We start from the raw sequence: 72,089 nt of genomic DNA, 5'->3' as shown, positions 1-72,089 counted from the left end.
GGTGGCAGAATTATGCTGTTGAGGGACTTCTCAGCACATGGAAACTGGTAAGAATGAAGGGGCTGGTCAATACAGTCAAATATAGAACCATTGTTTAGTAAAACCAAACTGGGATGATACATCACTTCTTAACATGACAATGAGCCAAACCACATAGCCAAAAACACTGGAGTGGCTTATGGGAAAGGCGAGGCTTAGACCTGAAGATTTTTTCGGCATTTAGCAGACACTTTTATCCACAGTGACTTACAATTATGACTGAACATGATTTTGAGCAATTGAGGGTTAAGGGTCTTGCTTAGGGGCACAACAGTGGCAGTTTGGCAACCTTCTGGTTAATAGTCCAGTACCTTAACCACTGTGCTATCACTGCTCCATCAAGACAATCTGCCATTTAGAATGGGATAAGCAGCCCAAATCCTGGTGAGCAAAGCTTGTACACAGAGATGTACACTGATCAGCCATAACATTAAAACCACCTCCTTGTTTCTACACTCACTGTCCATTTTATCAGCTCCACTTACCATATAGAAGCACTTTGTAGTTCTACAATTACTGACTGTAGTCCATCTGTTTCTCTACATACCTTTTTAGACTGCTTTCACCCTGTTCTTCAATGGTCAGGACCCCCACAGAGTGATATTATTTAGGCGGTGGATCATTCTCAGCACTGCAGTGACACTGACATGGTGGTGGTGTGTTAGTGTGTGTTGTGCTGGTATGAGTGGATCAGACACAGCAGCGCTGCTGGAGTTTTTAAATACCATGTCCACTCACTGTCCACTCTATTAGACACTCCTACCTAGTTGGTCCACCTTGTAGATGTAAAGTCAGAGACTTATCTATTGCTGCTGTTTGAGTTGGTCATCTTCTAGACTTTCATCAGTGGTCATAGGATGCTGCCCACAGGGCGCTGTTGGCTTGATGTTTTTGGTTGGTGGACTATTCTCAGTCCAGCAGTGACAGTTAGTTGTTTAAAAACTCCAGCAGCATTGCTGTGTCTGATCCACTCATACCAGCACAACACACACTAACACACCACCACCATGTCAGTGTCACTGCAGTGCTGAGAATGACCCACCACCTAAATAATACCTGCTCTGTAGTGGTCCTGGGAGAGTCCTGACCATTGAAGAACAACATTAAAGCAGGCTAACAAAGCATGCAGATAAGTAGATGGACCACAGTCAGTAATTGTAGAACTACAAAGTGCTCCTATATGGTAAGTGGAGCTGATAAAATGGACAGTGAGTGTAGAAACAAGGAGGTGTTTTTAATGTCAAGTAGGTTTGTACATACTCTATATGGACAAAAGTATTGGGACACCGCTTCTATTTTTTTTAAATTCATGTAGTTTAGCCACAGTTGTTAACAAGTGTAATAAATCATTTATATTAATAAAGTTACATGCTTTCAACTTTGCAGCATGACTGTGCCCCTGTGCACAAAGCAAGCTTTATAAAGACATAAAGAAAAGCTTGGTTTAAAGAAACTCCAGTGACCTGCACAGAGCCCTGACCTCAACCCCAATGAACAGCTTTGTAATTAACTGGAACATCAATTGAGGCTTTCTTGACCAACATCAGTGACCAGCCATACAAATGCCCCTTTGACTGAATAGGTACAATTTCTCACAAACACACTGTGGGACAAAGTCTTGTGAGAAGCCTTTTCAGAGGAGTGGAGGTCATTCTATTTTATTACCATTTGTTTTTGAAATGGGATGTCTAACATGCTCATGATTAGGTGTTCCAATACTTTTGACACTGACACTCAATCAAAATGTCAAAAAAAAAAAAGTAGCTGTAAAGAATAAAGGTAGGGCAAGATTTCATCCATTTCAAGGCAGGGAAGATACTGAACATACATATCATTATGACCACCTTCCTAATATTGTGTTGGTCCCACTTTTGCTGCCAAAACAGCCCTGACCCCTCAAGGCATGGACTCCACTAGACCCCTGAAGGTGTGCTGTGGTATCTGGCCCCAAGATGTAAGCAGCAGATCCTTTAACTCCTGTAAGTTGTGAGGTGGGGCCTCCATGAATCGGACTTGTTTGTCCAGCACATCCCACAGATGCTCAATTGGATTGAGATCTGGGGAATCTGGGGAGGCTAAGTCAACACCTCAAACTCGTTGTTGTGCTCCTCAAACCATTCCTGAACCATTTTTGCTTTGTGGCAGGGCGCATTATGCTGCTGAAAGAGGCCACAGCCATCAGGGAATACAATTTCCATGACAGGGTGTACATGGTCTGCAACAATGCTTAGGTAGGTGGTACGTGTCAAAGTAACATCCACATGGATGGCAGGACCTAAGGTTCCCAGCAGAACATTGCCCAAAGCATCACACTTGTCTTCTTCCCATAGTGCATCCTGGTGCCATGTGTTCCTCAGGTAAGTGACGCAAATGCACCTGACCATCCACGTGATGTAAAAGAAAACGTGATTCATCAGACCGGGCCACTTTCTTCCATTGCTCTGTGGTCCAGTTCCAAAGCTCACGTGCCCATTTTTGGCACTTTCGGAGTTGGACAGTGGTCAGCGGCTATGCAGCCCCATACACAACAAACTGTGATGCACTGTGTATTCTGACACCTTTCTATCAGAACCAGCCTTCGCTCCCCACATATATCAGTAAGCCTTATTTGACCCTGTCGCTGGTTTACCACTGTTCCTTCCTTGGACCACTTTTGATAGATACTGACTACTGCAGACCGGAAACACCGCACAAGAGCCGCAGTTTTGGAGATGCTCTGACCCAGTCGTCCTTATGCTTGCCCATTTTTCCTGCTTCTAACCCACAAACAGGTGACGTGATGAAGAGATAATCAGTGTTATTCAATTCACCTGTCAGTGGTCATAATGTTATGCCTTTTTGGTTTATGGAATTTCTCATTACATTCTGATTAATAATTGCAGAAATCATGTTTATTCCATGCAAATGAAGTTTACACTCGCTGATTAAAGGGAACACAAAAGTACCCAGTCACACAAACCTTTTGTCTGCAATATTTCCCAAGTAAAATACATTTATTTTTACATATTTTGGGAACATAGAAGCTTCTGGACAGCTGTACTGCATGAAACAATTAAGCAATTAACATCCTATCATGCTATGTGGCCTGTAAAACAAAGGTTATCAGGTCCTGTTGAATCCAAATAGCAAAACAAACACATGGGACTTTGTACCTTAAGGGCACTGATGACAGGAGCATCGGTCACAAATCTGAAGGCAAGCTTGTGTGACATATAACAAAAGAACAGCACAGGCCTGCATGAGTTACTTCTTCAGTGTAAAAAAAACTTGTCTTTGGTTGTTGTTTCTTCTCCAAGAATGCACTATGGTGGTGTGTTAGTGTGTGTTGTGCTGGTATGAGTGGATAAGACACAGCAGCGCTGTCGGAGTTTTTAAATATCGTGTCGGGCGGCACGGTGGCTAAGTGGGTAGCACTGTTGCCTCACAGCAAGAAGGTCCTGGGTTCGATTCCCAGGCAGGGTGGTCCGGGTCCTTTCTGTGTGGAGTTTGCATGTTCTCCCCGTGTCTGTGTGGGTTTACTCCGGGTGCTCCGGTTTCCTCCCACAGTCAAAGGACATGCAGGTGGGGTGAGTTGGGGATGCAGCGTTGTCCATGACTGTGTTTGATATAACCTTGTGAAATGATGAATCTTGTGTAATGAGTAACTACCGTTCCTGTCATGAATGTAACCAAAGTGTAAAACATGACGTTAAAATCCTAATAAACAAACAAACAAACAAATACTTTGTCCACTCTATTATAAACGCCTGCCTAGTTGGTCCACCTTGTAGATGTAAAGTCAGAGACGATCGCTCATCTATTGCTGCTGTTTGAGTTGCTCATCTTCTAGACCTTCATCAGTGGTCACAGGATGCTGCCCACGGGGCGTTGTTGGCTGGATGTTTTTGGTTGGTGGACTATTCTCAGTCCAGCAGCGACAGTGAGGTGTTTAAAAACTCCAGCAGCGTGGCTGTGTCTGATCCACTCATACCAGCACAACACACACTAACACACCACCACCATGTCAGTGTCACTGCAGTGCTGAGAATGATCCACCACCTAAATAATACCTACTCTGTAGTGGTCCTTGGAGATAAACTGTATGGTCCACTTTAAGAGTACTATACATACAGTATATATGTGGGTTTCTTTCATATTTATGCCTGAAATAATACAATTTCAGACATCTCTAAAGTGGACCATACCATTTCTCATCTCGTCTGCCTGCCTTCACTGTATGTTTATGTACGAGGGTTCTTCAAAAAGTTTCCGCACTTTAAAACTCTATTTATTAAGAATTTTAGAAACAAATGACATCAGATGGTGCTAAATCCAGACTATAAGCTCTTTCTCAGTATTTCAAACATGACCAATTACTAGTTCTCCCACGTACTACTTCTCCCAAAAGTGTGGAAACTTATTGAACATACCTCGTATATATTAAATTTATGAAGCTGACCACACAATTCTCACTGTTTAGTTTGCACTAAGGTTACATAAGTATAAAAATAATGTAAATTATATGCTGTGGTCTTCGCCATCATTAGATCCCAACCCAGTGAAACACTTATGGGACATTTTACAATGACATCATCAAAACACCAACAAAGGGAAAATCTGTGGGCTAAAATTTGTTCTATTCAATAGTATAAGACTTGTAGAATCTATGTTGCATTAAAGCTTTCATGGTGACACGTCATATTGACCTAATATTGTTGCTTTAATTTCTCACCTGTGTGTACTTTGCTAATTAAACTTTGCCCTGACCGGTATCACAACTGCACTGACATCTAAAGGGCGTCTACCCTAATATGACGTGTTAACTGTCACCCTGTTCAAGCATGGCATTTAATCTGATTGTCATCACATGGCAGTGTGTGTTGTATAAGAGCATTAGTTACAACAGTATTATTAACATTTTAAACCCTTCAATGCTGAAAGTAAAAGTAGTATAAATATCCAGTCCACACCAAAGTTGCCTTTTAATGTCAAATGAGATATATGTGTTCGGGATTGGTTGAGAAAAAAAAAAAAAAATAAAAAATACATTATATATATATATATATATATTGTATTATTATATATATATATATATATTAGGGCTGTCGAAGTTAACGCGATAATAACGCATTAACGCAATCTCAATTTAACGCGATTATAAAAATTAGTGCCGTTAACGCAAATTCTAGTTCATGTTGAGACTTGACTGGTAGAACAAACGTTTTAATGTCGGACTTGCCACCGTTTTTTATTTGCGGTTTGTTAACATAATGTTACCGAGCGTGGTAGTGTCGTAGTAATGCACTTGCATAATAAAGAAGCTGCCAGTCCTCCATTCACGTAACGCTAGGACGGACACTTAAAAATCCTCCTTTTGGAGTGAACTGGTTTCATTTTTGATCAATATTATTTACCATTGGCTCAGGTACATGTCGAAACAAATGCTTTGTATTTCATTGGTTTAACAGCCTCATTTGACTCCTTATAGAGCTACCACTGGCCAATCGGAGAAGGTCCGCCCTCTAAATGCTAGTCTGTGATTGGGTGGTTGAATTTCGCCCGCCCTCTCTGTTTTGTAAACACTGCGCTACCTGAGTCAATCACTCAGCTCTCATGATCAGGAACGCGGTGAAAATGCCAAAAAGTAAACTTTTGAGGCAGCGATGAACGGACCTAAATATGAAAAGACACAACATTTAGTGAGTAAAACAGTCATTTGTTATATAATTCTTGCTTAAATTGGTCAAAAACTGTTATATGGGTTCTGGATTCATTCTGTGTGTTGCAGTAGCATGTCCCCCTGATCCTAATATGATGTCCGGCTTTTTGGGGTGTAATGTCCTCCTTTTTGTTACTATGAATCTGGCCACCCTAGTCTAAACACACTCAGTTCGTGTAGAAACGTCCATTAAACCACTGGATAGTATTACTGCCTAGTATGTGAGTGAATAAAACTCCCTTACAGTTTTCTCTTGTCCCAGCAGTTTTTAACATTAGTACATTTAGCATAAAATGTGTTCACCATTGTAATTGTAACATTTCACTTAAAAATCCTTGTTTTCTATAACATTTACACAGATTTTTTTTAATGCGATTAATCGTGATTAACTATATGAAATTCTGAGATTAATCGCGATTAAAATTTTTAATCGTTTGACAGCCCTAATATATATATAACCGTAAACCGGAGCTCCTGAAGTAAACCATTGGAGATACAGGGAAAACAAATCAAAATCTAAAAGTAACTATAGGACAGATTGGATCCAAGTCCTTGCTTCTGTGCACCACCAACATCATCTTAAAAATAAAAAAATGCAACTCAACTTCTTTCAGACACTGACCAACTGCCAGAGTCCAACAGTTTGCCACGATTCAGCAAGAGTCAAGTATCTATTACTTTACATAAATATTAATTATTGATATGAATCTCACATTTTAATTTAGCAGAATTAGAAGATTGTATTTTCATTAATGTTTATTCAATGTTCATGCATTTTGGGGTCCAAAAGGTTGCATAATCCTGAAAACCAAATAGTTTATTTAGCATATAAAATGTCCATGTTATGAAAAATGTGGTGTAAATAAAATGATAAAGAATTATTTTGATACAAATTCATAGAAATAAATTTAAATAATAAACATTCTTTGGAAAGTAGAAACCCAAAGTTAATAAGATGATACTTCAGGTGTTCATTCATTCATTGTCTGATTTGGGGAGGCAGGAAACAATACAGACAGGTCACCAGTCCATCACAGGGCAGGCACACACACATACACAGGGCAATTTCTATAGTTCCAATTAACCTGATTGCATGTCTTTGTGGGAGGAAACCAAAGCACCCAGAGGATACCCACACATACACAGAGAGAACATTTAAACTCAACACCAAAAAAATCTAACACAGACCCGTCTTACTGGCCCCAGGTGTCTATGTGTAGTCTTTTGTTCTACAAATATACAATTACAAAAATGTATAGTAGAATAATAGAATATTACATGAGCTACAATGGACTGTAATGACATATTTGATTATTTTAATAAAAATCAATCAAGCAGAGTCTTAAAGACAATGCTGTACATATATTTATTCATTCATTCAATCTTCCACAATAATTGCTTTGGAGTGCAGTGAATCCAGACTCTGTCTTGGGATCAGATGGCACAAAGCAGGAATACACCCTGGACAGGGCACTGGGCCATCAAGGAGCATTACATATATACATTTAGCAGATGCTTTGACTTACAGATATGACTAAATACAATTTGAGACAATTAAGGGTTAACAGCCTCGCTCAGGGACCCAAGAGTAGCAACTTAACGTTGTGAGGCTTGAACCAGCAACCTTCTGATTACTAGTCCAGTTCCTTAACCACTGAGCTACCACTGCCCCTTCACATTATATTTATATTTATAGCATTTCGGTTAGATTAACCAATTAACCAGTTTAACCAGGGCCATGTTCTTTGAGGGTGGTGGTAAACTGGAGTCCCTAAGTAAACCACTGGAGATTTAAGAAAAACAAGCCAAAATCCAGAAGTAATCATGGAAGAGATTGGTCCTTGCTTCTGTGCACCACCAACATCTGTACATCTGTGTGACTTGTTGGTATTTAGTGCATCAGCCATAGCATTAAAACCACCTCCTTGTTTCTACACTCACTGTCCATTTTATCAGCTCCACTAACCATATAGAAGCACTTTGTAGTTCTACTATTACTAACTGTAGTCCATCTGTTTCTCTGCATGGTTTGCTAGCCCACTTTCATGCTGTTCTTTAATGGTCAGGACCCCCACAGGGCCACCACAGAGCAGGTATTATTTAGGTGGTGGATCATTCTCAGCACTGCGGTGACAATGACATGGTGGTGGTGTGTTAGTGTGTGTTGTGCTGGTATGAGTGGATAAGAAACAGCAGTGCTGATGGAGTTTTTAAATACCGTGTCCACTCACTGTCCACTCTATTAGACACTCCTACCTAGTTGGTCCACCTTGTAAATGTAAAGTCAGAGACGATCGCTCATCTGTTGCTGCTGTTTGAGTTGGTCATCTTCTAGACCAGTGTTTGTCAACCTTTTTTCAGTCACGGCACCCTTTGAAAGTATGCAAAATCTCAAGTCACCCCAGTCCAAAATGTATTAAAAAACTTACACTCTGCATCCCTCGGACTGCTAAAACACACGCACACACACCATAAGGTGTCATTTAGGGAGGGAGGGAGGGGTAAACGTGACTTACTTTTAATGAGAAACCTGAGCCTGGGATGATGCACACAATTGCCCTATTCTGGCAGGGATGGATGAGAGGCAGACACGGAGCCCCTGGTCCAGAGCCCTCAGTCGCTCCCTGTACTTGTTCTTGATGTAAGTTAGGCTTGAAAAGCTCAGTTCGCGTCATGAACGAATCAGATTTAACATAATTAAACAAGTTTATAGTTTATTTCTCAATTATTTGTCATTATACTAAGAGCACTGCTTCTTTTCTGCATGTTCTCTCTATAGCTCGGTTACGGCTCTCTCAACTCAAACTTAAAAGGAGCTTTATTGGCATGACAAATAAAGACATTCGTATTGCCAAAGCAAATTAGAGAGAAATAATAAATAATAACAGTAAGAAAGAACAAATATATACGAAACAGTTACATGTGCAAAAAAATATAAAATAGAATAAAATATTAATAAAAACAGTGCAAAATAATAACAATAAAAATTATAATATTTACAGTAATGCGGTAGTAATAACGATCAGTTTGTGTGTGTGTCTCTCTCTCTCTCTCTCTCTCTGTGTCGCTCGCTCTAAATTTAGACAATAAACAACTCTTATTATGACTGATTAATTCCCTCTACTGATGGAAGCGGAATGGGTGGCTTACAGTTGATAAGAACTGCGCAGAAATATATATATATATATATATATATAGCGGCTCCCAGAGGTGCGACTCGGTTCCTTTTGTTCATTTTAAAGAGCCGTTCAATAGAATCGGATCGTTCGCGAACGACTTATCATTATCAGAATATTTTTGACGGCACCCCTGACGAAGCCAGATGGTTGAGAAAGGCTGTTCTAGACCTTCATCAGTCGTCACAGGACACAGTGACAGTGAGGTGTTTAAAAACTGCATCAGCGCTGCTGTGTCTGATCCACTCATACCAGCACAACACACACTAACACACCATCACCATGTTAGTGTCACTGCAGTGCTGAGAATCATCCACCACCCAAATAATACCTGCTCTGTAGTCGTCCTGGGAGAGTCCTGACCATTGAAGAACAGCATGAAAGGGGGCTAACAAAGCATGCAGAAAAACAGATGGACTACAGTCAGTAATTGTAGAACTACAAAGTCCTTCTATATAGTAAGTGGAGCTGATAAAATGGACAGTGAGTGTAGAAACAAGGAGGTGGTTTTAATGTTATGGTTAATCAGTGTATATAACGTATACAATGGTTTTTACGTTTTGGCAAAAACAAATATATGAAACTCATGATATTGTGCATTTGCCGCACAGTGAGCTGTGATAGAGACATTTAACACATATTGAGAATGGCATGTTTATCATCAGAAAAACAGAAGATATAATCTTTGAAAGGAAATCATTATAACATACAGATTTTTTGCCTTAAAAGAAACTAGAAAAATATTGCTTTATTTTCACCAGAAAATGAATTTGTCTGGCTTCATTAAGTCCATTAAGAAGAGAAATTTGCTTGCAAATAGTCCATTGTGAGAATCACGCAGATAATTTTAGAAAAAAAAAAATTAGCTGTCAGAGCAACACCAAAGCCGCCGTAACAGACTTTGATGCCTTTTAATGTCAAATGAGATACGTCAGAAGGGATTGTGTGTGTTCCAGATTGACTGACTAACAAAAAAACACCTAAAATGTTATACTGGTCTGAGATGTACACCATTGGCACCACCAGTCTTGAGTCTGCTGTACTTGTGAATTTGACAAAGAACAAAGAGCACTAGAGAAAAAAGAGAGAAATTAAGACACTGAGAGAACAGAGAGACATCGACATGAAAGTGATATTCGTATTAGATGTAAATGACCTTACGCAAAAACACCTCACTATCAACTCTGTGAACTGTTTTCTATTTAAAACAGAGACTTTTGCAGTACTGCATGTAATGTGGGTTGTACTGCAATAGCTTTTTAGTAACAGACTGATCAAGAGTGTTCAACTTTCACTGTCCATTTTATCAGCTCCACTTACCATATAGAAGCACTTTGTAGTTCTACAATTACTGTTTCACTGCATACATACTGTTCTTCAATGGTCAGGACCACCACAGAGCAGGTATTATTTGGGTGGTGGATCATTCTCAGCACTGCAGTGACACTGACATGATGGTGGTGTGTTAGTGTGTGTTGTGCTGGTATGAGTGGATCAGACACAGCAGCACTGCTGGAGTCTTTAAATACCGTGTCCACTCACTGTCCACTCTATTAGACACTCCTACCTAGTTGGTCCACCTTGTAGATGTAAAGTCAGAGACGATTGCTCATCTATTGCTGCTGTTTGAGTTGCTCATCTTCTAGACCTTCATCAGTCGTCAGTGGTTGGCTGGATATATTTTTGGTTGGTGGACTATTCTCAGTCCAGCAGTAACAGTGAGGTGTTTAAAAACTCCATCAGTGCTGCTGTTTCTTATCCACTCATACCAGCACAACACACACTAACACACCACCACCATGTCAGTGTCACTGCAGTGCTGAGAATGATCCACCACCTAAATAATACCTACTCTGTAGTGGTCCTGGGAGAGTCCTGACCATTGAAGAACAGCATGAAAGGGGGCTAACAAAGCATGCAGAGAAACAGATGGACAACAGTCAGTAATTGTAGAACCACAAGAGTGCTTCTATATGGTAAGTGGAGCTGATAAAATGGACAATGAGTGTAGAAACAAGGAGGTGGTTTTAATGTTATTGCTGATCGGTGTATGTAATTAGTAACACGTCCAAAATGTTAGATGTTTTAATTTATTTTAGCGCAAAAATCAGACAATTTAAACTAAACAAATTGAGACTAATAGTGAAATCCTGAAATCTTGTGTGTACCTGTAAGAAATGCACAATAACATAGTTTATTGGCAGTGATATTAGATGACAGGACTACATTGTGCAATGCATATTGATTTAATAAACTGTACATACAGTACATAATGTATTTCCATGTAGAGAGATTGCTATACTGAAACCACTTTAGTGGGACCGATTCCACCATAGTAAAAATGTTCCATCATATTGATCAGATCATTAATCAGAGTCCATCTCCCCTAGTGAAAAACCATAATAGAGAAACGCCCAGAATAAAACAGGCACTGGACCTGGACTGTATAGATCAAGCATTCAGGTCTGTACTGTTAACTTGATAAACAATATTAATCACTTCAGGGGGAGTCCTCTAACCTTCTTACTTTTACTACATTTGTTTGTGGTAACTATGAATAAATTGGACCACTGAACTTTCAAATGTGGATTCATTGTTGCATTAAGAAGTCAATGCACTAAAACTAAGGTCCTACCTAATACAGAGCCGGGAAAATCGTGCCACGGGCCGTCAAATGAGCCGTTTCCCATGTCATATACAATTTGCTGTAAAATTCAAAACTTAAGGTTTTTATTTAGCAATTTAACATTTCTTCATTTGTGTAGCGTTCAATTTGCACTATGAGGTGGTCCTAGCAATTCATTTTCATTCAGCAGATGCTTTTATCCAAAGAGACTTACAGTACTGTAATGGACCAGCCCCAAGCTACCTTCAAGGTCTAATCAAACCCAGCTCTGTACCACGCAACCTCCGAGCCACTAGTCTAGCTTGACTTGATCTTCCACCCAGGACTCGAGGAAGACAAGCATCAAGGCTCTTCTCTGTACTGGCACCCAAGTGGTGGAACAAACTTCCTCTGTCAGTCCGCACTTAAGCTGACTTGTTAAGCTGACACTTAAGCTTACCTGCTCGCTCTCCCTTTTAGTTATGCTGTAATAATTAGGGCTGCCGGAGTCTAAAACTCTCTGTAAAACTGTTTGTCAACTAGCATTGTACATTATTAACTACATTCTCTTTTGTTTTACCCCGAGGGCATTCTGATGGAAACCTGTTTACCCGCCGAGGTTAAGGATTAAAGTCGAGACTGCCGGGACAACGATGCTGCTCCTGTCAGATGTGACGGGTCTGGAGTAATTGCAACGACAAGAAATCACTACAGACTTTATTGAAGACTAGAGCGGATAACAACTCTATTATTATTTAATTGTTTATTTATCTATTTATTACCAGTTATGACTTTTAGATCATTTAATTCTGTGTTTGTATGATTTGTGTAAATCGTGTATTTATTTAAAGTATCCTCCAGGCCACCCAAGAAGGATGGGCCCTGCTGAGTCTGGTTCCTCTCAAGGTTTCTTCCTGTAATTTTCAGGGAGTTTTTCCTTGCCACAGTCGCCCTCGGCTTGCTCAACAGGGGTTTTTGTATCTGTTGGTCCTGGATTTTGTAAAGTTGCTTTGAGACAATGTATATTGTAAAAAGCGCTATATAAATAAAGTTGACTTGACTTGTACTTACTTACTAACTCTTAGTCATTTCTTTCAAAAAAAAAAAAAAAGAAAAGCACTTTGGTTCTATCAGGGTTTTAGCAGATTTATGTTCTTGAACTGTGAACTGTTGTCTACTTAAACTAGAGTAATGAAATGTATGCTATGGAAGCACTTCTGTTAGTCGCTCTGGATAAGAGCATCTGCTAAATGCCGAAAATGTAAATGTAAATAAATGAGTTAAAACTCCCAACCAATTCTGTGGACGTAGAGGGGTGTGTGTCAAAACATGGAAGAGAATTTTCGTCTTCAAGACTGTGCTGGATGTTCTAGGTTTTAATTCAACCGTTAAGGTAGGCTGTACACTTACTATTGTAGCTGTTGTATTTAATGACTACAGTTAAATGTGGCACTTTTCTGTAAAAATCCGTGAACTCTGTGATTTTTAAAATATGAGGTCAGTGAAATTAAGCAAATTTTCCTGTGAATTAAGTAGGGCCCTAACTATAACCCTACTATACCCTACACTTGCTTGCACGTTTAATCATGCAATGACTTTTGATGAATGAGTTAGCCATTTATTTACACTTTCCTGTGCATATAATTCTACGTCTTGACTTTATTTATTTATTTCTGTTAAATGTTAGTTATTTTAGTCTAAATGAGTGATGTATATGATTTGCAAGTGTAGAGAATACAATTACAATGGAGCCCTTTGCAGAACAGGGACTATGGACATTATGCCAGCAATAATTTTACTTCCAATGTTTTGACCACCCCTTTATTTTTCCATTAGCCTTTTTATTTGTAGCTCTTAAGCCAGGCACCAGCCACCCTGCAGGTAAGGGGCAAGACCTAGAGCCTCAGTTGTGAGGTGGGATCCACCCTGTTACAGTTACTTGGATCCATAAGATCCTTTTTTTAACTTGGGTTAATAAGACCCTTGTTTTTTTTTTTTTTCTTGGGTCCATAAGATCATAGTTACACTACTGAGCATAAACATTGCAAATCACTGTGTGCATACATTGCAAATTCCCTTCATGGATAAATAAAACCTGCATAAATAAAAATATGCATGAACAAAACTCTTCTTCTGAGGTTTTCCTTGGAAAATGTGTGACATTTAAATAAAATAAAAATACAATACCAGTGCTGCTGAAACTGCTCGGCAGCTCTGACACACAACAAAATGTTTAGAAAGGATTGAATGTCTACTGTGAAAATTTGCCCAAGTCCGACAACAGTTTCCATAAGAATCACCAAGATATACAGTCGACTCTGTAATAGCAGATGTTAGCTTAGATGTTTGCTTAGACTTAAGATAACCCCATGCTTATTTTCCGCAAGGTTGGTCCTTGTGCAAATACGATCCTGGCTCAAACGTCAGCGTATGAGATGGCTCGGGAGGGCATGTGATTATGGTGTAGGAATGATTCACATGGGTGTGGGTGTGGGTGACCCGGGCAGTCTGGGCTGGGATTAAAAAAAAAGATCGTTCCCATCTATTAAAAAACAATCAATTAATATGTTTATATGTCATGTTATTGTTACTTTATAATGAATATATTCAACCCTCCCCCATCCCTATAAACATTGTATGTGTATTATCTAGGAAACATCTCCTGTTACACTAAACACACCTGACATAAAGATATCTACAGTGTCCTAAAACTATTTGCTCTCTTTCTGATTTCATCTACACTCTATATGAGCATGTGTTGCCATGAATATTATTATTTTTTTAATTTTTCAGTTAAATAAATATATAAAATAAGAACAATCTAGACTTCAATATAGTGCTTTGGAAAGTATTTGCCCCCTCCCTTAATTTCTTTCTATTTTGCTAATGTCACATTTAAACGTCTCATTTCAGTATAGGATAAATACAATTTAATGATCATTTTATTTACTAAGGTAAAGTAATTTCTGTAAAAAATCCATTTATTCATTCATTGTCTGTTTTATGACCGCTTTATCCCAATTCAGGGTCACAGTGGGTCTGATTTACTGGGCGAAAAGCAGGAAACACCCCAGACTGGTCGCCAGTCCATCACAGGACAAACACATACACATAAACACAATCACACACATACTTGACCTAGGGGGACTTTTAGTAGCCTGACTGCATGTCTTTGGGCTGTGGGAGGAATCTGGATCACCCAGAGGAAACCCACAGTTCAGACACTGGGAGAACATGAAAACTCCACACACAGACTGAAATAAATACAGGAAAACAACAGAGGCTACTAATAGTTTTAGGAGCACAATATATCTGAAAGGTAAAAAGGTACAAAAAAATCCAAATTATTATTATTATTATTTTTTATTTTATGGGCAGTGGTAGCTCAGTGGTTAAGGTTCTGGAGTAGTAATCAGAACGTTGTGATTCAAGACCCACCACTCCAATTTGCCACTGTGAGGCCTTTGAGCAAGGCTCTTAACCATCAATTAATCCAATTGTATTCAGTCATAGTTGTAAGTCACTTTAAATAGAAGTGTCTGCTAAATGTCATAAATGTAAATGTAATTATTCTAGAAATCCTTTTTGCGGCAGCCAAACTCGTTTCAAAAGTGAGTCAAATGAGTCAACTCTCTCCCAATTCCATCTAGAATATTAGATTATCTAGAAAGATGCATGTTTAGAAGAAGCCATATGATGTTTTCAATGCACAACTGAAATCTACACTATCATTAAAACCACCTCCTTGTTTCTACACTCACTGTCCATTTTATCAGCTCCATTTACCATAAAGAAGCACTTTGTAGTTCTACAATTACTGACTGTAGTCCATCTGTTTCTCTACATACTTTTTTAGCCTGCTTTCACCCTGTTCTTCAATGGCAGAAACCCCCACTGGACCACCACAGAGCAGGTATTATTTAGGAGGGGGATCATTCTCAGCACTGCAGTGACAATGACATAGTGATGGTGTGTTAGTGTGTTTTAAATACTGTGTTCACTCACTGTCTACTTTATCAGACACTCCTACCTCGTTGGTCCACCTTGTAGATGTAAAGTCAGAGACGATCGCTCATCTATTGCTGCTGTTTGAGTTGGTCATCTTCTAGACCTTCATCAGTGGTCACAGGACGCTGCCCATGGGGCGCTGTTGGCTGGATATTTTTGGTTGGTGGACTATTCTCAGTCCAGCAGGGACAGTGAGGTGTTTGAAAACTCCATCAGCATTGCTGTGTCTTATCCACTCATACCAGCACAACACACACTAACACACCACCACCATGTCAGTGTCACTGCAGTGCTGAGAATGACCCACCACCTAAATAATACCTACTCTGTATGGGGTCCTACCATTGAAGGACAGCATGAAAGGGGGTTAACATGGACTACAGTCAGTAATTGTAGAACTACAAAGTGCGTCTATATGGTAAGTGGAGCTGATAAAATGGACAGTGAGTGTAGAAACAAGGAGGTGGTTTTAATGTTATGGCGTATGATCGGTGTATAGTCCAACAGACTAGGCTTGCACCAAAGAGTGCAAGACCATTAGTATCTTTCCTGACCTTCCCAATTCCCAAGCACCAACACTTTTGTTTGAGGTTTGAGGTGTAGTGGAGGTGAAGTTTAAAACCTGCTGCTTCTTTATTCTGCACCATCTATGTTTCTGTCTGATTTCATAAACTTTTCCTAGAAGCAACAGAGCGAGTGCATTTTTTTTTCCAAATCGGAAGACAGCAACGTTTGTATCCCCTGAGTTCTGACGGATCTCAGCCAAGAATGATCCTGTGAAGCAATTGATCTAGGCTGGGCTCCTCTAGGAAGCAAAGCAGCAGGGATCAGAGATAGCCATGAGATCGCTCAGAGCGTTCTCTCCCTCAGTCTGCAGTCTGAGAGTGTGACCGATCAATGCTCCTTGCTCAGTGCCATGGGGATTGGAAACAGTGGGTGAGGACTGCATATGCAGCAGTTAGAAAATCAGGAGGATCCCCGGGTAGAGGGAGGATGAGACCGGAGTTTGATTACCCTACGTTGCTGTTATTATAGTGCTAATAGGCTTTAAACATGTAGTGAACATGAACGCTTTAATTTAGCTTGTGTTTTGATGTTTAACCCATGACGGTGCTTACATGATATCAATATATTCTATCTAAAATAGAATTTAGACATAATTGAATTTTATAAAGCATTAGAGAATAAATTTGTTGGCTTGGTAATAATGTACAATGTTTTAAATGCTAGACAAAGTATTAGTAAATGTGCCACATCCCAATTTGCATTTAGAACTCGAAAACTCTCTTAAAATCTAGTTAAGGGCTAGTAATGAGGTGAAAAAAACTAAATAATGATGTGATTTTAAACAGGTGATGTTAACGGGTGATCGTAATCATGGTTTGGTACAAAAGCAGCATCCAGGAAAGGCTGAGTCTTTAATGAGCAAAGATGATCAGAGGATTTCCAGTTTGTCAACAAATGTGTGAGAAAATGATTGAAATGTTTAAGAACAATGAACCTTAAAGAAGGATTGGAAGGGATTTGCATATTTCTCCCTCTACAGTGCATAATATCATTAAACCATTCAAGAAATTGGGAGGAATTTCAGTGCATAAAGGCCAAGGGCGCAAGTTTAAGCTGAGCGCTTGTGATTTTCGATCCCTCAGACAGCACTACAACAAGAACCGCCACTCAACAATAGCTGATATAACCACATGGGTGAGGGATTACTTTGGCAAACCTTTGTCAAGCACTACAATACAGAGTTACATGCACAAATGCCACTTAAACCTTTACTGTGCAAAAAAGAAGCATTATGTTAACCATGTCCAGAAGCGACGTCGACTTCTCTAGGCCCTGAGGCATCTAGGATGGGCCATCACACAGTATAAACGTGTATTGTGGTCAGATGAATTAGCATTCCACGTCTTTTTTGGAAAAAATGGACACTGTGTTCTCCTGACCAAAGACTGTTATCAGCAACAAGTCCAAAAGCCAGGGTCTGTCATGGTATGGGGCTATGACAGTGCCCTTGGCAAAGGTCATTTACACTTCTGTGATGGCAGCATTAATGCAGAAAAGTGCATTGAGATCTTAGAGCAACATATGCTGCCTTCAAGACGTCATCTTTTCCAGGGACGTCCATGCATTTTTCAACAAAACCACATGCTGCACACATTACAAAGGCATGGCTGTGGAAGAAGAGGGTATGGGTACTGGACTGGCCTGCCTGCAGTCCTGACCTGTCCCCAATAGAGAATTTGTGGAGAATTTTAAAACAAAAAATGAGACAATGACGACCCCGTACTGTTGTACATCTTAAGACGTGTTTGCAGGAAGAATGGGACAAAATAAAAGCTGAAACACTAAATCACTTGGTCTCCTCGGTGCCAAAACGTCTTTTAATTGTGGTGAAAAGGAATGACAACATTACAAAGTGGTAAATACTTTACTGTCCCAACTTTTTTTGGAATGTTTTGCAGGCCTGAAATGCATGAATGGATGTTTATTAATGAATGAAATGAAGTTGAGCAGATAAATCATGAAATATCTCAGGTTCATCTTGTCTGCAATCAAATAAAAGTCAAAGTAAATGTAAGAAACTCTGTTTTTTTATTATTTGCATTTTCCATGCTGTCCCAACTTTTTCTGATTTGGGGTTGTAGTATTATACATGTATTATTTCTCTAGCCTCGGCTGAAGTTAATGTTCACGAGAACAAACAGAAAAAAACACAGCAAACCAAAAGAAACATCAGTGCTCATCTGACATTTGCAAAACGAAAAGTAAATACCACATTTAACAGTAGCAACATCATACAAACAGTCAACATACAGGTGTGATAGTGTGTGTTTATGAGGAGTTTAAGGTCATGTTTTACACTTTGGTTACATTTATATCAGGACAGGACCGGTAGTTCCAGGTTACACATTATTCATCAGTTCAAGTTCAATGTCAAACACCATCACAGGCAATTTGGATCAACAGTTAACTGCATGTCTTTGGACTGTAGGAGGAAACCAAAGCTCCTGGATGAAACTATCACAGACACAAGGAGAACATAAAACTTCACAAAGAAAGGACCCAGACCACTCCACCTGGGAGTAGAACCCAGGACCTTCGTGCTGTGAGGCAACAGTGCTACCCACTGAGAAAGTTCTCAATAAAAATACATAGTCACCTGTACTTAACCTGAATCTAAAATGTAGAGTAATTTATAACAGAAAACAAAGCAGTATGTCTTGTTTATTTATTGCAGTTCTGCAAAAAATGAAAACCTAAATTTCTTCTAAGTAATGTAAAAAATAATAAATAAAAATACATAAATAACAATAATAATATTGAATAATAATAATCAAATAATAATAATGAAATAATAATAATAATAACAAATGAATTAAATAATAAAAAATAATAATTATACTAATAAAATAATAAATAAATAAAATAATAATAATGATAACATTATTAATAATAAATAAATAAATTAAATCAATCAATCAATCAATCAATCAATCAATCAATCAATCAATAATAATAGAAACCATGTAGCTGCCGTCAGTAAATGTGGAACAAACTGATATTAGGTTTAGCAGGCAATTACTTTTTAATATTTAGTGATATGAGTATTAAATAACTTAATCTAGTAATAAAACAATGAATAAAAAAGTTTGACAAAAATGTGTTATGCTTTTACTCCGTTTGACATTTCCCCCCCAATTTTCCTCACAATGTAGTAATTTTCAGTTACCCAATTGCATTCGGCTTTCTCTCTAATGATACTGACTTCCTCTCCTGACCGAGGAGAGCCATGTCTAACACATACCCTCTCAGACACAAGTGCAGCAGCCGACTGCATCTTTTCACCGGCACAAGACGAGTTTATATGTGGACTCTCCCAGGACCACTACAGAGTAGGTATTATTTGGGTGGTGGATCATTCTCAGCACTGCAGTGACACTGACATGGTGGTGGTGTGTTAGTGTGTGTTGTGCTGGTATGAGTGGATCAGACACAGCAATGCTGATGGAGTTTTTAAACACCTCACTGTCACTGCTGGACTGAGAATAGTCCACCAAGCTAAAATATCCAGCCAACAGTGCCCCGTGGGCAGCGTCCTGTGACCACTAATGAAGGTCTAGAAAATGACCAACTCAAACAGCAGCAATAGATGAGCAATCATCTCTGACTTCACATCTACTAGGTGGACCAACTAGGTAGGGGTGTCTAATAGAGTGGACAGTGTGTGGACACGGTATTTCAAAACTCCAGCACCAATGCTGTGTCTGATCCACTAACACACCACCACCATGTCAGTGTCACTGCAGTGCTGAGAATGAACCACCACCTAAATAATACCTGCTTTGTGGTGGTCCTGACCATTGAAGTAGAGAAACAGATGGACTACAGTTAGTAATTGTAGAACTACAAAGTGCTCCTATATGGTAAGTGGAGCTGATAAAATAGACAGTGAGTGTAGATACAAGGAGGTGGTTTTAATGTTATGGTTGATCAGTGTATGCATGTATTACCTGTCTAAGAACAAATTCAGACAATATACTCTAGTAAAGTTAAAGCTTCGGGCTAATCTGTTAATATGCTGAACAGTTCTATTCTGTCATGCCAGGTCTAATATCTACTCAGATGTGAAAATGAGTCAAATATAAGTATTTAACATTTGAGTTGGCTCAGTGCAGTACATTCGTAATACGTCTTGGTTGTTTGGTTAATCTATCCCAGAATTGTGTGTCAGTGCTCTGGGAATGGATTAGATTATTACAGAGGGGCTCAGTCCAATGCTCAGCTTAATCTTCATATGAAATTCAGAGATGTCCTAAACCTCAGAGGTCTCATAACAGGCATTAATACAATACTCAGCGTGTGGGGGTGGTTTACACAGCGTGAGATATACAGTACATTCATTCATTCATTGTCTGTTTTACCGCTGATTTATCCTGGTCTGATTCATTGGGCAAAAGGCAGGAAACAGGCAGGTTGCCAGTTCATCACAGGGCACACACACACATTCACACACACACATACACTTTTTCAATTTTCAATAGCTTCAATTGGCCTGCATGCAACCTCCATACAGAAAGGCTTGGAAAATACAAGCCAGGTCGTTCTTGCTGTGAGGCGGCAGCACCAACCGCTGTGCCACCGTGCCGCCCCTATACAGTACATGCCTCGCTTTAATGGAAAATGTGTCCCTATACAGATGCATTTACACTGCAGCTGCATCAGTTCTCATAAGTACACCGTTTTTGCTATATCAAATACATGAATTATTTATTCTGTTCTGTTAGTGTGGCGAGCCGTTTAAGCTAGACTGCCTACAGATATACATTAATAAATTCTAACATGGACCAGTAAAGCTGTTCTAATTCACTATACACCGATCAGCCATAACATTAAAACCACCTCCATGTTTCTACACTCACTGTCTATTTTATCAGCTCCACTTACCATATAGAAGCACTTTGAAGTTCTACAATTACTGACTGTAGTCCATCTGTTTTTCTACATACCTTTTTAGCCTGCTTTCACCCTGTTCTTCAATGGTCAGGACTCTCAGGACCACCACAGAGCAGGTATTATTAACTGCAGTGACAATGACATGGTGGTGGTGTGTTAGTGTGTGTTGTGCTGGTATGAGTGAATCAGACACAGCAGCGCTGCTGGAGTTTTTAAATACTGTGTGTTTGAGTTGGTCATCCTCTAGACCTTCAGCAGAGGTCATAGGACGCTGTTGGCTGGATATTTTTGGTTGGTGGACTGTTCTCAGTCCAGCAGTGACAGTTTGGTTTTTTAAAACTCCAGCAGCGCTGCTGTGTCTTATCTATTCATACCAGCACAACACACACTAACACAACACCACCATGTCAGTGTCACTGCAGTGCTGAGAATGATCCACCACCCAAATAATACCTGCTCTGTAGTGGTCTTGTGGGGGTCCTGACCATTGAAGAACAGGGTGAAAGGGGGCTAACAAAGCATGCAGAAGAACAGATGGACTACAGTCAGTAATTGTAGAACTACAAAGTGCTCCTATATGGTAAGTGGAGCTGATAAAATGGACAGTGAGTGTAAAAACAAGGAGGTGTGTAATGTTATGGCATATCGGTGTACATATACAGGTGTACAGGTGTACAGTACATTAAATTCTTTCTTTACATATCCCAGATTGTTTGGATGCTGGGGTCAGAGCGCAGGGTCGGCCATTGTAGAGCGCCCCTGGAGCAGACAAGGTTAAGGGCCTTGCTCAAGGACCCAACAGTGGCTGCATGGCAGAACTCTCAACCTTTCAATTAATAGCCCAAAGCTCTACCCAATAGGCTACCACTGTCCCCAAGTATTAAAAGTAATAATAATAATAACCGGATAATAGATTTGTACTTTGTTGACTATGGACAGTGTCGCCTATGGTCCAGTGGCCTCCAAATTTTAATGCACAGTCCTAACCTTCTTAAGGTTTCTTCATATATTCAAAAGAAACTCACAATATAAACTTATAAAATAACTTTTTTGGACAAGGAGCTGCCCAATCATCCAGCCACAGAAATTGCACAGTTCTTGGCCTGTAATAACATACATGGCTCTTACTAGTGAATGTAAACATTTTTGATTGGTTGGCCTACATACTGTACAGTGGCTTTTCCAGCACTTCATGGAACAGATGCACAGCCCTGAATTTCCAGCTATTCCAGCCAACAGAGCCCATTTACACTTTCTGTGAATGAAGCAATGTGATTAAACTGAGAGAGAGAGAACACAGGTGAGAGAGAGAAGGCTGTAAATAACAAATCCTCCCCAGACAAATCACGTTATAATTAGCTTTGCCACCCACCACCTAGATGTAGATGCGCCAGTGCAGGGATACAAAAAATATGATTAAATTGCATGTAATTATTAAATTGGACAACACAGGTGTTTATTCAGCCCTCCTGGTTCTTTCTTCATGCTGGTCTGTTAAATTTTCACAGGCAAAGAGGCATGAAAAGCAATAGAAGACAGCATGCATAGCAGGATGACCTGTAATTCCAACAGCTTTAATCTGTAGCACAAATACACACACACACACACACAGGCACACATGACTCCGGGCAGCAGGTAGGTGTTTGCATAACACACGCATGCTGAAGGCGGACATGCCAAGACGATCAAGGAAAACAAATCCTCCCGGGACGAGTGAAATTCTCTGATAAACGCAAGCCACAAGGGACTGGAGTCTTAAACTACATATTATATGACTTCTAAAATGTTTTTAAAGCTTTTAAAGCATCTGGATTTAGTGTCTAAATATTCCTGTGTGCTGAAAGTCTTTTTTCAAGATCACAATATCTTACTAATGATTATTTTTTCTATTTTATTTTATTATTTTCTCCCATTTTCTCCCAATTTAGCGGAGTCAATTTATCTTCCGCTGCTGGGGGATCCCTGATTGCAGTCGAGGTGGGTATATTGCTGCTCACGCCTCCTCCGACCCGAGTGCAGTCCTTAGCTAAACCCTTTTCCATCCATGCATTCTGCACAGGCGCCTCTCTATCTGCCAATCAGGGTCCTTACACAGCATTTTAAGACCCGACCCAAATAGTCCGGTCATCCCGCCCTAGCAGAAACGTGCCTGCTGCAGGCACTGCCAATTATGCCCACTAGATGGCGCCAAGCTGACCGGTGGCAATGCAGAGTTTCGAACCGAGGAGTTCAGTTAGGTGCCGGACTAACTCGGCCATGCTTGCATTATATTCATCATCATTGGCATGTTGAAACAGCAAAAAATAATTTTTGGGCAGAAAGGATGGCATTCTTCTTCAGTACTGCCAAGTACCTTTATGTATTAGCGTTTGTGGAGAAACAACCCCATTTTATGATGCTCCCATCTCTATACTTTATGGGTATGGTGTTCTTGGTACCACACTGTAAAAGGTAACACTACAACTATCTTAAATAAAATTAGTGTAGTTTACTTATTTCAGACTATCCTAGTTATTTGACTCGTGTAATTGAAGTAATGTACAACCCCAAATCAGAAAAAGTTGGGAAAGTATGGAAAATGCAAATAAAATAAAAAGAGTTTCTTACATTTACTTTAACTTTTATTTGATTGCAGACAGGATGAACCTGAGATATTTCATGTTTTATCTGCTCAACTTCATTTCATTTGTTAATAAACATCCATTCCTGCATTTGCAAGGGATGCAAAGGATGAGCAAAGATGATCAGAGGATCTTCAGTTTGTCAACAAATGTGTGAGAAAATGATTGAAATGTTTAAAAACAATGTACAAAGATTGGAAGGGATTTGTATGTTTCTCCCTCTACAGTGCATAATGTCATTAAACCATTCAAGGAATCAGGAGGAATTTCAGTGCGTAAAGGCCAAGGGTGCAAGCTGAACGCCCGGGATCTTCGATCCCTCAGGCAGCACTGCGTCAAGAACCGCCACTCAACAATAGCTGATATAACCACATGGGTGAGGGATTACTTTAGCAAACCTTCGTCAAGCACTACAATACAGAGTTACATGCACAAATTCCACTTAAAACTTTACTGTACCAAAAAGAAGCCTTATGTTAACCATGTCCAGAAGCGGCGTCGACTTCTCTGGGCTTACAGGCATCTAGGATGGACCATCACAGAGTGGAAACATGTATTGGGGTCAGATGAATCAGCATTTCAGGTCTTTTTTGGAAAAAATGACACTGTGTGCTCCGGACCAAAGATGAAAAGGACCATCCAGACTGTTATCAGCAACAAGTCCAAAAGCCAGGGTCTGTCATGGTATGGGGCTGTGTCAGTGCTCTTGGCAGAGGTCATTTACACTTCTGTGATGCAGCATTAATGCAGAAAAGTACATTGAGATCTTAGAGCAGCATGTGCTGCCTTCAAGACGTCATCTCTTCCAGGGACGTCCATGCATTTTTCAACAAGACAATGCAAAACCACCTGCTGCACACATTACAAAGGCATGGCTGCGGAAGAAGAGGGTACGGGTACTGGACTGGCCTGCCTGCAGTCCTGACCTGTCCCCAATAGAGAATGTGTTGAGAATTTTGAAACAGAAAATGCGACAACAACGTCCCCGTACTGTTGCACATCTTAAGACGTGTTTGCAGGAAGAATGAGACAAAATAAAAGCTGAAACACTAAATCACTTGGTCTCCTCTGTGCCAAAATGTCTTTTAAGTGTGGTGAGAAGGAATAGAAACATTACAAAGTGGTAAATGCTTTACTGTCCCAACTTTTTTTGGAATGTTTTGCAGGCCTGAAATGCAGGAATGGATGTTTATTAATAAATGAAATGAAGATGAGCAGATAAAACATGAAATATCTCAGGTTCATCCTGTCTGCAATCAAATAAAATTCAAAGTAAATGTAAGGAACACTGCATTTTTATTTCATTTGCATTTTCCATACTGTCCCAACTTTTTCTGATTTGGGGTTGTAATAGACATAAAGGAGGGGCCTTAGGAAGTATTTATTTTTAACGTTTTTTAAATAGCTTTAGAGCACACACACCACAGGCTACTACTTAGAGTCAAATACTTCTGGCCCAGTAAAGATAAGAGTGAGCAAAAGGCTGCTGAGAGCTACAGCACAGACAATGCATGCTTACTTCATATCCCAACAAAAGATTATAGAGCACAAGCAGTGTGTTTCTGACATGCTTTATTTATCACCGCATTCAAACAGCAGTAACAGCAATGCACACACCAGAGTCCCGGCTGGTACCTTCCTTTTGGAAAAAGCTATTGTTTTGGGTTTTGTCTCCTTTCTCCTTTTCTTTGTTGTTGCCTGTCCATGCCACTTTTCCCTGCCTCTATTTTGTAGTAGCGTAAATCCTTTATTGCTTTCTGCCTGTCTCCTATTTCTGTCTGTTAATATTTCAGTATCTCTCCGTGGAGGTGTGACATGTCTTTGAAAGGTGTGATGAGTTTGGAAAATATTTTCTCCTCCCTAGACAATTTTTACTGAAATGCTAAGGATGAAACCCTACCAGAGGACGTGCGCAACCCGACTTTCTTTTTTGATCTAGTAGATTATTTACCACTGGGACGAAAGAACGAGTTATATATTATGGGTGTGTTCGAAAACCTAGTGCGCTCTTTACATAGACAGCATTTTATTTCATCCTGTGCACGCTCCCAGTAAGTAGGCTGTTCGAAATCCTAGATGCCTTAATATGCTCACTACTGAGGTATCTTAAAATTTCAAGGCTATTTTGACTCAAGAACGAGTGAGCATCCGATGCTGCCTTAGTGGTGGAGGCAATCCCAGCATTCAATGAGGCACAACTTTTCTCACAGAAAAATAAAAAACATTGCGGACGGTGCTGAGAAATGAACTGACTTATTTTCAAACGTAAATAAATTATTATTGATTTTTAATTTGTATAAACTTGCACAAGTGTCATTTTGTTTTATTTATGCATTTTCTCCCTTTCAGCACGTCCAATTGCCCGAATGCGTCACGCTCCCTCTCCACCAATGCTGATCCCCACTCCGATCGAGGAGAACGAGGCTAACCCATGCCCCCTCCGACACGTGGGCAGCATGCCATATGCTTCTTATCACCTACACTTTGACGAGTGCAGCGCAGCTCAGCACTGTGTATGGAGAGACACACCCTGACAGCACTCTTTTCCCTTCTCTGTGCAGGCACCATCAATCAGCCAGCAGAGGTCGGAATTGCATTAGTTATGAGAGAGAGACCCCATCCGCCTTAATCCTGCCCATATCTGAACAACGGGCCAATCGTTGTTCATGTGGCCGCTCAGCCTAGCCGGCAGGCAGAGCTGAGATTCTATACGATGTATTCGAGGTCCCAGCTCTGGTTCCAGCGTGTGTTTTTACCGCTGCGCCACCTGAGCGGCCGCACAAGTGTCATTTATTTGCAAATTCACACTTGTCCGCGAATTTAACCGTTTCCGGTACACGGAGGGAGATGTTAGTTGACATGCTAGAGCGTGAGCGTTGTGCCACCCGATCCCATTGGTTTGAATGGCATGGTGTTAACTGTGTTAGCTTAGTAAACGAAAACTGATGGAATCTCTGTCTAAGTAGTGCGTTCGAATAACATGCCTTATAAGTCAATGGCTTATTAGAATCCTCTCTGCTTAGGCAGCGGCCTATGTTGGCAGTAAGACAGCATGGCAGCTCACTAGGTTTTCATGACACACCCTATATATTTGTGAGATTAAACCAGTTCTCCTAGGCTTGCAATAATGTACCCTTTATCATGATACCACCATTTACTCTGGAGTTCTTACAGTGTTTCTGAATGAGACTCCCTCTGTGTCTGATTTGTCTCCGTCTTTGATTGGTTGCTGCAATTATATCAATCAAACCTCAGCTGAAAGCAAGAAGGAATTCGTTCTGAAATATTTCCTTTATATTTAACATGAATATCCAGGTCTATTCTGTAAAGCTCTTTTGAAGTACTAAAAAACCCAAACTCTTCGTGACTGTACATCTGTTTTCTACATCTGTGACGTTCCTTTTCTTCTTTTCTAATTCCTTCTGTCTTTTTTCAGATCATTTTTATTTGCAGTACTGGTGTTGTGAAGTGACCTTGAGTTTGTGAAAGGTGCTATTTAAAAGGAATAATAATATAAAAATATGAATTTGAGCTTCATTTGAGTCAGTTTTAACCTTGTCTATTTTGCAGAAACAGCTCGGTAACATATTATAAAGAAAAAATTTCAATCTACAACCCCAAATCAGAAAAAGATGGGACAGTATGGAAAATGCTAATAAAAAAAATGCAGTGTTTCTTACATTTACTTTCACTTTGATTCCATTGCAGACAGGATGAACCTGAGATATTTCATGTTTTATCCGCTCAACTTCATTTCAGGTGTTAATATACCTCCATTCCTGCATTTCAGGCCTGCAACACATTCCAAAAAAAGTTGTGACAGGGCAATTTAGGGCTAGTAATGAGGTGAAAATAACTAAATAATGATGTGATTCCAGACAGGTGATGTCAACAGGTGATTTTAATCATGGTTTGGTACAGGAAAGGCTGAGTCTTTGATGAGCAAAGATGATCAGAGGATCTCTAGTTTGTCAACAAATACGTGAGAAAATGATTGATAGTTTAAAAACAATGAACCTCAAAGAAAGTTTGGAAGAGATTTGCATATTTCTCCCTCTACAGTGCATAATATCATTAAACAATTCAAGGAATCGGGAGGAATTTCGGTGGGTAAAGGCCAAAGGCGCAAGCTTAAGCTGAATGTCCATGATTTTCGATCCCTCAGACGGCACTGCATTAAGAACCGCCACTCAACAATATCTGATATAAGCATATGGGTGAGGAATTACTTTAGCAAACCTTCGTCAAGCACTACAATACAGAGTTACATGCACAAATGCCACTTAAAACTTTACTGTGAAAAAAAGAAGCCTTATGTTATCCATGTCCAGAAGCGGCGTCGACTTCTCTTGGCTCAGAAGCATCTAGGATGGACCATCACACGGTATAAACGTGTATTGTGGTCAGATGAATCAGCATTCCAGGTCTTTTTTGGGAAAAAATGAACGTTGTGTGCTCTGAACCAAAGATGAAAAGGACCATCCAGACTGTTATCAGCAACAAGTCCAAAAGCCAGGGTCTGTCATGGTATGGGGCTGTGTCAGTGCCCTTGTTAAAGGTCATTAACACTTCTGTGATGGCAGCATTAATGCAGAAAAGTACATTGAGATCTTAGAGCAACATATGCTGCCTTCAAGACGTCATCTTTTCCAGGGACATCCATGCATTTTTCAACAAGACAATGCAAAACCACATGCTGCACACATTACAAAGGCATGGCTGAGGAAGAAGAGGGTACAGGTACTGGACTAGCCTGCCTGCAGTCCTGACCTGTCCCCAATAGAGAATGTGTGGAGAATTTTTAAAGGAAAAATGACAACTTCGTACTGTTGCACATCTTAAGACGTGTTTGCAGGAAGAATGAGACAAAATAAAGGCTGAAACACTAAATCACTTGGTCTCCTCTGTGCCAAAACGTCTTTTAAATGTGGCAACATTACAAAGTGGTAAATGCTTTACTGTCCCAACTTTTTTTGGAATGTGTTGCAGGCCTGAAATGCAGGAATGGATGTTTATTAATAAATGAAATGAAGTTGAGCAGATAAAACATGAAATATCTCAGGTTCATCCTGTCTGCAATCAAATAAAAGCCAAAGTAAATGTAAGAAACTCTGTTATTATTTGCATTTTCCATACTGTCCTAACAGTAGCTTTTAATTTTTAACCATTGACATCATGCTGGCTAGCATTTATTACTAGTCATTTCTAGATTGTTTCTAGTCTTGCAAGGTCAGTCAACATTCTTTTAACATTAAACTCTTGAGTTTCTAACCAAAGCTTGAATGCTTCGGAAATGGACGTATTACTTTATCCAGTTTTTCCTGATGTTTTTTAATGCACTGTTGTAGCCATCAGATATTCTGTTATTCACATTAGGCTAAAAAAGACTAATTACAGACTGAAACTCTAGTATAGTATTCATGCATATCTATCTGGTTAGTATCCTTCAAAGAAATCCTTTTACACAGTTGGTGGCAAACCGCTAAAATAATTAAATAAAGGATTTGACTGACAAGCACTGAGAAAAATACTAACTTTATCTCTATTAGCTCATTTCCGAACGAGGCTGCTGAAGGCATAAAAATCACACTAGAAACTGAGGGAATTGCATCTCCTGTACGGAAAATTGCCTGTTGGCAGGCAATTCTGATACTGTTTATAAATCTGGGCACCAGAGGAGCTGCTGGCAAAACCTACAAACTATTAAACCAGCCTCCTCACTAAGTGTAAAATCGGCTGCTTTTGATGTAATTATTTTTCTTAATATACTATGCCTGTCATATTAATGCTTTTTAAAAAATGGTCATGGTTAATTTAGCAAAGTACTAGTGCTTTTAGTGTACGATGGGATGTTCACTCCAGAAATACGCAACAGTAAAACAATGTCCACTTGGAATTTCATTAAAACCACCTCCTTGTTTCTACACTCACTGTCCATTTTATCAGCTCCACTTACCATATAGAAGCACTTTGTAGTTCTACAATTACTGACTGCAGTCCATCTGTTTCTCTGCATGCTTTGTTAGCCCCCTTTCATGCTCTTCTTCAATGGTCAGGACTCTCCCAGGACCACTACAGAGCAGGTATTATTTGGGTGGTGGATGATTCTCAGCACGGCAGTGGCACTGACATGGTGCTGGTGTGTTAGTGTGTGTTGTGCTGGTATGCGTGGATCAGACACAGCAGCACTGCTGGAGTTTTAAAACACCTCACTGTCACTGCTGGACTGAGAATAGTCCATCAACCTAAAATATATCCAGCCAAAAGCGCCCTGGGGGCAGCGTCCTGTGACCACCGATGAAGGTCTCGAAGATGACCAACTCAAACAGCAGCAATTGATGAGCGATCGTCTCTGACTTTACATCTACAAGGTGGACCAACTAGGTAGGAGTGTCTAATAGAGTGGACAGTGAGTGGACACGGTATTATAAAACTTCAGAAGCACTGCCGTGTCTGATCCACTCATACCAGCACAACACACACTAACACACCAACACCATCTCATTGTCACTGCAGTGCTGAGAATGATCCACCACCTAAATAATACCTGCTCTGTGTTGGTCCTGTGGGGGTCCTGACCATTGAAGAACAGGGTGAACGCAGGTTAAAAAAGTATGTAGAGAAACAGATGGACTACAGTCAGTAATTGTAGAACTACAAAGTGCTTTTATATGGTAAGTGGAGCTGATAAAATGGACAGTGATTGTAGAAACAAGGAGGTGGTTTTAATGTTATAGCTGATCAGTGTAAGTTTAAACGCACATAAAGTCTGATTCCCTAAAGCTAAATTCCCAGTGTTGAGGAGAATGTTATAAAGTTCAGTAATCCGTGGTAGATTCTGACATGTAGAAAAATTTAAAATTTGCTGTATTGCAGCTGATTTCCCTGCAGACTCTTCGAAGCACAACACTGCAGTAAAACCCCCAGCTCTGTGAATGCTAAGTTCATTCAAATGCCTCTCTGCGGGCAACAGACGGACTGGATGTAATTCACTACCTAACACACTTCGGCCAAATTCGACATGACGCATACACCCAATACGTCAGACAGATGTCTCAGGAGTGCTGGGAAATATTACCCTCAGCAAAAATATTTGTTATTATGAAAGTCATTACTCAGTTGAGGAATGCGTAAGATTCCTGACTCTACTGATCACGTATCACCTAGCGTAATACACTGGTCAGCCATAACATTAAAACAACCTCCATGTTTCTACACTCACTGTCCATTTTATCAGATACACTTACCATATAGAAGCACTTTGTAGTTCTACAATTACTGACTGTAGTCCATCTGTTTTTCTACATACCTTTTTTGCCTGCTTTTACTCTGTTCTTCAATGGTCAGGACCGCTACAGGACCACCACAGAGCAGGTATTATTTGGGTGGTGGATCATTCTCAGCACTGCAGTGACACTGACATGGTGGTGGTGTGTTAGTGTGTGTTGTGCTGGTATGAGTTTTTAAATACCGTGTCCACTCACTGTCCACTCTATTAGACACTCCTACCTAGTTGGTCCACCTTGTAGATGTAAAGTCAGAGACGATCGCTCATCTATTGCTGCTTTTTGAGTTGGTTATCTTCTAGACCTTCATCAGTGGTCAAATGATGCTGTCCACGGAGCACTGTTGGCTGGATATTTTTGGTTGGTGGACTATTCTCAGTCCAGCAGTGACAGTGAGGTGTTTAAAAACTCCATCAGCATTGTTGTGTCTGATCCACTCATACCAGCACAACACACACTTACACACCACCACCATGTCAGTGTCACTGCAGTGCTGAGAATGATCCACCACCTAAATAATACCTGCTCTGTAGTGGTCCTGCCTTGTCAGTGACAGTTTAACCGTTTTCAGTAAACAGAGGGAGATGTTAGCTGGCATGCTAGCAGGTTGTGCCACCTAAACCCATTGGTTTGAATGACCTGAGGCTAACTGTGTTAGCTTAGTAAGCGAACACTGTGGTAACATAATTGTGGTAATAAAAGTAGTGCATCTAAATCACCCGTCTAATAAGTCGATGACTTATTAGAATACTCTCTACTTAGGCAGATACCTAGATAGGCAGTAGACAGCAAGGCAGCTCACTAGGTTTTCATGACACACTGGACAAGACTGGGTTTCACAAGACAAGATATACTAACACAGAAACTATGCTATGCTAAATTCTATTTGCTAATGCTAATCTAAACACACATGAACCTTGATCTCAAAACTATCCTAAACCCTGAGCTGAGCTACACCCTGCAAGCTAACACAATCCTAATGCTCAACATGAACTAAATGCTAAGTCATCAACAAAGCAATGATCCCATAAGCATTCATCCCGCAATGAGGTTCAGCTGTGGATCATTACTCTACTGTCCAATCATCATGAGGGGGCGTTGACTTGAAACTAAAAGCAAAACCACCCAACAATGTGATTCCAGAGACAGGGGCGTGGCACATACACATGAGACATGATCACAGAAAGGCTGGATTCACATGCAAGTCCAAACTTCATAGCTACTAATAAAGTAAAAACTAAATGACACAAATTGTAAATATTTGAATGAAAAACAAGGTATTCCTTGCATTCATGTCATCTAAAGCGAGGGTTTTCAACCTTTTCAGACGTGCCCCCTACTGTGTGCCGACCTTGAACCTTGACTTACGAATTTAATTGGTTCTGAAGGGCTGTTCTTAAGTCAAAATGTTCTTTAGTTAAACCTATTTTTCCCATAAAAAATAATGTAAATAGAATTAATCCGATTTAAATGATAGAATAGACATTCCTGTAATAAACAATAATAAACAACAATACACAGTAGTACCGTACTGTGCATAAAACACACATCACATTTCAGTACAGTACGTGTACTGTACCTTACACCGTAATAAATTTCCTTCTTTTTATATAAAATGTATCTACCAGAAACAACAATAACTCTCATATTTCTATATTATCTCCTTCTTTATTTCAATAGCATTGTATTTTGTAGGTGTAATTGCACAGAAGAAAGAATGGCTTACTGAGCCGACTCACTGTCCCCTCTGTCTGATACACAGTGACAGCTACTGGTAGGAGTAATTATACAACACAACAAATAGTATTTTTTTCATTTTCTCCCCACTGTGCTTCCTCTGCATCTTCTTCAAGGACATTTTCATATAGAAGTTTACAAAATATAAAGAAAACACCGGAAAAACACCGTCCGCTGTCTGAATGTTCGCTCACTGTATATATATATAGAGAGAGAGACAGTTGGAGTCAACTTGTTCGTAGAGTCACATGTTTCGCGAATTTTTGTTTGTAATCCGAAATTTGTTCGTACGTTAAGTTGAAAAAGATCATTCGTAACCCGAAATGTTGTATGGTAAACCGTTTGTAACTCAAGGGTCTACTGTACTACCATACCTCATTCAATGCAACGGCTAAGCCTGGTTCTGCGAGCACATTATAGAAATTCGCTGTTTATTTTCAGTTACAGTCGTAAATCGTAAGCGGTACTTGCTTTTGATGTAGATGAGAGCAGAAAACTTTACCTCACAGAGCCCAGTAGAGTCAAAAGTACATCAATTGCTAAGTGTGTCAGTTCAGGATACTCTGCTTTGACTGACAGCCAAAACTATTGAGGTAGATCGCTTATTGGCATCTGTGCTATTGGAATGGATGGCCTCGCTAGTGGAGTCCTCGGCTGAAACAACGCAGTCATTGTTTTGATCTTCACTGTTAGCCCTATTTTTAAGTTCTACCGGTTAAAAACCCCTGATCTGAAGCAACACCAGGTAATCACGGGCAAATAGAAGCTTATTAGTCACCAACAACAGCTCTCCTCAATGTATGTTCAGGCCCCCAATGTTGTTACAGGAGTAGCCACTCAAAAAGCCTCTATTTCCCCAAATTTATAGCTACTAAAGTGAAAACTACGTAAATGTTCTAAAATGTAAACAATTAAATGACAAACAATGTATTCCTTGCATTCATGTCAACTAAAGCAACACCAGGAAATAAAAGGCAAATAGAAGCTTGGTAGTCACCAACAATAGTGCAGTTACCAACCACTCTTCTCAACATACACTACAGTATATTGCCAAAAGTATTCGCTCGTCTGCCTTCACACGCGTATGAACGTGAGTGACGTCCCATTCTTAATCCATAGGGTTTAATATGATGTCAGCCCAGCCTTTGCAGCTATAACAGCTTCAACTCTCCTGGGAAAGCTTTCCACATGGTTTAGGAGTGTGTTTATAGGAATTTTTGACCATTCTTCCAGAAGCGCATTTGTGAGGTCAGACACTGATGTTGGACGAGAAGGCCTGGCTCGCAGTCTCCGCTCTAATTCATCCCAAAGCTGTTCTGTTGGGTTGAGGTCAGGAGTTCTTCCACAACAAACTCGCTCATCCATGTCTTTATGGACCTTGCTTTGTGCACTGGTGCGCAGTCATGTTGAAACAGGAAGGGGCCATCCCCAAACTGTTCCCACAAAGTTGGAAGCATGAAATTGTCCAAAATCTCTTGGTATGCTAAAGCATTAAGAGTTCCTTTCACTGGAACTAAGGGCCGAGCTCAACTCCTGAAAAACAACCCCACACCATAATCCCCCCTCCACCAAACTTTACACTTGGCACAATGCAGTCACACAAGTACCGTTCTCCTGGCAACCGCCAAACCCAGATTCGTCCATCAGATTGCCAGACGGAGAAGCGTGATTCGTCACTCCAGAGAACGTCTCCACTGCTCTAGAGTCCAGTGGCGGCGTGATTTACACCACTGCATCCGACGCTTTGCATTGCGCTTGGTGATGTAAGGCTTGGATGCAGCTGCTCAGCCATGGAAACCCATTCCATGAAGCTCTCTACACATTGTTCCTGAGCTGATCTGAAGGCCACATGAAGTTTGGAGGTCTGTAGCGATTGACTCTGCAGAAAGTTGGTGACCTCTGCACACTATGCGCCTCAGCATCCGCTGACCCCACTCTGTCATTTTACGTGGCTACCACTTTGTGGCTGAGTTGCTGTCATTCCCAATCGCTTCCACTTTGTTATAATACCAGTGATAGTCGACTGTGGAATATTTAGTAATGAGGAAATTTCACAACTGGACTTGCACAGGTGGCATCACGGTACCACGCTGGAATTCACTGAGCTCCTGAGAGTGACCCATTCTTTCACTAATGTTTGTAGAAACAGTCTGCATGCCTAGGTGCTTGGTTTTATACACCTGAGGCCATGGAAGTGATTGAAACACCTGAATTCAATGATTTGGATGGGTGAGTGAATACTTTTGACAATATAGTGTATAAATATCCAAATGACAAACAATGTATTCCTAGCATTCCTGTCAACTAAAGCAACACCAGGTAATCACTGTCAAATAGAAGCTTATTAGCTTCAACCTCAAAATTATTATTACCACTCTCCTCAAAATATGTTCAGGCTCCCAATGCTTCCAATACAGGAGTAGCCCCTCAAAATGCCTCTGTCACCCAAATTAGAAGTGCCGGTCAATAGAAAAGAACTAGCTAGCAGGTGGGAACCTGCTATGACTAAGCTTGTTAAAAAAAGATAGAAGCCTATTTCATGATCTGCTTCTTAATGCAATGTCTAAAGCCAGTCCTCATTGGGTTCTTGAGAAAAGGGACTCTTGCTAATGTACTGAATTTACTAATCTACTGAATTTCAAATGAAGTAACTGTACCTAATGGGGGCAAGCCATAGCCTAGTGGTTAGGGTACTGGACTAGTAATCAGAAGGCCACTGGTTTAAGCCTCACTACTGCCAGGTTGCTGCTGTTGGGCCCTTGAGCAAGGCCCTTAACCCTCAATTGCTCAGATTGTATACTGTACTGTAAGTCGCTTTGGATAAAGGCGTCTGCTAAATGCTAAAAATGTAAATGTAATGGTGAAGAAAAAGCAAACTGTGTACCTATAATTTAAATCGGGTTACAATTTATTAAAAGACTATGAACACTAACATAGACAGACAGGCTTTAGAAGCCTCTGCAATGTCCCCTGTGATACCCGTGGTTCCAAGAACCTTCCTAATAGGTTGAATCACACAGGCTTTGAGCCTGTCAGACACTAGTACCCTGACGGGTGCAGAGAGGGGGTGAAGAGCAGAAACAGGTGTGAAGGCAGCAATTCTTTTAGACACTGTCCCTCCCATCACGTTCAGCTCCACTGAACACTCAAAGAGACAACAGAGCTCTCAGAGCTAAAGGAGGAGTGCTACCAGATGTGAGGCACCAGTTCTAAAAGGCTTTTATTAAAAACTGAAGAGTAGAATGTAGATCTCTGTGCCTGTAAGTGATATTACATGTGTTTTACCTTGTGCCCAGGGTTGCAATGATTGCAAATGTATAACAATTCTCATCATCTACAAAATGTGGAAGGGCTGAGAGGTGTGCAGCAGGGGTTTTCACGACATTGTTTTAAACCTAACCTTCAGTTACTTTCACCTCCCAAGAAGAACAAAGCAGTGGGTGAATTGGCTTCCCTTAAAAAACCTAGGTTTGAGTGAGTGTGTGCTGATTGACACAAGACTGGCGCCTTTTCAGGTGGTATTCTTCAGTTGCACAAAGGGTTGTCAGGTTGTGGTAAACCCAAATAAACCCTATTACAATAAGGAGGTTACTGAACATAAATGACTAAATAAAACATAGCATATTTAAGGTAAACAATGAGGTTTAAATGTGTGGGAAAGGGGGGGGGGGGTCCCTTCTAGCTAACTGCATTCAATAGATACTTTGTGACTTGGATGAGTGACGAAACGTATCTCTACAACAACTTGTGTCCAGATGAACTGATTCAACTTTGTGGATTTGTGTTCCTGGATTATTGAGCATGCATCAAGAGATACTGTAGGCTAATTATACAAAAAAGTAATATCACAGTAAACTGGGTGTGCTGGAGAATATTAAAGATAAGGGGGCTGCCTGCTTCTATGGTAATGTTCCTCTGCATGCACTGCAGCACATACACCAGAACCAAAACAAATAGCTCAAACAAACACTACCTGTCAGCATTGTTAGTAAAGAACCCATTAATAAAGTATTAGCCTACATATAGTGAACAAACATACATATACTGAACAAACCAACTGCACAGATGCAGGGTTATACACTGATCAGGCAATTTTACAATTACTGACTGTAGTCCATCTATTTCCCTGCATGTTTTGTTAGCCCCCTTTCCTGCTGTCCTTTAATGGTCAGGACCCCCACAGGACCACCACAGAGCAGGTATTATTTGGGTGGTGGATCATTCTCAGCACTGCAGTGACACTGACATGGTGGTGGTGGTGTATTGGTGTGTGTTGTGCTGGTATGAGTGGATCAGACACAGCAGCGCTGCTGGAGTTTTTAAACACCTCACTGTCACTGCTGGACTGAGAATAGTCCACCAACCAAAAATATCCAGCCAAAAAGTGCCCAGTGGGCAGCGTCCTGTGACGACTCTGGTGTGATTGCTCTGACAAGTCAACTAACAATTCAGAAGATGATTAAAGTTTAACAAATGTACTAATGTTTTACTATATATTTACTTGATAAAATATAAAACATATTATGGTGAGCGGCCGTCCTGGGTTTCCCCCGGGACTTCCCACCTGCTTGCGTCACCAACTGTGGGAGCGCTGTATTCCCATGGTGCAGCATGCCCACAGATGAAACAGTAATAAGGGTTTTGGGAAGGTTTGTGTAGAGTGAGATGTGGATGGATGGATGGATGGATGGATGGATGGATGGATGGATGGATGGATGGATGGATGGATGGATGGATGGATGGATGGATGGATGGATGGATGGATGGATGGATGGATGGATGGATGGATAGATAGATAGATAGATAGATAGATAGATAGATAGATAGATAGATAGATAGATAGATAGATAGATAGATAGATAGATAGATAGATAGATAGATAGATACTTCATTAATCCTGAAGGAACTTAAGGCCTCAGTAGCAAGTTACATAAATGTTATTTTGGTATACATAATAAGGCTGGTATAGACTGTACTGTAAGTAAAAAAACTGCAAAGTATAAATTAATTATAGTAAGAGTGATGTAGTGAAGAGCGCATTTTGTGTTTGAGTTATAATGAGTTTGTAAAGTTACCATTTTTATTAAGTGTGTTGTTCATAGTGACTGTGTTCATTTTTACTTGTTCGTTAAGTGTGTGTGTGGGGGTGGCACGGTGACTAAGTGGGTAGCGCTGTCGCCTCACAGCAACAAGGTCCTGGGTTCAATCCCCAGGTGGGGTGGCCCGGGTCCTTTCTGTGTGGAGTTCTCCCTGTGTCCGTGTGGGTTTCCTCCGGGTGCTCCGTTTTCCTCCCAGTCCAAAGACATGCAAGTGAGGTGAACTGGAGATCCTAAATTGTCCAGGACTGTGTTTAATATAAACTTGTGAACTGATGAACCTTGTGTGATGAGTAACTACCGTTCCTGTCATGAATGTAACCAAAGTGTAAAACATGACGTTAAAATCCTAATAAACAAACAAACAATTAAGTGGGAGGGGTCTGCCGTATATCAGATCTGGTCTCTTTTTCCACGCCATAGTAATGCACACGAGCTTATTTTTCCTAAATAAAAGAGCATCATGTTTCCTTATGCCTCGCTGCTGCCGCCATATTGTTGGAATATGTTGGAAACATGGGCACTCGGATGAAGCCGCTGCCTAATGTGGAATGGCCGCCCAGATCACCCGACTTTTATCTCTGGGGTCATCTCAAACAAATTGTGTATGCTGAGAAAATCCACAACAAACACCACCTTTAGCACCGCATCGTGGAGGCTTGTGACAGCATTTCTCCAGAGATTGTCATGCGGGTTCATAACGATTGAATCCAGGGCCTTCAGCTCTGTGTTCAGCACCAGGGACAACACATTGAACACGTCAAATAGCTGTGCATCACAGGGAACGTTCACGGTTGTTGTTGCTTTCAACTTTCTGTGTTGATAACTTTTGAACCACAAGAGATATTGCAAATCTGGTCTTCTTTGATAAACTACATGACCACCTTCCCATTGGAAAAACTTGTTCTTGATCCAATATGGCGGCTTTAAAAGAGTGTCCTGTGACTTTTGACTCACCCTGTACTTGCACACCACCACTCAGTCTCAGAGTAAGATTTTGAGAGTGCTACCAACCACAACTTATCATGTCTTGCAGGAGCGGTTTGTGGTCAGACACAGGTCAGATAAAACATGTGCCAGTCTGCAGACCTCCTGTCAGCATGGGTGTGGTGCAAACAATGGGGGCTCTATTGAAATGACAAATTCGAGGTGGAAAAAGTTTAAAACAATATATTTTATATGACTGTTAGCTATTGGTGAGACAAACACTCGATCTTAGCAATCAGGTTAATTGTCCCACTATTTGGGACATATAGTAAAGCTAGCAAATCCAGGCTGTCATATACTGTCCAAAATGATTAACACATTATCCACATAGGTAGCTGACTGTACCTTAGGGACTTCACCTGTCCTTTATATTTGCATTAAACTGTTACCAAGAGCTGAACTCAAACTATAGAGAGTGTAATTCCCGCCAACAACGCCGGCGGCAAAATGGAACCTTTCAAAGGAGCTGCCTTCCTTTGAAATAAGGCCCACCGTATTCACTGACTATTTGAAATTCAACCTGGTGATCACACACATACAATTAATAGATCTGCCCTAAATATTTAAAAAGGTTGAAGGGTAAAGAGACAAAAGAAGAGAAGAGACAATGAGGTGAGCAAGAGAGACACACTATATTGCCAAAAGTATTCAGGTGTATAAAACCAAGCACCTAGGCATGCAGACTGCTTCTACAAACATTAGTAAAAGAATGGGTCGCTCTCAGGAGCTCAGTGAATTCCAGCGTGGTACCGTGATAGGATGCCACCTGTGCAACAAGTCCAGTCATGAAATTTCCTCGCTACTAAATATTCCACAGTCGACCGTCAGTGGTATTATAAAAAAGTGGAAGCGATTGGGAACGACAGCAACTCAGCCATGAAATGGTAGCCACCTAAAATGACAGAGCGGGGTCAGCAGATGCTGAGGTGCATAGTGCACAGAGGTCGCCAACTTTCTGCAGAGTCAATCACTACAGACCTCAAAACTTCATGTGACATTCAGATTAGCTCAAGAACAGTGTGTAGAGAGCTTCATGGAATGGGTTTCAATGGCCGAGCAGCTGCATCCAAGCCTTACATCACCAAGCGCAATGCAAAGCGTCGGATGCAGTGGAGACGTTCCCATGAACACACTCCTAAACCTTGTGGAAAGCCTTTGCAGAAGAGTTGAAGCTGTTATAGCTGCAAAGGGTGGGTCGACATCATATTAAACCCTATGGATTAAGAATAGGACGTAACTCAAATTCATATGTGTGTGAAGGCAGACGAGCAAATACTTTTGGCAATATAGTGTAGAGGAAGACGTTAAAGCTGGAACGCCCGGACATCCAAGGTCAAAAACACAGCAGGTCTGACTTTTAATGAGAAAACAGCAATCATTAACGTGGTCTACAGGGCGTTTGTAATTGATCACATTACCATTAGACAATAATTCCTCATGATTCACGGTTCCACCGAAGATCTGCTAATTATCAAGAAACAAGACAATTCCATTAAATAGTTTTAATGGTCTGGAAAGTTTAGTCGGCTTTGCTAATCTCCATTATATTAGCTGAGACCATTAAAATGACACAGTTTCGTTAATTGAAGCTCAGTGGTTGGCCAAGTGCTATCTGTGAAATTTGATAAGCAGATTTCGACACCCAAACAAATTCTGCATATTCAGTAAACAGCACAGTGGACCCTTGAGTTACGAACGGTTTACCATACCAACATTTTAGGTTACGAACGATCTTTTTCGACTTAACGTACGAACAAATTTCGAATTACAAACAGAAATTCGCGAAACATGTGACGTCACGAACAAGTTCACTCCAACCGTCTCTCTCTCTCTCTCTCTCTCTCTCTATATATATATATATATATATATATATATATACAGTGTATCACAAAAGTGAGTACACCCCTCACATTTCTGCAGATATTTAAGTATATCTTTTCATGGGACAACACTGACAAAATGACACTTTGACACAATGAAAAGTAGTCTGTGTGCAGCTTATATAACAGTGTAAATTTATTCTTCCCTCAAAATAACTCAATATACAGCCATTAATGTCTAAACCACCGGCAACAAAAGTGAGTACACCCCTTAGTGAAAGTTCCTGAAGTGTCAATATTTTGTGTGGCCATCATTATTTCCCAGAACTGCCTTAACTCTCCTGGGCATGGAGTTTACCAGAGCTTCACAGGTTGCCACTGGAATGCTTTTCCACTCCTCCATGACGACATCACGGAGCTGGCGGATATTCGAGACTTTGCGCTCCTCCACCTTCCGCTTGAGGATGCCCCAAAGATGTTCTATTGGGTTTAGGTTTGGAGACATGCTTGGCCAGTCCATCACCTTTACCCTCAGCCTCTTCAATAAAGCAGTGGTCGTCTTAGAGGTGTGTTTGGGGTCATTATCATGCTGGAACACTGCCCTGCGACCCAGTTTCCGGAGGGAGGGGATCACGCTCTGCTTCAGTATTTCACAGTACATATTGGAGTTCATGTGTCCCTCAATGAAATGTAACTCCCCAACACCTGCTGCACTCATGCAGCCCCAGACCATGGCATTCCCACCACCATGCTTGACTGTAGGCATGACACACTTATCTTTGTACTCCTCACCTGATTGCCGCCACACATGCTTGAGACCATCTGAACCAAACAAATTAATCTTGGTCTTATCAGACCATAGGACATGGTTCCAGTAATCCATGTCCTTTGTTGACATGTCTTCAGCAAACTGTTTGCGGGCTTTCTTGTGTAGAGACTTCAGAAGAGGCTTCCTTCTGGGGTGACAGCCATGCAGACCAATTTGATGTAGTGTGCGGCGTATGGTCTGAGCACTGACAGGCTGACCCCCCACCTTTTCAATCTCTGCAGCAATGCTGACAGCACTCCTGCGCCTATCTTTCAAAGACAGCAGTTAGATGTGACGCTGAGCACGTGCACTCAGCTTCTTTGGACGACCAACTCGAGGTCTGTTCTGAGTGGACCCTGCTCTTTTAAAACGCTGGATGATCTTGGCCACTGTGCTGCAGCCCAGTTTCAGGGTGTTGGCAATCTTCTTGTAGCCTTGGCCATCTTCATGTAGCGCAACAATTCGTCTTTTAGGATCCTCAGAGAGTTCTTTGCCATGAGGTGCCATGTTGGAACTTTCAGTGACCAGTATGAGAGAGTGTGAGAGCTGTACTACTAAATTGAACACACCTGCTCCCTATGCACACCTGGGACCTAGTAACACTAACAAATCACATGACATTTTGGAGGGAAAATGACAAGCAGTGCTCAATTTGGACATTTAGGGGTGTAGTCTCTTAGGGGTGTACTCACTTTTGTTGCCGGTGGTTTAGACATTAATGGCTGTATATTGAGTTATTTTAAGGGAAGAATAAATTTACACTGTTATATAAGCTGCACACAGACTACTTTTCATTGTGTCAAAGTGTCATTTTGTCAGTGTTGTCCCATGAAAAGATATACTTAAATATCTGCAGAAATGTGAGGGGTGTACTCACTTTTGTGATACACTGTATATATATATATATATACTGTATATACGTATATACAGTATATACAGTGAGCAAACATTCGGACAGCGGATGGTGTTTTCTTTATATTTTCTATTTCTATATAAAAATTTATATATAATATATTTCTATATTAAAATGTCCCCAAAGAAGGTGCAGAGGAAGCGCAGTGGTGAGAAAATGAACAAATCTATTACATTTGTTGTGTTGTATAATTACTCCTGCCAGTAGCTGTTACTGTGTATCAGACAGCGGGGACAGTGAGTGAAGAGAGAAGAAGGAAATCGCTGAGTAAAGTATTCTTTCTTTCGTGCAATTACACCTACAAAATACAACACTGTTAAAATAAAGAAGGAAATAATAAAGAAATATGAGTTATTGTTGTTTCTGGTAGATACATTTTATATAAAAAAGAAGGAAATTTATTATGGTGTATGATACAGCACACGTACTGTACTGAATGTGTGTTTTTTTATGTACAGTACAGTACTACTGTGTATTGTTGGTTATTATTGTTTATTAAAGTAATGTCTATTCTATAATTCAAGATTTAAGGGAAAATATACAGTACTTGTATTTATAACAAAAAAGACCATATAAGACATTAGAAAGGTTAGGTAAGGGGGGGTTTGGGAGGTCTGGCACAGATTCATTCTGTTTACATTATTTCTTATGGGAGAAATAGGTTTAACTAACGAACATTTTGACTTAAGAACAGCCCTTCGGAACCAATTAAATTCGTAAGTCAAGGGTCCACTGTACTTTGTAACAACAAAGCAAATCAGTCAAGGTTTCCATGATTTTTTTTCCAGGTCTTAAAAGAGGGCATTAGAAACGATGGCGATCTGTCACTGTCCTGGTAAAAACACATCCATTTATAAACTGGAGACAACATGCCCTGAAATTGATTAAGGCACTTTTTCTTTTTTCTGTTATGGTTTTTTCCCCCCATACAGAGTGCAACAGGGAATTACATTAGGGGAAAGAGTGGTTTGGCTAGAAGCGGGGCAAGTCATTAAGAAAGCAATGACATTTCTAAAGCAACATTTATGAAACCCAAACCCTGAGTTAAGAAAGACATACCGCAAGCATGATTTAATTCACTCTGATGCACTGCAGTACCGCATCAACATTACAGGTAGGGACAAATACCTTAACAACACTACAAATAGGGTTGATAAACTAGACAGAATGAAATAAAGTCGATTTAAAGTAACCGCTAAGGCTGGCTAGTGAAGTCATCGCTGCCAGTAAAAAGGGGGAATAAAAAATAGGGAGTCTATATACAGTCAAGCCGGAAAGTCTGCACACCCCTTCCACCTTCTCCATGTTTTATTACATTACAGACTTATTCTATAATAGATTGAGTTCATTTTTGGTCACAAAATTCTACACAAAATAACCCACAATGACAAAGTGAAAGCAGATTTTTAGACATTTGTGCTAATTTATTAAAAATCAAAATGTAAAATATCACACAAGTGTGCACACCCTTTGATATGACACCCAAAAGTGAGCTTTTAGATCTCTTTTAACGTCACTGTTGGGGTCTTTTTTTTTTACCTCCCTGACCAAGGCACTTCTTACTGTAGGAAGAGGGCCAACTTTTTATTCTCATCTTGCCATTTAGATCTCTTTTAGTGTGACTGTTGGGTTCTTTCTTACCTCCCTGACCAAGGCACATCTTACTGTATAAAGAAGGCCAACTTTTTATTTTTGTCTTGCCTTTTAGATCTCTTTTAGTGTGACTGTTGGGATCTTTCTTACCTCCCTGACCAAGACACTTCTTACTGTAGGAAGAAGGCCAACTTTTTATTCTCGTCTTGACTTTTAGATCTCTTTTAGTGTGACTGTTGGGTTCTTCCTTACCTCCCTGACCAAGACACTTACTGTAGATAGAAGGCCAAATTTTTGTTCTTGTCTTGTCTTTTAGATCTCTTTTAGAGTGACTATTGGGTTCTTCCTTACCTCCCTGACCAAGACACTTACTGTAGATAGATAGCTAACTTTTTGTTCTTGTCTTGCCTTTTAGATCTCTTTTAGTGCGACTGTTGTTGGGTCCTGTCTTACCTCCCTGACCAAGGCCAACTTTTTACTCTTGCTGAAAAACACTGAATACACGTTTTTATATTGTCATTATGGGTGAATAATTGTAGATTTATGGGTTAAACAGTAATAATATTTATTTAAAATTAAATCCACAACAACTTCAGTACTGATTAATCCCAGTTAGGATTAGGATGGTTCTACGTCCTATAATAAACCACTAAACGCTAGGAAGTACAATAATACAACTCAGACAGGGTGTCTATGCATTACAGGAGCAAAGTAACCTAAAGTTTTTCCATACTTGGTTAAAAAACCTGAGTCTGTAGAGATATCAATTCTGGGATTACTTAGAGGAGGTCATCATTACAGCATGTTTGCTTTTACACAGACTTAGATTCTTTCCAGACCAGAGCTTGATTGCGATAGTGCTTGTATGCTACCGTTAGCAACAATTACATATAAACATGGCTTCAGTTTCCACTCTTAAGCTTGTATATATAAACCACACAATTTGTAAGGTTAGAGATTGTGTAAACAAAATAAAAGAATGGAACTGTATGTAACTTTTTCTAACGTAATTTAGTTAAACTGAGCTTTTTTAAGTCTTACCCAGGGCTATGAGGGACAGGTTGTCTAATTTTATGGTTAAATGATTTCTCTGAGAATGTTTTCCTTTTTACTAACATTTATAATATGTGCTCCATAGCCTGGCTCGACTGACTAGTATCAGAACATTTACTCTTGTAAAGGCTTTTTTGGCTTCTAGTAAAAAAAAGTCACAGCAGTCAAGAGCATTCTCCTACATGGTCCGACATCTATACAATAATCCATCTGCAAACCATTCAGGATGTAAACACACTCTCACATCTTCAAGTCTAGATTTAAAAAACCATTAGTTACTTAAGCTTTGGTGGGTGTCTACAGACCACGGGTACATGACTCTGGTGCAGTATGGAGGAGGTCCTACTTTGTCATGCCTACTGGCAGTAATCAAGCAATGCTTTTAGAAAGAAAGACAAATAGACAGACAGATAAGATAAGATAGACAGATAGATAAACAGATAGAAAGACAGATAGATAGATAGATAGATAGATAGATAGATAGATAGATAGATAGATAGATAGATAGATAGATAGATAGATAGATAGATAGATAGATAGATAGATAGATAGATAGATAGATAGATAGATAGACAACAGATAAATATATACCCTGACAAGTAGACAGACAGACAGGCATAAACAGATAGAAAGACAGATAGATAGATATACAGACAGACTGACAGATTAGATAGATAGATAGATAGATAGATAGATAGATAGATAGATAGATAGATAGATAGATAGATAGATAGATAGATAGATAGATAGATAGACAGACAGACAGACAGACAGACAGACAGACAGACAGACAGACAGACAGACAGACAGACAGGCAGGCAGGCAGACAGGCTGAGATTAGATAGATGGATGGATAGATGGATGGATGGGTGGGTGGGTGGATGGATGGATGGATGGATGGATGGATGGGTGTCATCTCATCTTGCCTTTTAGATCTCTTTTAGTGTGACTGTTGGGTTCTTTCTTACCTCCCTGACCAAGGCACATCTTACTGTATAAAGAAGGCCAACTTTTTTTTTTTTGTCTTGCCTTTTAGATCTCTTTTAGTGTGACTGTTGGGATCTTTCTTACTTCCCTGACCAAGGCACATCTTACTGTAGGAAGAGGGCCAACTTTTTATTCTCGCCTTGACTTTTAGATCTCTTTTAGTGTGACTGTTGGGTTCTTCCTTACCTCCCTGACCAAGGCACTTACTGTAGGTAGAAGGCCAACTTTTAATGCTTGTCTTGTCTTTTAGATCTCTTTTAGAGTGACTGTTGGGTTCTTCCTTACCTCCCTGACCAAGGCACTTATTGTAGGTAGAAGGCCAACTTTTAATACTTGTCTTGTCTTTTAGATCTCTTTTAGAGTGACTGTTGGGTTCTTCCTTACCTCCCTGACCAAGGCACTTACTGTAGGTAGAAGGCCAACTTTTAATACTTGTCTTGTCTTTTAGATCTCTTTTAGAGTGACTATTGGGTTCTTCCTTACCTCCCTGACCAAGGCACTTACTGTAGGTAGAAGGCCAACTTTTTGTTCTTGTCTTGCCTTTTAGATCTCTTTAAGTGCGACTGTTGTTGGGTCCTGTCTTACCTCCCTGACCAAGGCCAACTTTTTACTCTTGCTGAAAAACACTAAATACACGTTTTTATATTGTCATTATGGGTGAATAATTGTAGATGTATGGGTTAAACAGTAATAATATTTATTTAAAATTAAATCCACAACAACTTCAGTACTGATTAATCCCAGTTAGGATTAGGATGGTAAACCACTAAACACTAGGCAGTACAATAATACAACTCAGACAGGGTGAATATGCATTACAGGAGCAAAGTAACCTAAAGTTTTTCCATACTTGGTTAAAAAACCTGAGTCTGTAGAGATATCAATTCTGGGATTATTTAGAGAAGGTCATCATTACAGCATGTTTGCTTTTACACAAACTAGAAAGAAAGACAAATAGACAGACAGACAGACAGACATAGACAGATAGACAGACAGACAGATAAGATAGACAGATAGATAAACAGATAGAAAGACAGACAGACAGATAGATAGATAGATAGATAGATAGATAGATAGATAGATAGATAGATAGATAGATAGATAGATAGATAGATAGATAGATAGATAGATAGATAGATAGATAGATAGATAGACAGGCTGAGATTAGATAGATGGGTGTGTGGATGGGTGGGCGGATGGGTGATAGATAGATAGATAGATAGATAGATAGATAGATAGATAGATAGATAGATAGATAGATAGATAGATAGATAGATAGATAGATAGATAGATAGATAGATAGATAGATAGATAGATAGATAGATAGATAGATATACAGATATACAGACAGACACATATATAAACAGACAGATAGATAGACATATAGACCGGCAGACAGATATATAGATAGACAGACAAATATATAGTCAAAAAGATAGACAGACACACAGATAGATAAATAGATAGATAGACAGACAGATAGTTAGATAGATAGTAAATAGATATATAGACAGATAGATAGATAGATAGATAGATAGATAGATAGATAGATAGACAGACAGACAGACAGACAGACAGACAGACAGATAGATAGATAGATAGATAGATAGATAGATAGATAGATAGATAGATAGATAGATAGATAGATAGATAGATAGATAGATATACAGATATACAGACAGACACATATATAAACAGACAGATAGATAGACATATAGACCGGCAGACAGATATATAGATAGACAGACAAATATATAGTCAAAAAGATAGACAGACACACAGATAGATAAATAGATAGATAGACAGACAGATAGTTAGATAGATAGTAAATAGATATATAGACAGATAGATAGATAGATAGATAGATAGATAGATAGATAGATAGACAGACAGACAGACAGACAGACAGACAGACAGACAGACAGACAGACAGATAGATAGATAGATAGATAGATAGATAGATAGATAGATAGATAGATAGATAGATAGATAGATAGATAGATAGATAGATAGATAGATAGATAGACAGGCTGAGATTAGATAGATGGGTGTGTGGATGGGTGGGCGGATGGGTGATAGATAGATAGATAGATAGATAGATAGATAGATAGATAGATAGATAGATAGATAGATAGATAGATAGATAGATAGATAGATAGATAGATAGATAGATAGATAGATAGATAGATAGATAGATAGATAGATAGATAGATAGATAGATAGATAGATATACAGATATACAGACAGACACATATATAAACAGACAGATAGATAGACATATAGACCGGCAGACAGATATATAGATAGACAGACAAATATATAGTCAAAAAGATAGACAGACACACAGATAGATAAATAGATAGATAGACAGACAGATAGTTAGATAGATAGTAAATAGATATATAGACAGATAGATAGATAGATAGATAGATAGATAGATAGATAGACAGACAGACAGACAGACAGACAGACAGACAGACAGACAGACAGACAGACAGACAGACAGACAGATTACTGACAGATTACATAGCTAGACAGGCAGACAAATAGACAGGCAGATAGATAGACAGACAGTCAGATTAGATAGATAGAGAGACAGACAGATTAGATAAATAGACATACAGACTGACACACACACACACACACACACACACACACACATATATATATATATACTGTATATATACAGTATATATACGTATATATATATACAGACAGACAAATAGATAAACATATAGACCGACAGACAGATAGTCAAAAAGATAGACAGACAGACAGATAGATAAACAGACAGACAGATAGACAAATAGATAGACAGACAGACAGACAGACAGATAAATAGTTAGATAGACAGACAGACAGATACATAGACAGACAGATAAACAGTCAGATAGATAGATAGATAGATAGATAGATAGATAGATAGATAGATAGATAGATAGATAGATAGATAGATAGATAGATAGATAGATAGATAGATAGATTGTCTGTCCCCTTAGGGCCAGGGTTATGCAGAATTTGGGATTAATAATTATACAGTTTTGTGGAGGCACGCTGGGTTTCTCTTGTCCATCCTCTCACATTAGATTTCTCAGATTTAAAGATGTTGGGCAGGTTAAATCCCGAGTGCTGATATCCCAAGTGAGCCCTTATGGCGATGCTCCCTTTTCCTTCCTTTCAGTTCTGCTGTAACACTAGTTATATTATGCGGGAGTCTCATTCTATGCTCCACACAGCTGACTTCTGTTTATGTACATTTGTGTTCCTGTCATACTGAATTACATCTTCCTGTTTTCCTCGAGGTGGTTTTGGTGTGTGTACCTGCACACTGACCTGAGCGGTGCCATGCCACCAAAGCTGTTCCTGCCGAATGTCATGAGAATCTGCACTGACAGCATTCACAGTAAACAGGGCAGTGATAGCTCAGTGGTTAAGGTACTGGACTTGTAATCTAAAGGTTGCCGGTTCAAGCCCCACCACCGCCAAGTTGCCACTGTTGGGCCCCTGAGCAAGGCCCTTAACCCTCAATTGCTCAAAAATTGTGTTCAGTCATAACTGTAAGTCGCTTTGGATAAAAGCGTCTGCCAAATGCTGAAAATGTCAAATGTAAATGTAAACACAATGTCTAGAAACTCACTAGAATTGTTACAGTTGACTAAACTCTGAAACACTGATGAAGGGAAGCTGCTTACAAAAAAAAAAGATAGAAATCATATTTTAATTCAGCAAAAGTGATGGGAATTCATGCAACACTCTGTATGATAATAGGTTGAAGGAGGCGGTTGAGGCAGAACAAGAATTAAGATGCTAATTTGTTTGATAGTCAAGTCAAGTCTGAAGTAACTGACATTGTCTCAAAGCAACTTTACATACACTATATTGCCAAAAGTATTCGCTCGTCTGCCTTCACACGCATATGAACTTGAGTGACATCCCATTCTTAATCCATAGGGTTTAATAATATATACCCTTTGCAGCTATAACAGCTTCAACTCTTCTGGGAAGGCTTTCCACAAGGTTTAGGAGTGTGTTGACGGGAATTTTTGACCATTCTTCCAGAAGCGCATTTGTGAGGTCAGACACTGATGTTGGACGAGAAGGCCTGGCTCGCAGTCTCTGCTCTAATTCATCTCAAAGCTGTTCTGTTGGGTTGAGGTCAGGAGTTCTTCCACACCAAACTCGCTCATCCATGTCTTTATGGACCTTGCTTTGTGCACTGGTGCGCAGTCATGTTGGAACAGGAAGGGGCCATCCCCAAACTGTTCCCACAAAGTTAGGAGCATGAAATTGTCCAAAATCTCTTGGTATGCTGAAGCATTAAGAGTTCCTTTCACTGGAACTCCTGAAGAACAACCCCACACCATAATCCCCCCTCCACCAAACTTTACACTTGGCACAATGTAGTCAGACAAGTACTGTTCTCCTGGCAACTGCCAAACCCAGACTCATCCATCGGATTGCCAGACGGAGAAGAGTGATTCGTCACTCCAGAGAACACGTCTCCACTGCTCTAGAGTCCAGTGGCGAAGTTACCTCACTGCATCTGACGCTTTGGATTGCGCTTGGTGATGTAAGGCTTGGATGCATCTGCTCGGCCATGGAAACCCATTCCATGAAGCTCTCTACACATTGTTCTTGAGCTAATCTGAAGGCCACATGAAGTTTGGAGGTCTGTAGCGATTGACTCTGCAGAAAGTTGGTGACCTCTGTGCACTATGTGCCTCAGCATCTGTCATTATACGTGGCTACCACTTCGTGGCCGAGTTGCTGTTGTTCCCAATCGCTTCCACTTTGTTATAATAACACTGACAGTTGACTGTGGAATATTTAGTAGTGAGGAAATTTCACCACTGGACTTGTTGCACAGGTGGCATCCTATCACGGTACCACGCTGGAATTCCCTGAGTTTCTGAGAGCGACCCATTCTTTTACTAATGTTTGTAGAAGCAGTCTGCATGCCTAGGTGCTTGGTTTTATACACCTGTGGCCATGGAAGTGATTGGAACACCTGAATTCAATGATTTAAATGGTTGAGTGAATATTTTTAGCAATATAGTGTACTTCAGGACCAAAACAAAAACCCCTAATGAGCAAGCCGAGGGCAACAGTGGCAAGGGAAAACTCCCTTAACAGTACAGGGCAGTTGTGACGTATTTGGGCTAGACGAGACAAAAGGGGGCGGACACACACACAGAGATGTTTTACAAAGTTTAATGATAATAAAACACAAGACAGGATAGACTAACACATGACCTATGCTAACAATGCTAATCTAAATGCTAAAGCTATTCTAAACACACATGAACAAAGTTAAAGCTAAACCTGAGCCTTAAGCTAATGCTAAACATAAACATAAACATAAACCCTAAGCTTAACAAGAACTAGACTAAGACATAAAGACACAAGACAAAACAAGGCATAAACAGTAACAAACAGACAGGAGCTAACAGGCGCTAACAAAGCCAAACCAAACAATACAAACATGATCAACATGAGCAAGGCAAACCAAACCAATTTGACAGCATCAAACCAAAATAGTCTCCAAAGACTGGTCCACCACCGCCTGTTTACATCCTCTTAGCTCAGACGAGGTTCAGCTGTGGTTAATTAGCCATAGACCAATCACAAAATGGGCGTTGGCTCTAGCATGTGCTCCTGGAGAGAGGGACATGGCACCTACACCAACAAACTCCACATGCTCAGAGAGGGGCTGGGCTCATGAAAGCAGTATCCTTGGGAGGAACCAGGTTAAAAAGGACCCGTCCTCTTTGTGTGGCCTAGAGTTGATAAAACAGACTAGATATGTGCGCATAAAAACATTCCTAAAAAGTTGCCATGCTATAGTCATCATCGATTGAGAGTTTAGGAGAGACTAATTTACCTGCTATCTGGATTGGAAGATTGACACTCTTCTCTTCTTTGACAATCAAAATGACATGACAATTTGGAAAAAGGTAGTGGGTGGCTTGACATGTAAAAAAAAGCATTTGTTAGCTCGAACTTTTCAACTTGCCCAAATGATGGCTGTCAAGACATAGAAGACACTTAAATAGAGGCTGGGGATTAGTAACAACAGTGAACAATAGTGGAACATTTTGAGAGGTATTCCCTCAAGGACATATTGGTTGATTTCCCAATTGTCTTAAAGCAACTTTACAGATTCCAGGACCAAAAACCCAAGATGAGCAAGCTGAAGGAAATTGTGGCAAAGGGAAAACTCCCTTAACAGTACAAGGTAGTAACCTTGAAAGGAACCAGGCTCAACAGGACCCATCCTCTTTGGGTGCCCTAGAAGATAATTGAGTTCTTTAGAGTTGACGAAACAGACTAGATATGTGTAAATTAAAGCACTGATAAAAAACATTTCCTATGCTATAGTCATCATCGATTGAGAGTTTAGGAGAGACTAATTTACCTGCTGTCTGGGTGGGAAGACTGACACTCCTCTCTTCTCTGACAGTCAAAATGACATGACAATTTGAAAAAAGGTAGTGGGTGGCTTGATATGTAAAGAAAAAAAAGCATTCGTTAGCCCGAACTTTTCAACTTGCCCGAATGATGGCTGTCAAGAGATAGATGACTCTTAGATAAAGGGTGGGAAATCCTTTTGAGAGGTATTCCCTCAAGCACATATTGGTTTATTTCCCATTTGTCTTAAAGCAACTTTACAGATTCCAGGACCAAAAACCCCAGATGAGCAAGCTGAGGGAAACAGTGGCAAGGGAAAACTCACTTAAAAGTACAAGGTAGTAACCTTGAGAGGAACCAGGCTCAACAGGACCCGTCCTCTTTGTGTGGCCTAGAGTTGATAAAACAGAATAAAATATGTGTGCATAAAATCATTCCTAAAAAAAAACCTTCCCATGCTATAGTCATCATCGATTGAGAGTTTAGAAGTGACTATTTTACCTGCTGTCTGGGTAAGAGGATTGACACTCCTCTATTCTTTGACAATCAAAATGACATGACAATTTGAATCAAGGTAGTGGGTGGCTTGACATGTAAAAAAAAAATTAAAAAAATTGTTAGCCCGAACTTTTCAACTTGCCCAAATGATGGCTGTCAAGTACACTTAGGTAGTGGCTGGAGGTAGACTACAACAGTGGTATATAGTGGAAAATCAATTTGAGAGGTATTCCCTCAAGGGCATATTGGTTGATTTCCCATTTTTCTCAAAGCAACTTTACAGATTCCAGGACCAAAAAAATCCAAATGAGAAAGCTGAGGGAAACTGTGGCAAAGAAAAAACTCCCTCAAATTACAAGGTAGTAACCTTGAGAGGAACCAGGCTCAACAGGACCCATCCTCTTTGGGTGCCCTAGAAGATAATTGAGTTCTTTAGAGTTGACGAAACAGACTAGATATGTGTGAATTAAAGCACTGATAAAAAAAATTTCCTATGCTATAGTCATCATCGATTGAGAGTTTAGGAGAGACTAATTTACCTGCTGTTTGGGTGGGAAGACTGACACTCCTCTCTTCTCTAACAGTCAAAATGACTGTCAAATTTGAAAAAAGGTAGTGGGTGGCTTGATATGTAAAGAAAAAAAGCATTTGTTAGCCTGAACTTTTCAACTTGCCCGAATGATGGCTGTCAAGAGATAGAAGACTCTTAAGTAGTGGGTGGGGGTAGGTAAAAAATAGTGGAACATTTTGAGAGGTATTACCTCAAGGACATATTGGTTGATTTCCCATTTGTCTTAAAGCAACTTTGGTCCTACAGATTCCAGGACCAGAAAACCCTGATGAGCAAGCTGAGGGAAAGAGTGGCAAAGGAAACTCCCTTAAAAGTACAAGGTAGTAACCTTGAGAGGAACCAGGCTCAACAGGACCCGTCCTCTTTGGGTGACCTAGAAGATAATTGAGTTCATTAGAATTATGTGCGAATAAAATAATACCAAAAAAAGTTCCTATGCTTTAGTCATTATCGATTGAGAGTCTAGGAGAGACTAATGTACCTGCTGTCCGGGTGGGAAGATTGACACTCCTCTCTTCTTTGACAATCAAAATGACATGACAATTTGAAAGTGGTTGTGGTAGTGGGTGGCTTGACATGTTAAAAAAGCATTTGTTAGCCCGAACTTTTCAACTTGCCCAAATGATGGCTGTCAAGAGATAGATGACTCTCAGGTAGTGAGTGGAAAGTCATTTTGAGAGGTATTCCCTCAAGGACATATTGTTTGATTTCCCATTTGACAGTAATTTATCCTAAATTTAAGCAATACAATAATGAAATCCATCCCACTGTTTAGGCATCTTGTCAGCTGTCGCTGTGACAGCAATTTCAAACACATTGGCTAAGCATCTATATCAGGAGTAAAAGAGAGCCTAATTCAACTGTTCTTTCGGTGGCAAGACTGGCATTCCTCTCTTCTTTAAGAAGCGAAGAAATTCTTTATTCTATCTTTGAGTACTTCTTATCTAGGGCATCTAAATTACTGCTTGTGTGATGTGTGACAGTAATTCATACAGTGGTACCTTGAAACTCAACATCAACTGGTTCTCGGACTAGCGTTTAAAGTTGAGTTTAAAAGGCGTTGAGTTTCAAGGTATTTTTTCCCCATAATGATGTATGGGAAAGCTGTTAATGCGTTCCATGGTCCCGTGGGCTTATGTAAAATAATGGGGTTGTTTTTGACACTTATACACTGAAAATAACACAAATATAATATTAAACAATGATTCTTACAGTTTCTCAGAACCCCGAGCTGTAACACAAGTTTAAAAGTGAAACAGAAGGAAAATCCAGCTACATGTGGAGCTTTCAGAGTGAATCTGACAAGTTATTCCACACAAATGCAGTTTTGTGTCATATGCACACTTTGATGATGTTGCGCTGAGCAAATAAATGCATTTTTATAAAACAAACTGAAGATGTTGAGTTTAAGGGAAACGTTGAGTTTAAGGGTACACATTTCTTGACAAAGGGCGTTGAGTTTTAAAGATTTTGAGTTTAGAGGACGTTGAGTTACAAGGTACCACTGTACATTGCTAAGCAGCAAAATAAAAAAAAAAGCTTTTATTGATTGTATTGGTCTGTTGGTTAGATGTGTTGTGTTTTTAACAAATCTAATGAGTTTTACTGATTTGACCTGTTTTAAATTCAGGTCTAATAACCCAGGCAATAACAAAAATAAGAAATCATATCCTGATTAAGTATACAGCACAGATGATGTGAATGCACCTGTTGTGATGTGATGATGCACATGTTGTACTGTGACAGATGCACAGCTGGATCTTTAAACTGTACGAAGTTAGGATAGTGCAACAACAATTACGACTAAAAAAAAAAGAACTAAGAGGCATTAACATTTGTGGATTCAGGAGGCACTTTTATACAAAGCGACTTCAATTGTGACTATGGGTACACAGCAAAAATTGTTTTTTGAGTGTTGAAATTTCAGAGTTAAACATTTCAGAGTTGATTTTCACTCTCAAAGTGTCATTTTAACACATTCGGATTTAAATTGTGTTCAGTGTTGGAGTTGTTTGGCAGAGTTGATTCGATCGGTGTTAACCTAACTCCACAGATATGTAATTAAACTCCGCCCATGCATTTAGATTTAATTAAACTCCACCCATGAATTTAGATTTCATTAAACTCCGCCCATGCATTTAGATTTAATTAAACTCTGCCCATGCATTTAGATTTAATAAAACTCTGCCCATGCATTTAGATTTAATTAAACTCCACCCATGAATTTAGATTTAATTAAACTCTGCCCATGCATTTTACTTCTTCGGTTGGAGACAAGGAGACGACGGCGCCATTTTCTTCCTTTCAAGTTTACATGGTAAGTGTAATTAATTCAGTCTTAATGAAAGTATACATTGATGATGCTATTGTCAGTCTAAAACATAGCTGTACTGAAGGATGTGTGTGTGAGAGTGAGAGAGAAAGTTTTTAAGTACGCTCCACAAATTGACTGCAGCTGATTGCTGCCACTTAAGTTACATCAGCTGCTTTAGGTCCTGTGTGATTTTCTGTTTACGTATTTAGCCATCTAGTCAGCTAGGTTAGCAAGCTAGATGACTTGTTCTCTCTCTGCCTGCTGGGGACCTGTGTACTGTAGTTGTTTTGTGTTCTTTTTTCAATGATTATTCTGGGCAAATGGTTGACATATTGGTGGCTCATATGACTGATAATCATGGGTATGTGTGTTCCATATTCTTTTTATTTGTGCCAAATAACTGCATGACAATTGCATAAATTTAAATTAGATATTTAATCTCTTTTCAGATTAAATGAGAATCTGAGAAGATGATGAGGGAGATTTTTCAGCACCGCCAGAAACTTGTTAATGATCCAGGCAGTAGTGCTGATATCCTTTCCACCTTCCCAAGATTTCTGGATACAAAAGGATTGGTAAGTTTGGAATGATGTTTATACTGGGTTGAAATTAATCATTTAATGTAGTAGTACAACTAGTAGTTTAAAATTAATTATTTATTAAAGCTTGATCAAGACTTCACTCTCCTGTTTTGATGACAAGATGGAATGTGTTCTTCAAGCCAAATATCATAAAAGAGGCCAAGAGGCTCACTTCAACACCAGAGTTGCATCATGTGTTGCAGTCACCAGGAAGTGATCTTGAGTCGACATGTGTGTTTTGCATGTTTTAATGCATTTGCTATAATTTTCACCTTTCATAACTTTTGTAATTATAGACTAGTTTATACACTGGACAATCATTGTCTGTTTACTGTTCTTAATATATGTCTCTTCATTGTTACTTATCTGGACACTACTGCACTCTAACTGTATTATATGTAAAGAATCTCTATCTTGCACTTCTGGTTAGATGCTACTGCGTTTTGTTGGCTCTGTACTTGTACTCTGCACAATGACAAAGTTGAATCTAATAATTGCAGTATTTTTTTGCATTAATTTATGCATTCATTATTTTAGAGTTTAAGATTTAGTTTGTTTATTTTCTGTTTCTAAGTTGATCTGTTTTGGGGGAAAAAAAGTGACCAATAGATAGACATTACAAAACTCAACACCTCTCTGTAAAAGTATTAAATCTGATGAATTTTCCATTATTTGATTGTGACTTTGTCTTCAGTCTATGACCAACAACTGGCCTCCCTGATGTTGCTTTTGCATTTTCACCTGCCACCACCAGGGAAAAATAAATGTTATTTTTGAAAATTATTTGGTGTATTGGAATTAATTCTTCCAATTATTAAAAGAATAATTTAGGGAGTTAAATGAACACTACTGAAAAAGTAAAATATAACTCAGAGCAGTGTTATTTTTAGATAGGACCCAACAGTGGCTGCATAGCAGAGCCTGGATTTAAACCGCCAATCTTCCGGTTGATAGCCCAAAGCTCTACCCACTAGACTACCATGGTCCAATTTTGTCCAAATTTTGTACCGTTAGTGTTACTTTAACTCTGTTTTATGAGTTAAAACACGAACCCTGACATGGTGTTAAACATTTAACTATTTTGAAAGAGTTGATTTAACTCTGCAGAGTGTGGAGCTATATAAACCCTGAAAAAGTGTTAAAATCAACTCTGTGGGAGTTAATTCAACACTGGACTTTTTGCTGTGTAGGCCGGAACGGTCCGGTACTGTGTGGTGGTACTCAGAACCTGAAAGAGGGGAGAGCAGCTACCTGTCCAAACCCACATTCAGCAATAAAACACATCTGCTGACATCATCCCCTTATCAATCGCTTCTGAACCATCCGTGCTGTGTTTTGATCCATGCTGGATGGAGCCCAGCTGCTTTTCATTACTGCAAGTTGACATTAAGGCCAGCTTTATCTGACTTATTTAGTGTTCAGGGGTTTTGGCGTAAGTTACAAAATCTTCCAAATAAAATGTAAGGTGATGTTTTATGATTTTCTATTTTATTCCAACAACACAGACAGCAGCTGCTACAAGCTGTGAGTTAGGTGATGAGTTAGGTAACTCATTCCTACAGTACGTAAACGCACATGCTTGCCTGTGAAAAGGTGCATTAGAATTATTTATTTATTAGGATTTTAACGTCATACAAGTTTAATATCAATCACAGTCATGGCCAATTTTGTAATTCCAGTTCACCTTACTTGCATGTTTTTGGATTGTGGGAGGAAACCGGAGCACCCTGAGGAAACCCACACAGACACAGGGAGAACATGCAAACCACACAGAAAGGACCCGTACCGCTCCACCTGGGGATCAAACCCAGGACCTTCTTGCTGTGAGGCGACACTGCTACCCACCGAGCCACTGTGCCGCCCTACATTAGATTTACTGTTCTAAGATGCTCAATTTTTTCACAACCAGACCATGGACTTTATTAATGTAATTTGCTCCAGGACAGGATAATAAATAATATGCATTTTTATTAAAAGTTGCACCTTAACCATGACGACACTTTTTGGGCTAAGTGCTTCTATTTATCATGGTTCCTTCCTATAGATTTGCTGGCTTTTTCTTTGGCAAACTGCTTTCTTCTTATAACTATGATATCACGCTTGAACCTTTCAGGTTTCTCTGTCCGCTTAGATGCCAGCACTCTTGGCACTCTATCATGACAGAACTGCCAATATTTGGCTTTTTCAGTTGGTGAGGTGAGGTGCCACTCATGCATCCTGATCCCAGGCTTGTTCTGGATTTTCTTCTTCTAATATTTGTCTAAAAACTTGGTTGTCACAAGTGCCATATTATGACCACCAGTTTTCATTTCTGCACTATCCCTTTTCTATCTGCTTCCTCTGTTCTGAGCTGCAGAGGTTTTTGTATCTTTTGTGTCTACTTTGTTTCTGTTATTTTGGCCACTGCTTTTATTTTCCATTTACACTTTTGTTTGTGGATTTTTAGCCACAGTATTGTTCTATCTTGTTTGAGCATCCTTCAAATTGGGTTCATTTTCAATTACTGTAGGGCTACAACACTGTTACAATATGGCAGCAACACTGTTACAATATGGCAGCAAGAACGATTTAGTTATTTAGTTATTAGGGAGTCAACATTAAAAGGAGCTTTCACATTAGGATCTTCCTATGAGGCCTGTTCTAATCAAGTTCATGTGTTAAGCAAAACAAGAAATCCTGATAAGAAAGTAAGGATATCTTTCTAAATGTTTGCCCCACCATCAAAGTCACAGTAGACTGAAGTACCACAATAATATATTGTATAACATTTTATCCTGCAATGTCCTTTTGGTTTTAATAGACTTTTAATAGCCTGTTTAACCTGGGGCATTACAAGTAATCAAGAGATCATGAAGGAAGCAACCTAAACATAGAGCCAAGTGCTTGTATGGACTAAATCTCCTTTCTTAAATCCCTTTAAACTGTCTGGATCATTCTAAAATCATAAGTCAATCAAAGGGACTGTAAAAAAACATTGAACACAATGAAAATATTGAAAACAACCTGCCAAGCTGTAGTGAGTTAAAAGTGAACCACAGTGCTGCAAAAGCCCTTTTAACCATAGTTATCTAAAAGCTATTGCTGCCTGCCAAGTGCAACCAAGTACTACTGATTAGTTTATAATTAACAGTGTCAAAATTCATAGTCCTACCCAACCAATTTATAGTTTTGTCTACAGATTTCTTTATGATTTATGCTTAAAAAGCCCCCTGGGTTTAAGTGTCAGCAATGCAACTAGCCAGATTGAGAAAAAACAGTCAACGCTGACCCATCTATGTTCAATGTCAAGAAAGGTCAGATGAGGTTTGTTCTCACTGCTGCTGCAAAATCAACTCTTGCTCTTTGTCTGAGGTGCTAGTTTGAAAAACAAGAGTTACATACAGGGCATAGCATGATTCAAATACGTCAAGTGTGTCTCCTCAGGCAGTGTCGGGTGGTGCAAATTGGAGGGGAATTGTAATAGATAATTAAAAATTACTTAAAATTGGGTGAAAAAGGGTGAAAATAATAAAATTTTATCATATTAAATAGCAAAATTAAGCATCCAGCTATCCAGCAGCTTCACTTACATTGACTCCAGATACTTTATTATTTCCAGTTATTTGTGTTTGAACACAATGCTATAATGAAGAACAGAGCATGATGTAGAAAATCATTGTAACACCAAACTAAATATGAGCAAACCTGTTAGTGAGTGAGAACGAGTCAATGGAGTATATTATGGGTGCAGAGTTAAAAGAGGGCCAGCACTGTCCCCCGTCAGACCTCATTTCATCACCCGGCTAATCATCTCTCTCTCAGTTTTACATCATCTAACACTTTATTTCTTAATGAGTACTTTAAATCAGTAATTAAACAAAAATGTATCTATTACTGAGAAGAAAAGAGTGTAAAAGGTTTTCAGTCATACAGGTCATTAAATTGTCTAGAAAAACTTTAAGAGGATTGGACTTGTGTTGTAATCCTACATCTATTTAATGGGCTTTATTAAGTACGATAATTGATATTACTCCTTGGAGTTCTAAAGATTCATGTACTTAGGTGGATTCTACAGTCATTAATGCATTACTTTTTACATGATGTTGAAAATTTGGCCATATTTGATATGTCGAGTATGCATAGAATACACAGATTACCATTTGAGAGCATTTTAAACAGAGCATAAAAGTGCTGCGCGGAATGCTTTCCTTCACGTATGAGCGGGTGGGCACGGCGTGCACACACACAGGGAAACTGAATCACTGAGTCAACGAGTCAGAAACGACTCATTTCAAACTAATTATTAATTGGAATCGAATCAGGGAGCTGTGCTCTTATCTATGGTAAAGATTCATTTGTTTTGCTCACTCTGTTTCAGTTCATTTGTTGTAGAGATTCAGATGTATAAACCAATCAGAGCTTCAGAATTCAGATTTTGGGCGGAATTTCAATCTCTCTTTTCATTGGTTGTTATAAGTGACAGCTTAGTGAACGAATTACCACTTTCAGCTTTTTACTGCGAAAACTGGGAGAATAAATTATACAAAACGGTTTTCATTAGTTTGGTGGACAAACATATGGTCGCCATAAAGAAGAACAAGTGGATTATATCCCTAATGGAACAACACACGGATATAGAATATATGTTCTCAATTTGAAGAAGAGAAGTTCAGGTAAGCAGCGGTTATGATTTTATGCTGCTGTGTGGATGATCTGGGTCATTTTGCAATAATAGTAAAGCATTATCAAATAGCATTATCAAATATTGACCTTTTTCTGGATTTTTTTTATGCTTATTTACTTGAAGCAAAACGGACAGAATAAATGTGTCTGTGAGATCCTGCTGGTTTGTTTAATATAAATATTGTCAATAATAATACAAATACAGCCTTATAACAATACAAAATATAAACACTGTAATTAGTCAGAATTGATCAGAACTACAATGTTTTGTGTTTTTAAGATAACATAAGCAATATAAGCTAAAATACGGGCAGTGGCCTGCCATTGTACTTTAAGTTTACATTATATTATATTATATTGTATTGTATTGTATATCGCCAATTCTCAAAAGCATATTGATATATGAGCTTTTAGTCATATCGCACAGCCCTACTGTGTAGAGATATAAATGTTTTTTTTTTCTGTTCAGGGTCACACAGGGTTTGTTCCCTGTCCAGAAATACACCTTGCACACTTCACCAATCCATTGCAGTAGGTGTCCTGGATAAACATCACACAGTTAACCTGAATATAAGCAAGCCAGGTCTGTTAATATTTTACAACATTTGTCCATCTTGCTCACAGGAAGACAAGATTCTCTCTGACAACATGTCGACATGTCTCTCTGATAACATCGCCAGTGCAGCCCTCAGTCGTTCCTCATTCCTCCACACCGGTGACCCTCTTCCTTCCAGTCTTACAGAATCTGACACTTGAATAATAACTGAAGGTGACCAGACTTGTGGTATAATCAGGAGGACATTTGGCACGTGCTCAACTGGCTTTAATTTTAACATAAGTGCTGCTTATACAACAAGTCTAGACATTCTGAATTAGTATTAGTGGACTATGCAGAAGTTCCTTTAATGATCCAAATATCCACTATTATCATTACTGTGACTCTATTGTTGCTTTTAGCTTTTCTGTGTCCAATAAAATTATCCTGGTTAAAAATAACAAATACAGAACTCAATGGGAAGGTGGAAGGTTGTTATTATAATGGCTGTACTGAGTATAAGCAAGTGTTTTGTAATACATCAGTGGGCCTGTATGAAAACCTAATGAGCTCTCTACATAAACACATTTTACATCATCCTATACGCTCCCGAGAAAAAGGCAATTCTTAGATGCCTTAAAATGCTGCCTACTGAGGTGCCTTAATTTTGACCAAGATTCTGACTGAATAACAAGAAAGCCTTCAGTGCGGCACAACTTTTCTCAAGTTTCTCAAGACAACTTTTCACGAGTCAATATAGTATACACAAAATATATATTGAAAATGTAGCGTAGAAATCAACAAATAATATGTAAATTCAGATAAAACACAACACCAGATTAGCAACTGTATTTTGCCGTTTTACTTAGTGCCTTTACTAGGTACCAGTTAAAAGCTTAAACTGATACGTTTTGTTTTCATTGCAAATTACAGCACAGCGGCCAAAATCCAAAACACAGCAAAATATCCATAACCACTGCTTACTTTAGCTTATGTTGTTCCAGATGTTATTACATTTATAAGCCTGCGTTGTCCTATTAGTAATATAATCCGTTATTTTGTAAATGTGCTTATAATTAAAAACCTCAAAACTTTTCCCGGTTGTGAAGTAAAACATGACGTTAAAATCCTAATAAACAAACAAACAACTTAGGCAGCTGTTTAGGTAAGCAGCAAGGCAGCTCACTAGGTTTTCAGACAGATTCAATATTTGGTCCAAGTGGAGTCACCAAATCCTTCATTTGCAGAAATGAAATTAGGGTTCAGGAATTCCTCTACAACAATGAAGTCAACTTAAGTAGACATGTGGTATAATTTTAAAAGATGTTTTGTCACATGTTGCGTTCCAGATTCATGAATCTCCTCAGATGAATCTGGTCACCTTGACTTATTATTTTTATAATAGGATTGTACAGTGATGGTGTAAACAGAGTACTGGGTGAGTTTGATGGATTCTCTAAATTAGAAATGGTACATTTGTCTTAAAAATGGTGCCAAAGGTTTATTCACAAAAGCTTCTTATTCGTAGACTAGCCTTTAGAGTCTCACTCATTTTGATCCTCCACCCAGAACTCGAGGAAGACACGCATCGAGGCTGTTTTATGTACTAGCACCCAAGTGGTGGATCAAACTTCCCCTGTCCATTCAAACATTTAAGTCTCTCAAAGACCTACCTCTTTATAAGCACTTAGGCTAAACAATAACATGCACTTACTAACCTTCTACAGAATCTTATTTAGATGTTTTCAATTACAAAGCCAATCAGGAGGCACGGTGGCTAAGTGGGTAGCACTGTCGCCTCACAGCAAGAAGGTCCTGGGTTCGATCCCCAGGTGGAGCGGTCCGGGTCCTATCTGTGTGGAGTTTGCATGTTCTCCCCGTGTCTGCGTGGGTTTCCTCCCACAGTCCAAAGACATGCAAGTGAGGTGAATTGGAGATACGAAATTGTCCATGACTGTGTTCGATATAACCTTGTGAACTGATGAATCTTGTAACCAAAGAGTGTAAAACATGACGTTAAAATCCTAATAAACTAAACAAAGCCGATCATGTCTGTTGGATGCCCGACTAGGTAAATAGCACAGCTGAGATCTAAACTTGAGAACTCAAGATTTTAGCGGTAGGCTAGCGCATCGGATCACTGTCCCACCCGAGTGCCTACTTTGTTAGGAAATAGCACATAAAATTCATCTTGTTGCCCAAAATTTGGACTGACTATTATTGTGATATTGTATTCTAAATACGTAGTGTTTTAAATACTTGCATTAAAATACTTTAAATAAATACATTACTTTATTGTTTAACTCAGTCTATATAAATGATTGCCTCCAGTTATCTGTCTAGTACTCAGATCTTGAATAAAGACGCCAAATACAGAATTGAAATTGCTGACTAGGGTACAGATATCATAGAAATAAAGTTACATAGCTAAAATAAATACAAGAAAGCCAATTTTAGTATTAAGCCAATATTTTTTTTCCATCTAACTCACAGTAAGGACTCATTCTGACAACATGTTTGCTAATGGCTCTTCCCCCCAGCACAGTCTTTAGTCAGTTTCTCCACATTGTTCATCACCTTCCCCAGTCTAACAGATCCTGACACTTCATATCTTAATAGCGGGTTCAAGCACAGACAGTTATTCATCTTCCACCAGCCAGTAAAGAGTTAAAGTGGGTTTCCAGTCATACAGGTCAATGACCTTATATGATAAGTCAAGAGGATTAAAATTAATGCATGTTTCTAGTACTGATGAGGTAAACTGGTGGAGTGGCATTCATCAGCCTCACTTACCCTCATTTCAGAGACACTGGGTTTGTTACTGTCTACATAGGCAGCTGCCTAGGTAGAGAGGATTCTAATAAGTCATCAACTTATAAGGCAGGTTTATTCGAACGCACTACTCGGACAGCGATTCTATCAGCTTCCGCTTACTAAGCTAACACACTTAGCATCATGCCATTCAAACCAATGGGATGGAGTGGCACAACACGCTAGCATGTCAACTAACTCCCTTCGTGTACCGAAAATGGTTAAATTCGCTGACAAGCCCGAATTTGCAAATAAACGACACTTGTAAACGTTTATACAAATTAAACATCAATAATAATTTATTTACGTTTGAAAATAACTCGTTCGACCAGCATGGATTGTTCTATAGTGAGTTGGAGGTTAATAAATATTTTTTGCAATGCAACGTTGGTGTTTTGTAAAGAACGATAAGGTCAGAAATACTGTGTGTATTCTGATATAAACTGCATTATGCCCCTGTCCCACCTTTTTACACTCCTCCCCTGCGTTTCCCCTCACCCCGTATCTTGCGTTCTCATTGGCTGTTAGACATAGCACTCATTGCCAGTCGGGCAACTCAGATCCAGATATCTGACATGCTAGAAATCTCGCTTCAGTCGGCGAGCCGCTCGGATCGAGTTGTTGGGTAGTTCACACATGGCAATTGAGAGCCGAGTTTCGATCGCCGAGCGAACGCCGAGTTGCTCCCGAGCCGGCAGATCTAGCGCCGACTAGTCGCCGAGCAAAAATCAGGGCAAAAGTCGTGTAGTGTGAACTAGGCATAAGGCAGCATCGGATGCTCACTCGTTCTTGAGTCAAAATAGTGTTGAAATTTTAAGATACCTTACTAGTGAGCATATTAAGGCACCTAGGATTCGAACAGCCTCCTTCTTGGGTGCGCACACAGAATGACATAAAATGCTGTCTATGTAGAGAGCGCACTAGGTTTTTGAACACACCCACTGTTACCTTGTGCCTAGTACCCATATTCTGATATAAATACAGAATGAAATGTGAGAAAAAGATTTTTGTTATAACCGCTAAACTGAATATAAGCCAATTTAGCACATCTTGCTTACACATAGCTGAGATTCTCTCTGACAACTTGTCAAACAAAATCCACTGAAAACGCCTGTTTCATTTCAGCAAAAGATACTAGCAAAAATCATTCAAATCCTTTCAAGGCAATTATGTCAGTGGATCAAATAGAAAATCCAGCCACTGCAAGGTTTCTACGTCTCCCACCCTTCTCCCTAGACAGCACTCATGTTTTTTCTGCACTAATCATCTATTTAGTCTTCAAGGCTCTGACATTCTGTCATATTATTTCTTAAAGGTAAATTAAGCAGGGTCAGCTATAGGGGTTTATCATGAAAAATCTATTCTCAAAACTATACAAGGCAATAAATACCAGCTATTGGTTTTTAGATTTTATTAGCAAGAGTATTCGTTTACACATATTCAGTGACCACCAGACAAAAAGCAGATGTGAGGAACCATGATCAAAATAGATGTGGTCAAAAAAAACTATTTAATGGTTTATTATGATGTTACAATAGATTTTTTTGCTTCTAGCTCACTGGTCTTCACAGAAGTCACTACATACATTACATACACTGATCAGCCATAACATTAAAACCACCTCCTTGTTTCTACACTCACTGTCCATTTTATCAGCTCCACGTACCATATAAAAGCACTTTGTAGATCTACAATTACTGACTGTAGTCCATCTGTTTCTCTACATACCTTTTTAACCTGCTTTCACCCTGTTCTTCAATGGTCAGGACCCTGACAGGACTCTCACAGAGAGGTTATTATGTAGGTGGTGCATGATTCTCAGCACTGCAGTGACACTGACATGGTGGTGGTGTGTTAGTGTGTGATGTACTGGTATGAGTGGATCAGACACAGCAGCGCTGCTGGAGTTTTTAAATACTGTGTCCACTTACTGTCCACTCTATTAGACACTCTGACCTAGCTGGTCCACCTTGTAAATGTAAAGTCAGAGACGATCACTCATCTATTGCTGCTGTCATCTTCTAGACCTTCATCAGTGGTCACAGGACGCTGCCCACGGAGCGCTGTTGACTGGATATTTTTGGTTGGTGGACTATTCTCAGTCCAGCAGTGACAGTGAGGTGTTTAAAAACTACATCAGCATTGCTGTGTCTGATCCACTCATACCAGCACCATGTCAGTGTCACTGCAGTACTGAGAATGGTCCACCACCCAAATAATACCCACTCTGTGGTGGTCCTGGGAGAGTCCTGACCATTGAAGAACAGGGTGAAAGGGAGCTAACAAAGAATGCAGAGAAACAGATGGACTACAGTCAGTAATTGTAGAACTACAAAGTGCTCCTATATGGTAAGTGGAGCTGATAAAATGGTCAGTGAGTGTAGAAACAAGGAGGTGGTTTTAATGTTATGACTGATTGCTGAATATATATATATATATGGCTAAAGGATGTATATAAAACACAGACAGCCACATTTAGTATGCACTTCTCAATGGCCCTAAAATCCCTAAAAAAGTTTGCTGAAGACTATCTCAGAAATCTTCACTTCATCCAAGCGCTTTCATTATTTTCCTTTGGATGAGCTGCAAAATGTCTTCAGAATTACAACCCACATCCAGGCTAAACTACATATCAGCAAACATATTTAGTACATTTCACTTCCATTATGCTAACAGGAAGACAAGATTCTCTCTGACAACTTGCCAGCTAATGACTTTTCCTCTTAGCGCAGCCCCAGTCATACCTCATTTTTCAACGCTGTTGATCATCTTCCATGCAGCCTAACAGAATCTGACACTTCATCTCTTGAAAGAGCAGAGCAAGAGGGAAAATAAGTCAGGGTGACTGTGGATGTGTAGCAAAAGGTCTTGAAGATCATACCACCAGTCCAGAGCTAATGGCTTCCTCTAATTCACAATGCGTCTTCGATAATTGTCAAAAAGTCACTGTGGCTGGTTGGTCGTCAAACTCCAATTGTAGAGTTATCAGAGGCAGTTAGGGTACTGTAACTGACGACGGATTGTTTTTGTGCACTAGCTGGTTCAGCACATAGCTGTACCATTCTGTAAGCTTGTGGGTTTATTTTGCTTTTAGCTATTATGACAGCACAACAGCAGACGACCATGCCAGCTCTAAGAGGGTGGACAAAGTGATATGTTGGCAAAGTGGCACTCTATAACGATCCAGTGTCAAAAGTCTTTAATACTACAAATTTGTTCTGTCATTTTACTGACAACTTTGGGAGGGTATAGATTAAAAGAACTTTAAATTGATCATGCAGTACTTTTACGTTTAAAATGTTCTTGAGGGCACTTAGGTGGCACAGCACTAAAACACAACAGAAATGACAATTCATTTACATTTTTAGCATTTAGCAGATGCCATTATCCAAAGCGATTTACATTACAGTAACAGTCTGAGCGATTGAGGGTTAAGGGCCTTGCTCAAGGGCCCAACAGCAGCAACCTGGCAGTGGTGGGGCTTGAACTAGCAACCCTCTGATTACTAGTCCAGTACCTTAACCTCTAGGCTACAGCTTGCCCTATTTTGAACTCGTCCGTTCGAGACTCAGCTGTGTCATCTGGCAGGCAATTGGCTGTTGTTCAAGGGCCCAACAGCAGCAACCTGGCAGTGGTGGGGGTGGAACCAGCAACCCTCTGATTACTAGTCCAGTACCTTAACCACTAGGCTACAGCTTGCCCCATTTCGAACTCGTCCGATCGAAACTCAGCTGTGTCATCCGGCAGGCTGGGTGCCTACATGAACAACGATTGGTTGTTGTTCAGGGGCCCAACAGCAGCAACCTGGCAATGGTGGGGGTGGAACCAGCGACCCTCTGATTACTAGTCCAGTACCATAACCGCTAGTCTACAGCTTGTCGCATTTTGAACCATCCGGCAGGCTAAGCGCCTACACGAAAAACGATCGGCTGTTGTTCACACAGGGTGGGAGCCGGACGGGACCTCATAACAGATGCAATTACAACCTCTGCTAGCTGATTGATTGCGCCTACAGAGTCGAGGGATAATACGTTGATCAGGGTGTGTGTCTCTGTATACAAAGCTGATCCACATTTGAACTCGCCTCGTGCAGACGAAAAGATGCAGTCAGCTACTGCACATGTGTCGGAGTTCTACAATTATTGACTGTAGTCCATCTGTTTCTCTATATACTATTCTAGAGTGCTTTCACCCTGTTCTTCAATGGTCAGGACCACTAGAAAGTAGGTATTATTTAGGTGGTGGATCATTCTCAGCACTGCAGTGACACTGACATGGTGGTGGTGTGTTAGTGTGTGTTGTGCTGGTATGAGTGGATCAGACACAGCAATGCTGATGGAGTTTTTAAACACCTCACTGTCACTGCTGGACTGAGAATAATCCACCAGCCAAAGATATCCAGCCAACAGCGCTCCGTGGGCAGCGTCCTGTGACCACTGATGAAGGTCTAGAAGATGACCAACTCAAACAGCAGCACTAGATGAGCGATCAGCTCTGACTTTACATCTACAAGGTGGACCAACTAGGTAGGAGTGTCTAATAGAGTGGACACGGTATTTAAAAACTCCAGCAGCGCTGCTTTGTCTGATCCATTCATACCAGCACAACTCACACTGACACACCACCACCATGTCAGTGTCACTGCAGTGCTGAGAATGATCCACCACCTAAATAATACCTGCTCTGTAGTGGTCCTGACCATTGAAAAACAGGGTGAAAGCAGGCTAAAAAGTATGTAGAGAAACAGATGGACTACAGTCAGTAATTGTAGAACTACAAAGTGCTTCTATATGGTAAGTTGAGCTGATAAAATGGACAGTGAGTGTAGAAACAAGGAGGTGGTTTTAATGTTATGGCTGATCGGTGTATATATAGTATGTTGTACTTAGAGTGTATTAGGTGTAGCAGTGTTGGGCATCAAGTTTGAAATAAGCCCACTGTATATTTGCAAAATATGCAATAAAATTTAGAGATTAAAACATTAATTATTGTGTTTTTCTACTGAATGTTTTAGATATAGTAATACATTATATAGCCAAAAGTATTTAGACACCTGACTATGTGCATGTTGGATATCCCATTTTAAAAAACAAATGGAATTAAAATAGAGTGACCTCTATGTGATCTTCTGGAGGCTTTGAAGTACCTCAGTTTGTTAATTAAGCTCTAATTGATCTACCAGTTCATTCCAAAGCTGTTCAGTATTCAATGATTGAGTTCTTTCATCTTGCACAATGCTCAGTCATCATGTATTCCTCCACACTGCTGATCATCATGCTCCAGTAAAATGTTAAACTTTATCTCTTAGTAATAAGTCAAACTGATGCAACTATATTCTTGGATGTAATCTTAAAGACTTCACATCAAGGGAGTTTATGAGTTCCACTATTTGATGATGCTTTTTGAGTGCCAAAACGTGTTTATTGTACCACACTGCCTGACATGTTATTACTTGTTTCTTCTTTATTTTCAGTCTTGGTGATTAATCATGTTTGATAATATGAAGTGGGCACATTTTTGCTGCTATAATAGCTTTCACCTTTTTTAAACAAAATCAGCAAATCGAATGTGCTTTGATGTGTGATTTGATTACAAAACAATAAATATCACTGCTGTGAATGGAATTAAATTTCATTTTAATTTTAATATTGTAATGCAGCTTGCAGATTTTTGTAAGGTAAACAAACGATCAAGTTTATCTTTGTGCACTTTTGGGTATACAGTTACTAACCTGCCTGTAGCCTGCCTGTGGCTTCGTATACTTTGTCAACTTACTCAACCCAAAAGGTTAATGATTAGGGCCAGTGATAGCTCAGTGGTTAAGGTACTGGACTAGTAAGCAGAAGGTAGCAGAAGGTTTCCGGTTCAAGCCCCTCCACCACCAAGTTGCCACTGTTGGGTCCCTAAGCAAGGCCCTTAACCCTCAATTGCTCATCGTGTTCCGCTCATTGTGTAAGTCGCTTTGGATAAAAGCGTCTGCTAAATGCTGAAAATGTAAAATGTAAATGTAATGAAAATGGACCTCTAAAAGGACCCCAAATGACCAGATGTTATTTGGATTGACCATATTGAACATCTTACTGCCATTTACACTTGTGAAATGGTAGTGTGTGTTGTACGTGGAGTGCAATAGGTGTGCAATAGTCAAATTTGAAATGAGTGATATACTGTACCTTTAGATTATTTTCCCCTGTTCACTGTTATAATTGATGAACTGATGAATTGAAAATGCTACATTTACACATCCACAACGTAATGATATTATCTCCGACAATCTATAATACAAATCCAAAAAATCAACATAACATAATTACTAAGTGTAGTCTGTCTGCTGGGTGGCATGGTGGCTCGGTGGGTAGCACTGTCACCTCACAGCAAGAAGGTCCTGGGTTCGATCCCCAAGCGGGGCAGTATGAGTTCTTTCTGTGCATATTTGCATGTTCTCCCAGTGTCTGCGTGGGTTTCCTCCGGGAGCTCCGGTTTCCTCCCACAGTTCAAAAACATGCATTCAGGTAAATTGGAGACACTGAATTGTCCTATAGGTGAATGGGTGTGTGTGTGTGTCTGCGTTGTGATGGACTGGTGCCCCGTCCAGGGTGTTACTGTGCGCCCATTGAAAAAGCTGGGATAAGCTCCAGAACCCCCCGCGACCCTAATTGGATAAGCGGTAAAGAAAGTAAGTGAGTGAGTGAGTGAGTGAGTGAGTCTGTCTGTTGCTTTGTATAGTTTGTCAACTGCCTCCACCCAAAACATAAAAAAAGGGACCTCCAAGGGACCCCAAGTGACCAGATTCTATTTGAATGATGGACCATATTGAGCCCTGCACTGGCACTTACACTAGCTTTTAAATATTGAAATTTTTACTTCTTGCCCACAGGAAAATGGATTTTATCTCTGACAATCTATTATGGCAGTTGTAGCCTAGCGGTTAAGGTACTTGACTACTAATTAGAAGGTTGCTGGTTCAAGCCCCACCACTGCCATGTTGCTGCTGTTTTGCCCTTGAGCAAGGCCCTTAACCATCAATTGCTCAGACTCTATACTGTCCCTGTCCTGTAAGTCACTTTGGATAAAGGCGTCTGCTAAATGCCGAAAATGTAAATGTAAGTGTTATACAAATCTAAGAAAGCTACTTAACCCACTAGATTAATTTTATATAAAAAAATTATCAAGCCGATTTGCAAAGATCGTTGCTAATGAATGAGGATAACTAGACCTTCGAAGGAATAGTAGTTGCCTTAAGGTTTATTTCTTTTCTCCCCCAGTACAGTCCCCAGTCACCTCTCAATTGTCTACATAACTGGGTATCTTCCTTCCAGTCTGATTTGCACAGAGCATTGACCTTAAGCCCATTAAACATTTTTGGGATTAATTGGAAGGTCAGCATTCAAGAACTCTTGCCGGGCTTACCTGGCTTACCTGAACTCAGGGCAGCTCAAGGCTGCTCATTGTTGTCATGACTGCATCCGAACTTGCGGGAGGGTATTAAATTTGCCCCTCAGGGTCCAGGACCTCCTTTTGTTGTTGTTGTTGTTGTTGGGGCACTCCTGGAGTCATGCCTTTGGGAGAGGGGCTACTGTCACGTATCCAGCCTATGTGTGCTCCTGTGCTCCTGGGACTCTAATGCACTGGCCACACCCCTTTACTGTGATTGGTCTCTGACTAATAGCCCACAGTTATTTAAGAGGACAGCTGTGGGTCTGCCAGTTGGAGACTATTTTGCCTTGAACTCTGTTTGCCTTTTAATTTGGATTTGTTTGATATGACTTTTCTTCTGAACTCTGATTTGTTCATTAAACATTTCATTAAACATTTTTAGGATTAA

This window comes from Trichomycterus rosablanca, chromosome 4 (genome assembly GCF_030014385.1).
Source record: "Trichomycterus rosablanca isolate fTriRos1 chromosome 4, fTriRos1.hap1, whole genome shotgun sequence".
NCBI lineage: Eukaryota > Metazoa > Chordata > Actinopteri > Siluriformes > Trichomycteridae > Trichomycterus > Trichomycterus rosablanca.
Note: the sequence above shows the minus strand (reverse complement) of the source record.